General features: G+C 31.7%; 1 protein-coding gene across 1 annotated transcript; it reads right to left on the minus strand.

The window, feature by feature from the left end:
* Positions 1–33,940: 33,940 nt before the first annotated feature.
* On the minus strand, positions 33,941–60,561 carry LOC127737828 (glutathione reductase, mitochondrial-like). Its single transcript, XM_052248769.1, has 12 exons — positions 60,372–60,561; positions 57,513–57,628; positions 56,030–56,099; positions 54,671–54,806; positions 53,093–53,147; positions 52,172–52,271; positions 50,870–50,956; positions 49,034–49,171; positions 44,384–44,495; positions 38,213–38,344; positions 36,468–36,601; positions 33,941–35,433 (listed from the first exon to the last, which is right to left on the minus strand). Exons 1-12 carry the CDS (start codon positions 60,531–60,533, stop codon positions 35,284–35,286), a joined length of 1,392 nt encoding a protein of 463 aa, XP_052104729.1. The 5' UTR covers positions 60,534–60,561; the 3' UTR covers positions 33,941–35,283.
* Between the last annotated feature and the right edge of the window lie 387 nt (positions 60,562–60,948).

Raw genomic sequence — 60,948 nt, forward strand, 5'->3', positions numbered from 1 at the left:
TATATTGCTAGGTGTTTCTATTTCAAAATTAAAACTGGGTTTCAGAATTACTGTGAATCTATCCCCTATAGGAGATGTGTTAATCAGATTCTCACAGATTCCCAAGATCTGTTAAGATACATACAAACTAAGCACCTCTCCTGGAACAATAGTATAAAAATAAAATTGGTGCATGACTTATCCACTTTAGGAGAGGTTTTAATAAGATATTTACATATTCCGAAGACCTTTTGAAGATACATAAAAACTAAGCATCTCCTCGTGCAATAGTACAAACAAAACAGTTGCATGACTTACCAACTCTAGGAGAGGTCTGAATCAGATATTCACATATTCCCAAGATCTACTATGATATATACAATTAAAGTACCTCTCCTGGTGCGACATTATAAAAAAAACTATTGCATGACTTCTGCAAGTATTCTGCATTCTTAACAAAATGCAAGATTGAAAGAATTAGTATTCTTTTGTATCACCAAAAAGAATGGATAAGGTTGATACACATATCCTGTTTGAGGTGGTGACAAATCATTCTTTTTTTCTTTTTAAAATTTCTTTATTTCCATCAGTTGCTTGTTACATTGTCTTCAACAAGTCCAAGCTTCTTGTGAAGAATTAATATCATTCTTAAAAAACATAACTCTTATTTATAGAACAATTCTATTAAACAGCTGGCATTATCGAAATTCGGCAATGCACAATTCTTGATCATTTTATTTAACGTCATATTTGTAATCCTTGTTAGACGAGTTTTTCTACAGACAATTGGCATTTCTATGGGAAGCAACTATATTCTTCTGCATCGCACATTTGTTCCTTTATTCGTATGATGAAAACTTTGGAGTTTATGCGAGACCATCAGTTTGTGTTTGTTATCTTGACGTGTCATCTTAATCGATTAATGGGATTTGAATTTTGGTTTACTTGAGTTGCCTGCTTAATTCATACATAAGCTCTCGATCTTGAAGAATAAAAAAATGCTAGCATTTTTCTTTAATCTAACGTTCCGCCTTAAAAAAAAGATAAATGTTTTCCTTTGAATAATTCAGAATTTAGCAACTTCATATATGTTGATCTCATCTATACCAACTGAAAATGAATAAATAAATCCTCGTCCAATCATAATGCCTCGATATCCCTTCTTGGTTTAAAAATACATACGTCCCGTGTATAAAGAAACTATGTATGGACAATACCAAGGGTAAGATTACATATTATGTGTAGAACAACATATACCATAAGCTATTTTGAAATACAATTTAATGTCCCAAGTTCCATTATTCTATGTGAATAGCTGGTTTTTGTTTTTAAACATGGCGTCCATATAACAGATTATCATTTTAAAAGCCAGAACAGGAGATAATGCCACACAAAAAGCAGTTGTAAGGTCTTAAAGTTTATTCTGGAGTCGATAGCCTTTTCAAATCCCTTATTACGTTTAAATGGCGTATAAATCAACAAACCCTCATTCTGTATAGTCATCATTTATGAGATTAAGATCTGGTAAATCACAATCATGCAAGCACAAGGAAATCAAACTGCACAAATATGACATCTATGATACTAGTGAGTATGGATTTTATCAATCACAAAACTTAGTTACACAAACTAAAATCTAATCACAAATACATTTTAGTTGATTTCTTTATTAAATGACCCTATTAGATATTTAGTCGGTTAAGATCTTCTGACTGTTAATATATCAATTATTAGAGTATTGAGGTTGAATATGTGTTTAATCGGTTAGACAATGGAAGGGCATATTCTATGAAAAAGATTTTAGTAAATGCCTTTCCATTGACTTATCTTAACTTAAACCCTTAATGTGACGTTAGTCTTTTTATCAACTATATAAGTAAGAGAATGCTAGTCCCTTTCTTCATGATTAATAACGAGCGTAAGCGAGAGATTATCATTCTCTTACAGATATAGAATATTGCAAAGTGTTTAAAGCTCAAATAACGTCTTGATTGGTTTTAACAAATAAGTTATTTCAGATTGCTCTTTGTAAATACAGTTGTTACACAAACCTCTTTTGGGATATTCATAGATATTTTGTTTTGTTTGCCTACTTGTTTCCAGATGTAAACCTCCATGTACAAACTCATAGAGACACAACTTGGAAATTTTACCAGTATGACTACAAATTGATAGCGGCCAATTTTATTTCTGAGGAAGACTCAAAGTGAAGGCAGGGGTAGTATAGAATATTAGTATAAGTTTAAACTCTTAGAAGTTCGAGGCATATAAATGTTGAAATAATGCCGCACAGCCCTATGTTTTGATCTTTGAAAAAAATAGTAGTGCATATGAACATTCCATTCTAAGTTATAATTTTCATTGTAAAAGTGGCACAGTTTTAGCCGAAAAAAGAGTTCCTAAGGGATATTGCATTGTCTTAATTTACAAAAGTGCAATCTTCATGCATATATTTGTCTTATTGAAGTTAATAATTACTTACATTTTGAGAAACTGATAAATTGTTTTGAAGACCTGATGTGATTACAGTACAATGAAATGGTAGGAATTGTATTAGTTCTGCAATTGTGAGATTGGATGTAAATCAAGTCATTGTTAAAAAGTAATCATTTTGTGGGGTTCATTAAGTTCAAAATATCAGTTATAACTATATTTTATTCCACATTCAATGCCCTTCTTTACATCAAATACTACCTTTCTATATGAGGTTATGAAACTAAAACTGAAATGTTTAAGTAATTTAATCTTTGTTTTATGTGATACAAAAGTAAAGAGGGAGGGCCATTTTTTTTTTTATTTCACCGTGTCAAAATTGAATGCAAATAAAATTTTACAGAGTATATACCATATACTTATATTGCAACAATTTGCATCAGTAAAAATGCTTTACTACCAACATAATTTCGGTTTAAAATAAAATTCCTTCTTATATACTATTACGATAAATATTCAAGATTGAAAAAAACTTTGTCAACATTGGGGTTATGGGCTATCTTCGTGTGTTTTCATTTATGTGATCTGTTAGAAAAAGGCCATACTATTATTTAAACCTTAAAGTACACATTGGCTGTAATGAATAAAGATTGAAATACTTTTTGGAATGGCGCTGATGTGAAGAAAATTTAGAACAATTTGCTCTAATCTTTTTACTTTCTAATCTAATTGTATCAGAATACTTGAGCATAATATAGGTTTTCTTACCATCTGCGGATCCAGTAAAATGAGATTTGGTAAATGTTTTAGCATTAAGCTAGTGAGGCTATCAAATATTTTTAAAATACTGAACAAATATTTTAATTATTCGCCCCTAGTCAAGTATACATTTAATGTAAACTGTTCAATCAGATTCTATCGTACATGTTGATAGCCGAATTGACATATTGGATTATCTTCCTCATGATCGGTTGGCTTTTACATGCTAAAAACAGAACTCAATAAAAAATTAATAGTCGAAGCAGAGGTAAGGGGCGTACTACAACTTATCTAAACATGACGATATCCCGAATTTGCTGATAGTGAGCTAAACTTTAACCACTTAAGCAATTGGCAATTTAAATGACAAAGTGGTAAAAAATATTACAACACAAATACCGAACTCCAAGTTAATCCCATAAGGTGAAGTCCATAAAAACTGACAAAACCAAACGCCAAAATATATCAACCAACGAAACGACTGGTTAACAAGTAGAATATTGCAAAATCACGAAAACTGTTCAATGTAGTAGTTTTGTACTAGAACATTTCAAAGATGACCACTATGTGCATTTCAGGAAAATGAAATCGTCAGCAATAATAACTTATATGATATATCTGTTTTGGGTATATTTAGGGGGTGATCTGCATGAGAACAGTGCAAAAATCTACTTTCATCAGTAACACTGGAGACCAAATGTTAAAAAAGCCAAAAAGTATATATATATATTATTTGAGAGCATAACCTTAAAAGAAAATTCAGCAGGTGAAAGGAGAAATGTGTTAATATACTGTCAATTTAAATAAGTTAACCTGAAAGGATCTAAACCAATATAATTAAGCATTTTATATAAATATCTATTGAATAACCCAATTTTAAGTTCACGTAGAAGTATTCTCATATCAACGTATCTTGTAACATTTGGATGATAAAAACATCTGGTAATATCTTAACATCCAAAAAACAAAGTTCATCATAATAAACTAGGAAGAAAAAGATACTATTATATTTTAATGTTGGAAATAGTGCAACAAACAGAACTTATTACCAAGCGATAAAATCTGGCAGGTGGACATATTTATATTAATACCAGAGTTTAAGCATACGTGCGTGTACTTGAACACGTATGAGTAGGATACAAGTCAAGTATCCGTAAATAATTGTTATAATGTAATGCGTTAAGGAACGTCATACTTGAACGTGTACTTCTAAAAGCAACATTACAACGCCTGTTCCAATATGCTGAAAGCAAATAAATATTACCAATAAATGTCCTTCTTCTATTGTTGGCAATTATGGCGGAAAAAATTTCTTGCTGTTTTAAAAATCAATGACGAGTTGCCCCTTTTGTCAATATCCCTGCGTAGAAATAAAAAAAAATTACAAATGAACAGTTTCGAAATTTGTTTTACTTTGATAGATAACATATTAAAATTCTTCGTCGTGCAATCCGTATTTCATTTAAAATGGTATACAGTAATCGTACAACGGCAAGGGGATTGACGCACTTTGCTTGGTATCACGTCGACTAGCTTACCCTTGCCGACAGATATATGGCAGAACTTTATTATATAATCAATGAGGTTCTTGATTACATACATTATAACCATTGTCACCTTCTCTCAGACTTAAACAGGAACTGGATCTAACAAGAAAATGCCCGGGCAATTTTCGATCGAAACGGGTCTTTAGATAGTTGTAAGTTGTATCGATGGAACCTATACTTTAGACCGATATGCAGACCGCATAACAATCTAAGACTAGTTTCTCAATCCTGGTATCTATGATGAGTTTATTTCTTCAAATGGACTTATCTCGAACTTGATTGCGCCTATACAAGGTCGTTGGCGCGACGCAGGAATGATGCGAGAAAGTGACATTTTAAACTTATGCAAGTCCTCATGACAAATCCAGAGGAGAATATTTAGCATTTATGGTGACACAACATATCTCGTGACTGATGGACATATAATGGCACCATTCAGAGGAGGGGTCATTTCACGGAATCGAATGAATTTTTAACAATCGCAGGTCTGAAGTCTACATCTGTTTGCCGTGGGCGTTTGGAAAAGTGTTGTCGATATTTGCATTTTTGGACTACATGAAAAACCAAAACTTACTCTTTCAGCCTGTGGGAAAGTATAACAAGGTAGCAGTTCGGTTCACAAACTCTCAATCAGTTACTTTGGCAGTGAAACAGGGGTATTTGTTTTATATACAACCACCAACACTAGAGGAATACTAAATGCCTGTACCAAGTTGGTATTATACACCTAGGCTTTTATCAATATGAACATTCCTTAATACAGTATGATTTGTTATTTTTGTGGTTTGTTATCTATTATACCGTTACAGAAGAGATAAATGCTTTTACTGTACTGGTTTTTTACGAAATCATGTTTGATGAGTAACAAACAGAACTTATCATCAAGTCATAAAATCTGGGAGGTGAATATTTTATATTTATAAATAATGAATTCTTTTAAATTTTGTTCACTACGAATTGAGATTATATAGGGGATGTAGTATGTGTACACAAATTTTATTAACTCTAGACAATTTAGCACTTGACACCTTATATGGACTTGTGTTTTTGGCCGACTCTATGTTGTTCCTAGATGTCTTTGGTTATACTTGTTGTTGGATTGTTTTCTGTCTCATTGTAACATGGAGTTATATTTTACTTTTTTTATACCAACATCTCCATTTTCTTATATTTTCATTTAGACAATTCGATTGCAGTTCAGTTTATCTGCTAAAACCTTATTTTAAACATATCATGCTTTCACATAGTTAGTTTTAACGGTGAATTAAACTATAAAAATTTGGTATGCAAAAGATAAAATATAAAACAGATACAAACCTTTCAAAGCAAAATGAAATAATAGGCCTTGGAAGAAAATTATAAATGATATCTTCGTTAGAATCCAAACTTTAAAACTCTGGTTTCCAAACACTTCATGATCAATTGAGACAGGTAAACTCCTACTTTACATCATATCAAACTATCCACAGTGTCAATGAGAAATACAAACAATCCAAAACCAGGGAGGATTTTTTTTAATATACAATGACATGTAATGTTTACAATTACTGTTTTGTTTTAATTCAGTTTTTCTTCATCTAATTTTAGTTGTTTTCTAATATCAAGTTCTCGCTTTCTTTAAATTATTTCTGTCTGATTTTCACTTTAAAATATCCAACAATAGTAATAGAACTATTTATTTCTTATAGAGTGGCATCAATAGAATCATCATAACCTGAAAAAAATATGTAGTGTGAATTTATTTAATGGAATCTAAACTGATTAATAATGAAAACACTTCATATGTAATTATTGTTATTTACCTGTCTAAATATTCAGGATCATTTCATTCATTTATTATCCTATACACCTTGTTATATTCCTGTTTTAAAATATGAGAATTTTAAATTGAGACAGCTTGTCACATCCAACGACAAATAAAAAAAGATATGCTGCCACATCAATGACACCTTTTGAAAAATATTTGAAAACATTTTAATTAAGGAATGTATTCTTTTGCGTTGATTTTATGCCAATTGTAAAGCAATACTAATTTTAATATATCGGTATTATTAGATTTACTCTTAAATGTCTGAAACTTAATAATAATTTCATCACAATAAAGAATTATTTACTTTTTATGGGGTACTGTTTTCCATGTCTCTTTTTCTTATGTCTTTGCCACGATTTTCCTCAGATCCTTTCTATTTCTCTTCATCTTCGAACAAAGAAATTATTTCCTCTATTTACATTTCTTTCTCTCCATAATCCTTATCTATCCCTGATCTGGAATATTAAAGCTAAAAAAAAGGTTAATATTCTTTATAATAAGCATACAATTGACATACAACAAATATTTAATGAGTAAAAATGCACGGAAAATAGTCCCTGTTCAAAATTATTTTGAAATTATGATCTCACAAGAAATTACATATTATTTATTATTTTTTTAAATGTGATTTCAACCTAATATCTAACAATTTTATGACAAAAACGTTAGTGGTCTATGGTATAGAACATTATTAAAAATTTATTTATCAACAAATACACCTATATGCTAACTGGTAACACACTTTCATTGGTTGAACCCTAAAATTGGCAGGTTTGCACTACACATGTTGGATATTTGCTGTTAATTAAAAATTATGTATTAATAATATCTCTTCAAAGACTCAGCATTTTGCTTTTTATTTTGTTCAATGAGCAAGTGTGATCTTCTTTTAACACTACGTCTAGTATGGACTAAAAAATCATATCTAGTACCTGATAATATTGCATATTTCTTACTCCAGGCGGACTCATTCCTGAATGGGTGTTTAGCAAGGACCACTCGTAATAATTCCAGGTCGTCTTTGTAAAGGATAGCGTGATTCTAAAAAAGGAACAAAACTATTTGAATGGCGACCAAATATGTTGACAACCCCTCCTAATAAAAAACAATTGTAGTCAGTCTCAAAATAAATGTGCTTCTGCAAGGCTCATCTTAGGCAATCTCATTGATTCGCTCCTTTTCCTATCGGAAAGAATACCGAGTTTGAACTAATTTGACAACACCATTTAGCGGGCACCCAACCCCCATTTTTTATCAATCATATAATGGGTTTTTTAAAGACAACAAGAACGCTGTCACATGATTAATTGGCGAAAATATGAATAATTCGAGTGATCTAATGGTTATGTTGGAATGGATTAACCTACAATATGTCGTCATTTCCAATCGCATGCTTTGATCTTTTACTGTTTCATTTTGCTTTATGAACATCATGATAAAAGCTCTAAATGTAACGTTTATTTCTGGCCCATCCTTTACTTTCTGTATATATAAAACTTTATTCACAAATAATTTCGGGGGAAAATAAAAGCCAGAAAAACTTATCCTCGTGTAACCGCCGCCTCACACGTTGTCCTTTACGTGTACGTACTCTTCGGCGCCAATTAAAACCGGTGAAGAAATACGCAAACAATCGGGGGTTTTCCCCAGCTACGTACAAATTCCCTTGTTTAATCACTCCTTTTTCGACAAGCAGGAAGGAAATAACATAAACGATACAAATTTGACTGCACCATTTCGACAAATGTCTCTACAGTGATGATCGAGGCCAAATATTTAAAAGTCCAAACCTTATTCGAAAAATGAAGAACTAATCAGAACCAAAAAGGACAAAAAGTATAGCCAAAGCCTGGCAAGGAATTAGAGCTTTGCATGAGGGAGATATATTCTTTATTTTAAAGTAATTTCCAAAGTTTTATGACAGCAAATTTTAATATCACAATATCCGTATTTTCATGCCAGTTCAGACGTACGGGATACTGGGCTAGTGATACCCTCGGTGATTAACAGTCCACCAGCAGAGGGGAAAAATTGATAATAGGCTTTTACATGCTAAAACAATAAATAGTCGAAGCTGTTTGGCCTTTTGGACGTACTACTAATTACCTAAACATATATATATCTCAATGTTGATGATGGTGAACTAAACTTTAAACACTTAAGCAATTGAAATAAAAAAGTGGTAAAATATGTTTAAAACAAAAATTCCGAACTCCAAGGTAAATTCCATCAGGAGAATTCCATAAAAACTTGAGACCAAATTATAAAAAAGCCAATAAATATATATATCACATTTCAGAGCATAACCTTAAAATAACAGCCAGCAGGTAAAAGGGGTGAACATTTAATAAAATTTCCAATCAATTTAATTTTACATAAGGTCATCTTAAAGGGTCTGAACCAATATATTTAAGCATTTTATATAAAAATCTATTAGATAACTTAATTTTACGTTGACGTAGATTGGTTCTCACATCAACGTATCCTTTAACATTTGGGTGAAAAACCTCAGGTATTAATATCTTATATAAAAAGCAAAAGTTCACAATAATAAACAAATAGGGAAATGAAACTGCTCTGGTTTAAGGTTAAAGTTGGAATAAGTGCAACAAACCGAACTTATTTAAGTTTAAACTTCTCTAGTTTTTGCTTTCTGGGAAATCAGTTGCAACTGTTAAAAAAATAAACATGTTTTCCGACAAGCATCAAGGAAACTCCGATAATAAAACATAGTGTTTTAATGAGAGGCTAAATCCAATTAGCTTTAAATTAATTGTATTTGTATTAGTTTGAATTTTCTATCACTTTTTCAAAATAGACTATGAATATTCACAAAAAATAAAAATTAAAGGGCTTAATGATGAAGATTTTAACAATGCAATAATGTAATAAATGGTCACAACCAATGACCGCCAGGCAACTATTTTGTCCATTTACTGTTATTTTGAAAATGTGTATTGCTTTGCTTATATGTAATTTGTTTAAAGTTTACATACATTGCACATCAACTTCTATCAAATGACCTGTCACAGGACAGATATTTCCAAGTTTTATATGAACTCGTAACATACAATATAAACTCCGCTTTAAAAACTAAATCATTATGAATAATATTTATAATAAGTAGCAAACTCATTTTTTTTTTAAATATATCATTGAAAGTGAATCATCCATCTCAGTATCAGCATAACTTGATTGCACATGTTGCATCTTGTTTTCTTGGTAAAATTGAAAATGTTCTATTTTTTACAGTAATTTAGTAACAGATTTAGACATTTCATCTTAATTTACATAAGTTTCAAAAGGAAAAGCAAAATGATGTATTTAAATATTCAGTGTATCAGAATTACCAGTTTACTATATAAACCGTATCATTTTATCCTTTGCATCATAAAAACATCGACTTTTTGTTTCCTTTGTTTCGTTTGGTTACAATTTAAAAAAAAAAAGAGCTAGATACTATTTTATCCATTGCAAGAAAATATCTTTGATGAAAAGCTGTTGCTTATATTTAAATATTGATGACAAGATCTTAAAATGAGAACATTCTGGCTTTTTTTGCTGTTTTACTATAAAAGTTGGAAATTTGAAGCCCTAATGCAAATATGTCAGAGAGAATTCAAAAATATAAATGCTTGTGTCCGACTGTCTAAAGTTTTATGAACATCTGAAAGATGTTATTTGGTAAATGTATAATACTATTTAATTTTATAATCAGAGGTCAAAAAAGTTGTATTATCATACCTTCCTTGTCCATATTTGGATATATTTTTCATATGTTTCCCAAAAGTAAAACACAACAAAATCAAAGTTCTACTGAAAAACTAAAGTGGATTTTTTTTTTAATATGCATTTATTGTTTTAAAGAATTGCACAACGCTATGAACTGTGGTCTAAGAATTGAATAATTTTAAACACATTTACTGGACAAACCTTCAATAATCCGATTTTTATGACGTTGCATTCAAGAAAACAGACAAATGAAAAATATAACACATAAATCTCGACTATATTTCATGATTTATGTTGAACCTGTAAATTTCCAAATCAGTGTCAAATGAGTTGGTTTAGAATATATACATTGAGCTATAAACTGAGCTGTTTGACATGTGTACACCCTCATCGATATCAAATATGACAGGCATACACCTTACAATTTGCATTGTTTATTTTTCACAAAACATATTTCTTTATGAATTACATGACATTTCTATAAAAACTCTATAAATTAAGGGAACTCACAGAAGAATTCCCCCTGCCTTGCAATACTTATAATAAATTGAATAAAATTTGATTACCTTAAACTTTAACATCATGTTTAACAAGGTTGATCGCTTTCTGGGAAAACGCCCTTCGGAGAATTAAATAAAAATCACTAAGTAATTATAGTTAAAAAAAAACGTTTCGTATGTTTGCTCGAGATTGTCGTAAGAAATACCTCCAAAATCTTCCGTTTTAAAATACTTTAAAAGGAGCACTGCCAGTAAACTTGTAAGATGTTAACTTTGTGAAGTCGAACTGAAGTATAGTTGTGGAACTACAAAATTGTAGCACTAAATTAAAGTGAAACAACATAACGTTAAAACAGACAATCGGGCATTGCATCCGTGGTTTATTCTGATCTATTCTGTCTATTCAAACAGTTGAATTTTATAGGAAAATAACAAGACATTGTGGATTTTAAAGAATCTAGTGAAAACAATTGGATAATGTTGGATTATGTTGTAACAACACTTGAAGAATTAACAAATGTAAATCCAGATAAAAAGGTCAAGTTGTTAAAAGAAATATAGTACAATATTGCATTTACTATATTCATAGTATACTTGGTTATTGATACATAGGAGATGACAATCAGCATATGCATACTGGATAAGAGTATACTATGCATTCTGTTATCTTGTTTTCTAGATCTCTCGTTACATAGTATGCATTGAAGAAATATAAAGTTGGTGACAGTCGTTTCATTTTCAAAGCTTTATTGGGTTGCGTTCTTTTCATCATATAGAAATAAGAAGATTTTGTATGAGTGTCAATGAGACAACTCTCCATCCAAGTCACAATGTGTAAAAAGTAAACAATTATAGGTCAAAGTACTGCCTTCAACACGGAGCCTTGGCTCACACCGAACAGCAAGCTATAAAAGGCCCCAAAATGACTAGTGTTAAACAAACGACAACCACTGAAAATAGTTCCTGACTTAGGACAGGTGCATACTAATGCAATGGGTTTAAACGTTTTAACAGGCGCCAACCTTCACCCTTACCTGAAATAGAAGTGTAACATTACAACATAGAAAGACACACTATAAAATATCAATTGAAATGACTTAACTCAATCAAAAAGACATATTAACAAAAACAAGTAAACATACACTGAACGAATAAATTTGATCTATGACACAATGTCAAAAAGACAACTATAACCTTGGACAAAATGGCCTTAAATAAAATAACGTACACAAGTAAATTTAAATATAATAATTTTGTTGTTAGGAGTACGGAGATATTTTTTACAAAATAAATAATGTCCGTTTTGCAGTGCTTGAGTTGAATTTGGGGTCGCAAGTCAATTTATTCACCATTAGCTCTTTTTCGTCCTATCAGCTCTTTAAATTCACTTGGAAGTTTCATTGTTGAGATAACTTTGATTTGGTGTCATTTATCGACCAGTATGGTCAATCTAACTACTATGCTTTTTATATGACGCTGAAGTTTAGTTACTGTTATAAGATTTAATTCCCTCATCCTTTTATTTAGTGATTAAACTATATTTTTCGGTAGTTTTGAACACAAAACAATTTCATTTTATACATTAGTTAATCATTGATTTTGCATAAATTTAAATATGTTTTCCTCTGAAATTAAGTTTTATTAATTATTTTATCATTAATGTAATATAAATTATGATTTTCCCTGTACTTTAAACATGTTAAACCGGTAAATTAACCTGTTTATTAATGAAACAATAAAAACTTAAGTAACATACTTTGCAATACCAACATCTATTGTTCTATCCATGTTGGAATATACATAATATGAAAATGCTAATTTTTTTAATAGACAGAAGACATCCACGTCAGTGACTCCTAATCAGATATGAAAACCAGTTTTTTTCATTTTGGTAGATAAATCATGTGTCTGTTTTGTGTTCATTTGAGAATGTAGATCATAGGTTGAAAAATTGTTCTTCCTTTACTTTAAAGGATACATAAGTTGCATAAGTGCCCTTGTGAACAATGTTATATTGTGTGGTGTCTCTTTTTCAAAACTAAAACTGGGGTTCAGAATTACTGTGAACTTATCCCCTCTATCAAGATCTTTTAAGGTACATACAAACTAAGCACCTCTCTTGATTCAATAGTATTAAAAATAAAGATGGTGCATGACTTACCAACTCTAGGAGAGGTGTTAATAAGATATTTACATATTCCAAAGACCATTTAAAGATGCATACTAACTAAGCATCTCTCCTGGTGCAATAGTATAAAAAAAAACAGTTGCATGACTTACCCACTCTAGGAGAGGTCTGAATCAGATATTCACATATTCCCAAGATCTATTATAATATACACAATCTAAGCACCTCGCCTGGTGCAGGTATTACAAAAACAATTGCATGACTTCTGAAAGTATTCTGCATTTTTAACAAAATGCAAGACGGAAAGAATTAATGTTATTTGGTTTCATCAAAAAGAATGGATAAGGTTAATACACATATCTTGTTTGAGGTGGTGACAAATCATTCATTATAAACGTAACTCTTATCTATATAAAAATTCTATTAAACAGCTGGCATTATCAAAATTCGGCAATGCACAATACTTGATAATTTTTTAACATCATATTTGTAACCCTTGTTAGACGAGTTTTCCTACAGACAATTGGCATTTCTATGGGAAGCCTGTATGATCTTCCGCATCGCACATTTATTCCTTCATTCGTTTGATGAAGAGATTGGAGTTTATGCGATTCCGTCGGTTTGTGTTTGTTATCTTGACGTGTCATCTTAATCGATTAATTGGATTTGAACTTTGGTTAACTTGAATTGCCTACTTAATTCATACATGAGCTCTCGATCTTGAAGAATAAAAACATGCTAGCATTTTTCTTTAACCTCATGTTCCACCTAAAAAAAGATAATTGTCTTCCTGTGAATAATCCAAAATTTAGCAACTACATATTATGTTGATCTCATCTATACCAACTGAAAATGAATAAATAAATCCTCCATCGTCAAATCATAATGCCTCGATATCCCTTCTTGGGTTAAAAATACATACTTCCCGTGAATAAAGTAACTATGCAGGGACGACACCAAGGGTAAGATAACATATATAAATAATTTAATCTTTGTTTTATGTGATACAAAAGTAAAGAGAAAGGGCCAATTTCCACTGCTTTTGTTTCACCGTGTCAAAATTTACTGCAAATAAAATATTACAGAGTATATACCATATACTTATATTGCAACAATTTGCATTCAGTAAAAATGCTTAACTACCAACATAATTTCGGTTTAAAATAAAAGTCGTTCTTATATACTTTTAGGATAAATATTCAAGATTTGAAAAACTCTGTCATCATTAGGGTTATGGGTTATCTTCCGGTGTTTTCAATTATGTGATCTGTTAGAAAAAGCCATACTTCTGTTTAAACCTTAAAGTACACACATTGGTTGTAATGAATAAAGATTGAAATACTTTTTGGAATGGCGCTGATGTGACGAAAATTCAAAACAACTGCTCTAATCTTTTTACTTTCTAATTTAATTGTATCAGAATACTTGAACAGAATATAGGTTTTCTTATCATCCGCGGATCCAGTAAAATGAGTTTTGGTAGATGTAAATGTATTAGCCGTAAGCTAGTGAGGCTATCAACTATTTTTAAAATACTGAACAAATATTTTAAATATTCACCCTAGCCAAGTAAACATTTACTGTAAATTGTTTAATCAGATTCTATCGTACATGTTGATAGCCGAATTGACACATTGGATTATCGTCATCAGATTCGTTGGCTCTTACATGCTAATACACAGAACTCCATAACAAATTGATAGTAGAAGCAGAGGTAGGGCACGTACTACTACTTACCTAAACATGACGATATCTAGAATTTGCTGATAGTGAGATAAACTTTCACCACTTAAGCTATTTGCAATTTAAATGACAAAGTGGTAAAACATATACACAAATACCGAACTCCAAGTTAATCCCACAAGGTGAAGTCCATAAAAACTGACAAAACCAAACGCCAAAAGATATCAACCAACGAAACGACTGGTTAACAATAATCCATAATAATGTTGCAAAATCAAAAAAAACTGTTCAATGTAGAACATTTAGAAGATGACCCCCATGAACATTTCAGGAAAATGAAATCGTCAGTAATAATAACTTATATGATATATCTGTTTTGGGTATTTTTAGACGGTAATCTGCATGAGAACAGAGCAAAATCTTCTTTTATCGGTAACACTGGAGACCAAATGTTAAAAAAACCAAAAAGTATATATATATATTATTTGAGAGCATAACCTTAAAAGAAAATTCACCAGGTGAAAGAAAGAAGAAATGTGTTAATATACTGTCAATTTAATTAAGTTAACCTGAAAGGATCTAAACCAACATAATTAAGCATTTTATTTAAATTTTATATAAATATCTATTGAATAACCTAATTTTAAGTTGACGTCGAAGCATTCTAATATCAACGTATCTTGTAACATTTGAATGAAAAAAACATCTGGTAATATCTTAAAATACAAAAAACAAAGTTCACCATAATAAACAAGAAAAAACAAGATACTATTATATTTTAACCTTGGAAATAGTGCAACAGAACTTATTAACAACGATAAAATCTGGCAGGTGAACATATTTATATTGATACCAGAGTTTAAGCAAACGTGCGTGTACTTGAACGCGTACGAGTAGGATACAAGTCAAGTATCCGTAAATAATTGTTAGAATGCATTGCGTTAAGCAACCTCATACTTGAACGTGTACGTGTAAAAGCAACATTACAACGCCTGTTCCAATTTGCTGAAAGCAAATAATATTGCCAATAAATGTCCTTGTTCTATTATTGGCAATTATGGCGGAAAAAACTTGCTGTTTTGAAAAACTCTGACGAGTTGGCCCTTTTGTCAATATACAAGGGAATTTTTCCCTGCGTAGAAATCAAAACAACTTACAAATGAACAGTTTCGGATTTTTGTTTTTTTTACTTTGATAGAGAACATATTAAAATTCTACGTGGTGCAATCCGTATTTCATTTGAAATGGTATACAGTAATCGTACAACGGCAAGGGGATTGACGCACTTTGAATGGTATCACGTAGACTTGCTTACCATTGCCGACAGATCTATGGCAGAACTTTCTTATATAAGCAATGAGCTTCTTGATTACATACATAAAATTGTCACCTTCTGTCCGAATTAAACAGGAGCTGGCTCTTACAAGAAAATTGCTGAGGCAATTTTTGATCGAAACGAGTCTTTAGACAGTTGTGAGTTGTATCGATGGAACCGTATACGTAAGACCAATATGCAGACTAGTTACTTCAAATGGGCTTATCTCGAACTTGTTTGGGCCTATACAATGTCGTCGGCACGACTCAGGAATGTTGTGAGAAAGTGACATTTGAACACTTATGCAAGTCCTCATGACAAATCCAGAGGAGAATATTTAGCATTTATGGTGACACAGCATATCCCGTGACTAATGGATATATAATGGCACTATTCAGAGGAGGGGTGATTTCCCGGAATCGAATAAATTTTTAACAATTCAATTCTGAAGTCTACATCTGTGTGCCGTGGACGTTTGGAAAAGTTTTCTCGTTATTTGCATTTTTGGACTACATGAAAAACCAAAACTTACTCTTGTGTACTCAGCCTGTTGGAAAGTATAACAAGGTAGCAGTTCGGTTAACAAACTGTCAATTTGTCTCTATGGCAGTGAAACAGGGGTTATTTTTTTAATATACAACCACCAAAACTAGTGGAATACTTAATGGGTTGACAACTTTCCGGATAGCAAATTATGAAATGCATGTGAAGTAATTTCAGGTGGTTTTTTTTCTGTTGACGCTTGCATTGAAGAACACATTGCTTAAATTAAGTTAATGTTTGTCTTGAATTATGTTATAAACGCTGTTTTTTTTTAATTTATGTTTTTACTGTTTGTTATCTTATAAAAGTAAGGAACTGTGGTATGATGAGACAACTATCCACCAAGTTCAAATGAAGTGGATGTAAGTTGATTAATATATTTTAGTTACAACTCTCATTTTGTTTGCTTCCCCCAAAGGTGACTGGGGAATAGAAATATGTTCACTACAGGTCTTCTTCCGACCGGCAGTAAAACCCTTGCCAAAGTAGGGCGTCCGTTTGGCTGTGTGGGATGTACAAGTACGCAGCCACGTCCGGTCAGAATGGGGACATTAAATCCGATGCCTCCTGTAGAGAGAGCGCCATGCTCTCTGCACGTTAAGAACCCTTGCAAAAACTCTTTGAAGGGTCCATAGGTGGCCTGTTGCCAGGCAATATTTTTGTCCCCAATTTACCCTCATTTTCCAGTGTCAGTCAAAATATCCTCGACCTTCACCCCGGACGACCATATTACAGGACCTGTCCATTGTATTTATTGTTAATTTGTTCTCGTCCTGAACATGCATGATATATTTGCAACTGGACGTTAAGCAACCAACAATCAATCAATCACATTGTTTGTTTTGTTGGATTAATTTCCCCTTCAACCAGGTTTACCCCCTATTTTCTCTGCTAATAGATATAAGAAGATGTGGTATGAGTGCCAATGAGACAACTTTACATTCAAGTCAAAATTTATAAAAGTAAACCATTATAGGTCAAAGTACGGTCTTCAACACTGCTTGTTCCAAATTGGTATTATACACCTCGGCTTTTGTCAATTTGAACATTCCTTAATACGGTATGATTTGTTATTTTTGTGGTTTGTTATCTATTATACCGTTACAGAAGAGTTAAATGCTTTTACTTTACTGGTTTTTTTTACGAAATGTTGTTTGATGAGTCACAAACAGAACTTATCATCAAGTCATAAAATCTGGGAGGTGAATATATTTATATTAATAAAATAATGTATTCTTATAAATTTTGTTCACTACGGATTGATATTTAAAGGGGATGTAGTATTTATACACAACTTTTATTAACTCTAGACAATTTAGAACTTGGCACCTTATTTGGACTCGTGTTCTTTGCCGACTCTATGTTGTCCATGATGTCTTTAGTTATATATGTTGTTGGATTGCTGTCTGTCTCATTGACCAATCATTGATGTGTTTTAGCTTTTGATTTTGACATTTGATAAAGGACTTTCCGTTTGAATTTTCCTTGGCGTTCGGTATTCTTGCTATTTTACTTTTTTATACCCACATCTCCATGTTCTTAAATTTTCATTTAAACAATGCGATTGCAGTTCAGTATTTCTGCTAAAATCTTATTATGAATATATCATGCTTTCATATGGTTAGTTTTAACGGAAAATTAAACTATAACACTTTGGTATGCAAAGCACAAAATATAAAACAGATACAAACTTGTCAAAGAAAAATGAAATAATCGGCCTTGGAAGAAAGCCATCTTCACTAGAATCCTAATTTTAAAACTCTGATTTCCAAACACGTCATTATCAATTGGGACAGGTAGTAGATAGTTTAACTCCTACTTTACATCATATCAAACTATCCACAGTGTCAATGATATATACAAATAATTCACAACCAGAGAGGATTTTTTTAATATACAATGACAGAATTACTGTCAAGTGCAAATAAACCAGAATGAATTTTTGTACTTGTTTACTGAAAAATTCAAACAGCAGTTTTTTTCTTGTGTTTTTCCTTTCTAATTTTTGCTGTCATTCTTGTTTTTTCAATTCAAATTTGTCTTCGTTTAATTTTAGTTGTTTTCTGACATCAAGTTCTCGCTTTCTATAATTTATTTCCGTCTCATTTTCACTTAAAAATATCCAACAATAGTAATAGAACAACTATTTTTTTATGGAGTGGCATTACCAGAATCATCATAACCTGAAATAAATATATGTTGTGAATTTCTGTATTCATTCAGTGCAGTCTTTTTAGATATTTATCGCCTTAAATAAAACGATATACGTCATGCCTTTGTGCAGTGCAAATGTCCCTTTATTTTTAAAAGATGCGCGGGGACCTCTATTTGCTTATATATCAAGATTTGCAAGTTAATTGTCTCAAGACCATGTATAAAATGTAAAATCACAAAAATACCGAACTCCGAGGAAAATTCAATCGGAAAGTCCCTAATCACATGGCAAAATCAAATGACAAAACACATCAAACGAATGGACAACAACTGTCATATTCCTGACTTGGTACAGGCATTTTCAAATGTAGAAAATGGTGGATTGAACCTGGTTTTATAGCATTAAACCTCTCACTTGTACGACAGTCGCATCAAATTTAATAATATTGAAAATGATGCGTGAACAAAACAAACAGACACAATAGGTAAAAATGTCACTAATAAAGGTAAGAAGTCTAATTCGGTAGGTCACATTCGTGAAAAGGGAACGGAATTGCAGTTACGACATAAGGAACATATCATATACACCTTTTTTCTGTCTTTATATTTAACAATTTTCATTTGAAACGGCTGGTCACATTCAACGACACATAAAAAGAATGCCGCCACAGTGAAAAAAATGTCACCTTTTGAAAAATATTTGAAAAAATTTTTAGTTTAGGAATGTATTCTTTTGCGTTGATTTTATACGTTGCCAATTTTAAAGCAATACTAATTTTCATATATCGGTATTATTAGATTTAATATTAAATGTCTCAAACTTAATGATAAATTCATCACAATAAAAAATTATTTACTTTTTATTGGGTAATGTTTTCCATGGATCATTTTCTTATGTCTTTGCCACGATTTTTCTCTGTTTCTTTTTATTTCTCTTTATCTTCTAACATAGAAATGATTTCCTCTACTTATATTTGTTTCTCTCCACAATCCCTGATCTGGAATATTAAAGCAAAAAAAAGTTTATATTTTTTATAATGAGCATACAATTGACATACAACAATTATTAAATGAGTAAAAATGCACGTTTATCAACAAATACACCTATATGCTTAATGGTGGCACACTTATATTGGTTAAACTGCTGTTAAATAAAAAATGATGTAATAATATTATCTCTTCAAAGACTAAGCAAGTGTAATCTTCTTTAAACACGACGTCTAGTATGGACTAAAACACTATATCTAGTATCTGGTAATATTGAATCTTTCTTACTCCAGGCGGACTCATTCCTGAATGGGTGTTTAGCAAGGACCTCTTGTTACAATTGGAGTTCGTCTTTGGGCTGGAATCTGACCTTCTTCGTTCTGTTACCACTGGTAAAGAATACCGTGATTCTAAAAAAGAAACATCATTTACCGGGCACCTGCCCCCCCCAATAAAAATCCCACCCCTATTTTTATCGACCGAATAATAATGTACTGCCCTTTTTAAAAAAACAACAAGATCGCTGTAACATGATTTATTGGCAAAAATATGAATAATACGAGTGATCTAATGGTTATGTTAGAATGGATTAACCTTCAATATGTCGTCATTTCCAATCGCATGCTTTGTACTTTTACCGTTTCATTTTGCTTTTTGCACATAAAAGCTCTAAAGGTAACGTTTACTTCTGGCTCATCCTCTACTTTCTGTATATATAAAACGTCATCCACAACTAATTTGGGGGAGGGAAATAAAAGCCGAAAAATCTTATCCTCGTGTAGCCGCTGCCTCATACGTTGTCCTATAAGAGGGAAACAACGGAACAACAGAAACACTGAACTGCTACAAAAACAAACATGCATAGAAACGGACTATTTAATAACAACTGCTATATTTCTGACTTGGTACAGGACATTTTAAAAAAAAATGGTGGGTTGAACCTGGTTGTATTGCTAACCAAACCTCCCGTTTATATGGCGATGTTAAAAATTCCGCTAAAATGACAACATTACGTGACAGGAATACAGTACAAATAAACGCAAGAACACTCAGGACAGAGAAATACATAAATAAATAATATAATAGTACATTACAAAATGTAAACCACAGAATAACAACGTACAAACTTCCATTAATTTACGACAGTACACCACAATAGAATTATGAAGGAAATGAAATCGTCAGCAATAATAACTTATATGATATATATGTTTGGGGTATTTTTAGGGGGTGATCTGCATGAGAACAGTGCAAAAATCTACTTTCGTCAGTAACACTGGAGACCAAATGTTAAAAAGCCAAAAAGTATATATATATTATTTGAGAGTATAACCTTAAATGAATTTTCAGGAGGGAAATGTGTTAATATACTGTCAATTTAAATTAGTTAACCTGAAAGGATCTAAACTAACATAATTATGCATTTTAATTAAATATCTATTGACTAACCTAATTTTAAGTTGACGTAGAAGCATTTTCATATCAACGTATCTTGTAACATTTGGATGAAAAAATATCTGGTAATATCTTATCTTTTTGCCGTTTCATTTTGCTTTCAAAATAGCGTGATCAAAGCTCTAATATAACGTTTATTTTTGACCTATTCTCTATTGTCTGTACATCTTTAACTTCATTCACAAATATTTCGTTTTGTGTTTAAATAGAAGCCACAAGGTCTTACCGCCTAACACGTTGTCATATACGTGTACTTTTCAGTGCCGATCCAAACCGATAAAGTTATACGCAGACAATCGAGGTTTTCCCAGTTACAAGCAGACGCACAGGTACAAGTTCCCTTGTTTAACCTCGCCTTTCCCGACAAGCAACAGGGAAACATCTGATAATTAGCGTTTTACTTGCTAAAACTCACAACTCCCTAAAACATAGTTAGCTGAGTTAGGGAGTTGGGACGTACTATTATTTGCACAAATATGGCTATATCTCGATATTGCTCATAGTGAACTAAACTTTAACCACTTAAACAATCGGCAATTGAAATAATAAATTAGTTAGATATGTTAAAACAACAATGGCGAACTCCAATGTAAATTCCACAAGGGAAAATCCATAAAAACTGACAAAACCAAACGGCCGAATATATCAACCAACAATGAAATGTTGCAAAAATCAAAAAAAACTATTACATGCAGTAGTTTTAACCAGAACAATTAACAAAATTACCACTATGTGCATTTTAGAAAAAAATGTAATCGTCAGCAATGATATATCGTTTGTTTCTATTTTTTTTTTTAATCTTTTTTAGGTTGTTTGGGGGGAGATAAATGGGTCTCCATGACAACAGAGCAAAAAATCAACTTGCATTAGTTACAATGGAGACCAAATGTTTAAAAAAGCCAATATATATATATATATATATCTAAAAGAGGGACGAAAGATATCAGAGGGACAGTCAAACTCGTAGATCGAAATCAAACTGACAACGCCATGGCCAAAAATAAAAAGACAAACAGACAAATAATAGTACAGCTGACACAACATAGAAAACTAAAGACTAAGCAACACAAACCCCACCAAAAACTGAGGGGTGATCTCATGTGCTCCGGAAGGGTAAGCAGACCCTGCTCCACATGTGGCACCCGTCGTGTTGCTTATGTTATTACAATCCGGTAAATAGTCTAATTCGGTAGGTCACATTCGTGAAAAGGGAAGGATATTGTAGTTACGGCATAAGGAACATATCCGATATCATCTACCAACTCGTGATGGCGTCCGTAAAATTTACGAAGGGATGATTTCAACTTCAACATTTGGAACTCTTGGTTTAATAGCTTCTTTGTGAGCAGCAATCCTCTATCAAGGAAATCATGATAGGAAATACAAGCCCGGGAATATCGTATCAATTGGGAGAAATATACTCCGTATGCAGGCGCTGCTGGAATGTTGCTACATAGAAATGGAAAGTTCACAACTGGGAAGCTGAAATCATCTCTTTTGTCGTAAAGTTTTGTTTTCAACCGACCCTCATTGTCAATTTCTAGATGAAAGTCAAAATATGAGACAGACTTAACTGTATCTGTAGTATCCATTATCTCTAGTTCGATGTGACAGATTTGTTCAACATAGTCACCAAATTTTGTATTATTTAGTGAGAGAACATCATCTATATAGCGGAACGTAAAGTTAAAGGATATTGCTAACTTTTTATCTTTCTTCCTAAGAAGTCACTATATGAAGTCAGCCTCATAATAATAAAGAAACAAGTCGGCAAGAAGAGGGGAACAATTAGTTCCCATTGAAATTCCGACAGTCTGTTGAAAAACGCGTCCTCCAAACGTAACAAATATGTTGTCAATCAAGAAATCAAGCATCTTGATAATGTCAATTTCAGAGAATTTTTTGTTTGTATCAGAGTGATTCAGAGTGAATCAGAGTAACATTTGGGAGCATAACCTTAAAAGGACGGCCAGCAGGTAAAAGGGGAAATATATTAATATACTCTTTATTTGATTTTACATAAGGTCACATAAAAGAATCTAAACCAATATAACTATGCATTTATATAAATATCTATTGAATAAATATATTTTGTTTTGACGTAGATTGATTCGCATATCAACGTATCTTGTAACATTTGGATTAGAAACATCAGATATTAATATCTTAACATATAAATAAAAAAACAAAAGTTCACCATAATAAACAAAGATGAAAAAGAAACTGTTATCTTTTAAGGTTAATGTTTGAAATAGTGCAATAATCTGAAGTTCTTATCAAGCGAAACAATCTGGCATGTGAATATATTTATATTAATAGCATATGCAGATGTGAAAGCATTAAAACTTTATATCTTTATCTTTTTTTTTTTGTGAACAAGGTTTATTTTAGTTTAAACATCTTCAGTATATTGCTTTCGGAAAAATTAGTTGCAATTATTAAAGAACAAATATGTTTTCCGACAACCAGCAAGGAAAAGTCTGATAATATAACATAGTGTTTTAGGATAGGCTGAATACAATTAATTCTAATTTTATTGTATTTCTATTAGTTTGAATTTGTTGGGCCCTTTTTGCAATGTACAATATGAATATTCAAAATGAAAATAAAAAACAAAGGGCTAAAATGATAATTTTACAGTAGAGATCATTTAAGTATGTATATCAAATACTACTGGAATATTAAAATAGCATAGTCTTTGTTTCATATGTTTTACAAAAGTAAAGAGATAGGACAAATTTCCCCTGTATGTGTTTCACTCACCTGGTGAAATTCCAAAGGTATTAAAATCCTACTGCAAATAAGATATAAAATAGTCTATTTCATACACTTACTTTGCAACAATTTTACAAATTTGCTTTGAATCAAATGCTACTCAACAATACATGATGATGTTGAAGGCTATTTGATGTAAAAATTGCAAATTTTACATGTTTGTGTCAAATTTTGCATCGAAGGAAATTGCTAACCAAAATGAATTAATGTGTATCCTAAAGACATTACATAACTTTACTTCAATATACTAACTGTTTTGTTTAACGATGTCCTTCTTATATATTTTTGGGATAAATTCTCAAAATTTGCAAAAATCTATTAACATTGGGGTTGTTTGCTATCTCCTAGTGTTTACAACTAGGTGCTCTGAGCCATACTATTGTTAATACCTTAAAGTACACATATTGGGCTGTGATAAGTTAAAAAAAATTACTCTGATGTGACAATCATTTGGGAAAATTTGTCCTGCTCCTTTTACTTTGTAATTTCATTGTATCAGAATATTTGAACAGAATATAAGTTTTGGTACTCGGATCTAATAATCTATGTTTTAGTAAGTCTACTAGCATGAATTTAGTGAGACTATCGAATATTGAAAAATAAAAAGCATCTGGCGCGGACAAAACACAGAACAAATATTTGAAATATTCCTAGTCAAGTATCTATTTTTTGTAAACTGTTAAAAGATATGTCGTCTCATTTGTATTTTGTCCTTCCGAATGTTCCTTTTTCCCGATTGTATCATTTTGATTTAGTGTGGATAAATGTGTTTAAACTAAGAAGGAAAAACGAGTAGTTCAAGCAGAAAGGCAATGTTTTGTGTATGTAAACTTATTAGAAATGAGACTTTACCTGTGTATATTTTATTGAAGCTATTTGATTCGGTGATAGAACTAATTCTTTTATTTGGTTCAGACGTTTTAAAATTGTCGAGAAAAAAATCGTTTGCAGTTCTGTAAAAGAGTTCTTAATGTAAGGAACAATACGCCTATTTGTTAGGTCATTATTAAACGAGAAAGTTCCCCATTAGAAAGCTGACATCATCTCTAGTCGTCAAATGTTGTTCTCAACCAACACTGATTGTCAATTGTTAGGTATAAGTCAATAACTTTAACGGTAACAAGTATGCACATTTCCACAATAAATGTCTCATCGGTGATGTTCGAGACTAAAATATTTGAAAATCCAAAACAAAGAGCTTATAAAAAAAGACAAAAAATATAGCTAACGCCGGACAAGGAATCGGAGATTTGCATGAAGGAGACATATTCATTAAATCAAAATAATTTCCAACATTTTGTAACAGCAAATCTTAAATACACAGTATCCATAGTTTCCGTATTTTCATGCCAGTACCGAAGAACTGACTACTTAGTTGGTGATATCCTCGGGAACTAACAGTCCACCAGTAGAGGTTTCGACACAGTGGTAGTGATAAAATGAACGGTACCACTTTTACTGTACCAGATGCGCATTTCAACAATAAATATCTGAAAATCCAAAACTATTTTAATCATTTTAAATACACAATATCCGTTTTTTCGTGTCATTACCGAAGTACCGGCTACTGGGTTGGTGATATACCCTCGGAGACTAATAGTCCGCCAGCAGAATTATCGTCTCAGTGGTTGTAATAACATTAAGATATGAGGCAGACTTAACTGTATCTGTTGGGTCCTTTTTCAAGTTCTATAAGCGTAGTTAAATCAAATTACACCTAATTACATAAATTCAGTCAGTTTTTTTGACCAGCTAAACAATTATTGAATGGAGCGATAAATACTTTGAAAAAAGGAGTTTTACTAAATAAGAAATGAAAAAAAAAACGCAAAACGAAACACACAGTCAGAGATTTAATACAAACGTTCGGCAAGTTACGTCTAATAGTTAATCTCAGTGTAGATATATACATGTGTAATAATAAAATAGAGAATACAATTATGGCATTTATAATAAAGAAAGTGTCTAAACTATTATAGAAGCCGTTGTTGTTAAGAAATTATTTAATTAATTTCAGGAGTATGGAAATGTTCCTATCTCATAAACTAATGTATTGGTAGATAGATTTCCAATATTTGGTACTTGATCCCTGCCCTGGCAACATTGACGAGGGAAATACGAAATGATTTTTTTTTTCAATCCAGGCCGACAAAGGGTATATTCTGCATGCGTCACGCCCCTTAAAAAGTGATAGCCGGAAAAGTATAACGCCAGTAGTTATAATAATTTGTTCATGGGAGTTAATGACAGACATGTATGCATCGTCTTGGTTGAAAAGCACAAAATGCAGATTTAGGTGTAATCAGGGCATGAAAGGCACTCGGTGTGTAAATATGTATTTATACAAGTAATTTTTGTATATTTTCTTCATATATTTATTCCAGATTGAAATGATTACATATCATATTCAGTTTTTTTCATATATACTTATACTTTAAGGAAGCATCTTCATTTATTGATAAATGTTTTCATCAGCTATCATATGATTTTCAAATTACATTATTAAAAGGTTATACGGAGGGTGATTATAACGGTTAATGACATAATAAAATCCTTATTTCTCAAGTGTTATGTTAAGAATACTTAAAAAGAGATCAGAGCAGCTGCACATGCAATTACCATTTTACGGTTGCATATAACAAAATAATTTATAATAAGATTTCCTGATTTTAAGATTTATTAAATAACGCTCAGACACAAAAGTGTAACATGAGGTAATACATAACAAACATAATGACGAAACAATCTTTGTTCATTGGGCATACTGCATACGAAAAGTATATCAGGGCTATTTGAGAGGGGGTGCATCAATTTAATATAAGGGGATTTTACCTTGCAAACGTGGACTACGTTTATTTACAGAGGTTTAAGAGATAATAAGCTTTTCAAATTTTAAAGATATTTAGTCGAACTGGATATAAAAGCTCGTCTTACGAAATACCATAAGGCATTGCTATCTAAACAAAAAAACCTAGCCCGTGTTCGAGATGTATTTAAACCATAGCCTGTAGTAAATGTTTAGTATCGTTTTCATAACAGTGTGGACGAGACCATTTTTGGCGCGCTGAAGTCTCCCATTGACTGGGTTAAATTAGGTGAACGTTCGTCTGTAACGCCCACTTATCACGTCGTATTTATTATAGACATGTAAACTGTGGGGTCACCAAAGGTTCTCAGCGCCTAAATCAAATAATTCGAAAAACTAGTACAGGAATAACCTTTGTGTTTTGATTATTATTGAATACTTCAACGTTCTTTACTTGCGTTTTTTGTTATGTTTTGATATCGCACGTTCTTTAAACATAAAAATTAATTTTTAACTAGCATTAAAAGTGACAATGTATGTGTTGGCTATTATCTTTTTCGGACGTCAAAGCGATTAATCCATTGCGGTTGTCTAATTTTTTCAATTAGTATCTTTTATCTTTTATATTGTGTAAAATTTTATTTTAGAACGAATGCATGATCAACTTTCAATAGTTGTACAATTACAAAACATAGACAAAATATACTTTCGTACGTTCTTTTTCGTACTTGCACGATATTGGACAGTAAAAAGATATTTAGACCAAGCCTTATGACATTTACTTTACGAAATACGAGTAGATAAAATGTATAGTTTGGTGTATTTTGGAAACTACTATACTTGTGAAAAACCCTTGGTAGCAGAATGATTATGCACCGACTATTCTTCCTTTTCTGAGTGTGTGTGTGTGTGTGTTTTTTCTTTCTCATGCACATACATGAACATTACTTTTTTAATCTTAGTGTCGTATTTTTTTTCGTCCCTTATTTTCAATGTAAATGAATTGGTTTTTTTCCTCTATTTTCTGAAAGAAAGTATTTTTTTCCTTTCCAATTTTTTTTTAAAATCAATTCATTTGTTTTTTAAACGGCCCAACATACACAAACACAATAATTGACGGCAGTTTATATATCAACTTCGTCCTTTTTAAGATCGCAATGAAAATGTGCATATAATATATGTATCATGCAGGAAATTAATTTTTAAAATGTGGTCAAAATTTGCTCGTAGCGGAAAAAAGCAACAGCTTAATATGGATTGAAATTGAAATAATTGTTATAATTTACACAACGTTACTTTTCCCAATATAAACATTCAAAAATTATTATTATTTTTTTTTTATTTACAACATTTTTTTTCATTCTTTATTTGGTTGATACTCTCATTGTGCTGTATAATAAATGGAGATACATTTAGAGGTATATGCAGATGATCTCTGTATATCATATTTAAATACAAATATTTCAGAAAGACCAACGTTTTACAAAAAAATCTTTGTTTTCTTTTTTCATTCTTTATTTGGTTGATACTCTCATTGTGCTGTATAATAAATGGAGATACAATCAGTTATTGTACAGTACTTTAGTCAATTACGCTCCATCTAAAGTGTTGTAAAGCACTGTATCTATTTAACAAACGTGCGGCTTCAAAGGAAAAATGCATCTACCGTTCCATAATCACATTTGTTGATACGACCTTTATAATGAGTTCATCTTTCTAATGGAATATTTTTATCTTTTAAAATAAGATATTTGAATAAATTTCAAGTATGATCTTGAGAAAAAAAAGAGAATATTTAAAATATCAACAAGGTTTACATCGAAAACAACACAATGAGCCTTGGTTGATGTTTGAGCATAAAAAAAACCAACGACTGCAAACATTTTTGTTTATTTTAAATATTTCATCAGTTCGTCATCTTTTACATTAAATGATTCGTTTAACACATATTTTGAAAGTTCAGGTGAAATTTAATTACATTCTAACACTGTATCATCATTTAACCCTGTTAATCTTTTTCACTCACTGATCATTTTAGAGTCGAAGTTAATCATTTTCAAGAATTTAAAACATCATAATAATTGAGAATGTTTAATACATCATACTTATCTGTTTGGCTCTAGTAAACACTTTGTATTCATATTGACTAATTTAGGCATGAAAATCATGGTCCAATAACTTCGACTTTAGTCCACATACATTAAGTTGAGTAATGTTAAGTTTATTAATAAAACCAGTTTGAATTGTAAATCAAAAAATGTCGTCTACGGATTAGAGTGTAACTTTTGTGGATTGGTATACGTCGGTGAAACGAAAAGAAGGCTAAATAAACGTATGCGCGGCCATAGATCAGAAAACAACAACAATGCAAGCGCAATTGTTTACCTGCATTTTAACCAGCCTAATCATTCAATCCTTACTATGCAATTCGCATGATCGAAAAAATATACCACAGGACTAACATCTGCAACACCTCTCCGTAGACAAAAAAAAAGAAGACTACTGCATTCAACAATTGGGAACTGCGACACCATATGGTTGCGATGACAAAATTGATGGTAAAGGTATTCTATAATCTTGTCCTTCCTGTAGCTCGGTGAATGTGATGAACATTTTCAACTCTACTCCTCGACGTAGACACAGTCATGGTCATCGTCATTATACATCACCTACTCTCCATGATGTCTCTATTAATGACCTGCTGCCATTTATACAAAAGCCGTTAGGTATTCATCGAATTCGCACAAAGCTTTATTCATTACCCCTTCAAAACTTCATTCTATGTACAACTTGTGTTTGGAAACATCTGTTACAAACCCTCATTCAAACAATACAAACTTACAGCTTCATTTCGGATATTGCAAGTCACAGACTTTTCAAACCAGTTCGCATTGGAAAAGGTGAAAAGGAAAAAAGATCCTTTCTTAAACTTTCCTTTGCCAGCAAAAGTATCGATGCCATCAACTTGGGTAATATCCTTCATCATAAATCAGTTCACTCGAAAATACCGCCCTATTTTAAAGATCAGTCTGTACCTATCATTTCTTATACCTATACCAAACCAATTGCAACTAAAATTTTCAATTACAAACACGTGTTGCAGGATCTCTATATTGACGACTTCAAGTCTAAACCTCTTGATTACACCTGTGCTTGTTCCCCATTCATATATAATCCGGCTGGTCACGTTATTCCTGGTGGCCTAAACATTGTCAATAACACTTCTCTGCGAAATGTGTTATCCAAAGCCCCGAAATATCGTGAGTCTAAATCCATCAATTGGAAACACAACTTCAAAATACTGATGGATTCAGTCGAGGATTATGCCAGGCAATGTGTTAAACGCGAGAAAGAAGACGTAGATACTCTTTCTGAATGGATTAAGACTGTGAGGTCGTTGATACAAATCATAATTAAGAAACTGAATGGGTTTATGAACACCCATTATACATCAATCTTTAAACACCCAAATGTTGCAAAACACTTGTCATACCTCAATGACAAATATGTTGTTGTCCCCGCAGATAAAACCCCAAACAACATCGTTTTTAAGTGTAAATCATATTACATAATCTGCTTGATAAATGAATTAGGTATTGACAATTCACTTGGAAACTCAACATATACCCCCACGACACTTACTAAAGAGGAAATCCTGGATAATCATAGGTCTGTTCTATGTTCCTTTGGAATTTCAACCGAAGTTGAAGAACTGGATCTTCCATCAATGTATTGGATACCTAAACTACATAAGTTTCCGTACAAACAACGTTATATTGCTTGGTCTTCCAAGTGCTCCACGAAACCTCTTTCTAAATTACTAACATCAATTTTATCAGCAATCAAAGCCGGGGTTCAAAGTTATTGTGAAACTACCTATTCTAGAGGTGGCGTGAATCAGATGTGGATACTAAAAAATTCGAAAGATCTTTTAGAGTAAATACAATCTAAGACTCTTTCATCTTCCAATAGCATTAAAACATTTGACTTTTCTACACTTTACACAAGTATTCCCCATTCCAAACTAAAAGACAAATTGAAAGAGTCGGTCCTGCTTTGTTTCATAAAAAAGAAAGGCCAACTTAGATACAAGTATCTTGTCTTAGGGAGGGATAAATCCTACTTTGTAAAAAATCACTCTGATTTAAACCAAACAGTCCCTGAAACTGACATTATCAAGATGCTTGATTTCTTGATGACAACATTTTTGTTACGTTTGGAGGACGTGTTTTTCAACAAACATTCGGCATTCCCATGGGAACCAAGTGTGCCCCATCTTCTTTCTGACTTGTTCCTTTATTCATATGAGGCTGACTTCATACAGAAACTTCTTAGGAAAAAAAGAAAAGAAGTTAGCAGTATCCTTGAACTTTACTTTCCGCTATATAGATGATGTTCTCTCACCAAATAATTCAAAATTTGGTGACTATGTTGAACGCATCTATCCCATCGAACTTGAGATAAAGGATACAACAGATACAGTTAAGTATTCCTCATATCTTGACTTTCATCTAGAAATTGACAATGAGGGTCGGTTGATAACAAAACTTTACGACAAAAGAGATTATTTCAGCTTCCCAATGGTGAACTTTGTATTTCTATGTAGAACATCTAGCAGCGCCTGCATACGGAGTATATATCTCCCAGTTGATGTGATATTCAAGGGCTTGTAATCCTATCATGATTTCCTTTCAAAGAGGGTTGCTGCTCACAAGGAAGCTATGAAACCAAGAGTTCTAAGTGGTGAAGTTGAAATCATCTCTTCGTAAATTTTAGGGACGCCATCACCAAATGGTTGACCGTTACGGAATATCCGTTTCACAGATGATAGCGGATATGTTCTATGTTCCAAATGTCGTAACAACAATCATGTCCCTTTTTCCCCGAATGTGACTTACCGAATAAGACTTATTACCGGGTTTGTACAAACATGAGCAACACGACGGGTGCCACATTTGGAACAGGATCTGCTTACCCTTCCGGAGCACCTGAGATCACCCCCAGTTTTTGGTGGGGTTCGTGTTGCGCAGTCTTTAGTTTTCTATGTTGTGTTTTGTGTACAATTGTTTGTCTGTTGGTCTTTTTCTTTTCTAGCCATGGCGTTGTCAGTTTATTTTCGACTTATGATTTTGAATGTCCCTTTGGTATCTTTCGCCTCTCTCTCTTTAATGTCGGATGCGGTGTCCTAACGATGATCACGATTTGACGAAGTTCATCAACATATATATGTCATACACAGGTGTAGCCCGTTTTCACTGTCCCTGGAACTCTTTCAGTTTAGGGTAAATGTTTTTTCTTGCTTTTCACAATTTGTGAGGTACTGTCAAGAAATGGAAAATTCAGCATATTTTTCTGTTTTGATGCAGAATTCTTGAGTTTCGTAGTTGCTAAAGTTAGTAAATCTGGCGATTAAGTTGCGATGTTAATCGCCTTTTCTGGCACAAAAACGATGAAATGCAGTCTACAGTATTTTGAATATTAAGTTCGATTTTCAGAAAAAGTTACACCACTTCGATTTTTTTCTGTATCTCAATATTCCTCATTCATTTCATTGAATTGTATTTCACTGAATGGGACTGGATAGTTAGCACATTTTCCTTGAGTTTAATATTTTCTTTTTTCTGAACCATACCTACCTCACCTATCTTGTATTTGCCACCTCTATCAGATGAACCACTGGCACTGTTGTCTTTTGTCAATGTATCCTCGAACACATTGATAACGGTGCACTTATAAAATCAGTTAGATAAAAATATTGAACAAATACTCTGTACACTGTACATACCCCACCAACATTATATCTACAAAATTACTGTTACCATTTCTGATGGGACTACAACTTAAATGTCATCACATATGTATCTTGTCCATATCACATATTACTGTTTACTACTTCACTTAAGGATCATATAATTGATGCACGCTTTTGGTGCAAGCTAAAACATAGTCCAGCGCTAATCTTCTCAATTTGTACATGTTGTTGAGTTGACAAGAAATGAAAGGCAAAAACTCCTAATGGGTCAGGCAATGGTTTTGGTCATTTTGGCATTTTTGTAAATGTTGTCTTGTTGATTATTTTGCTGCTTCATAACACGTTCTACCTATCAATCAAACTTTTCGAGATAACTGGCACAAAACACAGAATTTGTCAAAAATCGTCATTTAATGATTTAGGGAGGAATAAATCGTACTTTGTAAAAAATCACTCTGATATCAAACAAAACATTCTCTGAAACTGACATTATCAAGATGTTGGATTTCTTGCCGACTTATTTCTTTATTCATATGAGGCGTACTTCATACAGGAGCATCTTATAAAGAATGAAAAGAAGCTAGCACTATCCTACAACTTCACTTTCCGCTATATAAATGATGTCCTCCCACTAAATAAGTGTTCTGACTATATGGAACGCATCTATTCCATCGAACTTGAAATAAAGGATACAACAGATTCAGTTAATTCTGCCTCATATCTTGACTTACATTTAGAAATTGACAATGAGGGTCTTTTGAGAACAAAACCTCACGACAAATAAAATAATTTCAGCTTCCAGCAGCACCTGCATATTACAATATTACAGAGCTGCATTTCCTATCATAATTCACTTGATAGAGGGTTGCTGCTCACAAAGAGGCTTTTAAACCAAGAAAATTTTACGGGTGAGATAACAAGTTGGTTGACCGTTATGGAATTCTCTGTTCCAATGGTCGTAACCACAATCCCATCCTCTTTTCCCCGAATGTGATCTACCAAATAAGGCTTATCACCGGTTTTTACTAATATGACCAACACGACAGGTGCCACATGTGGTGCAGGATCTGCTTACACTTCCAGAGCACCTGAGATCACCCCCGGTTTTTGGTGGGGTTTGTGTTGCTCAGTATTTTGTTTTCTATGTTGTGTTTTGTATACTGTTGTTTGTCTTTTGGTCTATTTCTTTTTTTTTTGCCATGACATTGTCAGTTTATTTTTGACTTTTTTGGTTGATTTTTGTGCAATCTTTCTGTGAAGTTCCCAGGATGTGTTGAAAACAGTAAGAGGGTTGATAACATAAAATTAATACCATTGGGTTGAGGTATGAAGGGACAATATTTGCTGGTATGCTGGATAGGGGCAGAAATTTGGTCTTGCAAAAGTCCACCTTTAAACAATTCAAAAGTTGTTACAATAGTTCTTTAACAAGTAGCAAGGGCGACACTCTCACTACCAGGGACATTGAATTTACTGTCTTCCTTCCGACAAGATGCAGAACAGTAAAGTTATTTACACATCATGACAAACAATCCTACAAAGTATTAAAGTGTTCTGGCTAAGAGTGAAGCAGGAGTTCACAATGTGTCATAGTTTTACTAAAAATATGGTGAAAGATACAAAGAGATTATTCAAAACTCATATGTCTAGAAAAACTGACAACGCCATGGCAAAAGACAAAAGAGGGTGAAAAAAAAACACTACTTCCTCCAAAACAGATTACAATTTACAATAGCCAAAATCAAGTAACTCCCAAAAGAATCATAAAATTAAACTGACAGTTCATTATGGGTAAGATGGATAGAAAATTAAGACAACTACTATGTTCAACAAAGCGTGTGCAGTAGGGACAATAAAATGATAAGCACAGTACATTTATGGTCATTATCAAGGAATTACAAAAATAGAATAAACAGAATACAACAGAAACACTTTCACCGAAGATTTAAAATTAGTGCAACTGTAAGGTAAAATGAGCTATTCCATTATCAAATATATAACATAAATCATTTTTATTCTTGTACAAAAAACTGCATGCTACTGTTCTACAATTCTAATGTTTAAATGTCAATCATTTTTGGACCATTTGTAATTGAATTAAGTCTGCCTTTTTCAGACCTATAACTATCATGGGGTTTGTCATATGGTGCTCAATTGAAAGGAAAACATTTACATCATAGATATCTAAAAAATAAGATTCCAATGTTATAAGAAAATTATTTATTTTCAACCTATTGTTGCACCATCATATATTCAATTGTTGTTTAATTATTTAATACTTCCTTTGTGTGAATATGCCATTCTGTATACCTTTTGTTCATACATGTTGTGCTAGTCTATTTGTTACAATAAAGAAAATTCATTATAAAAAAAAAAATTATGTTGTAATTAACAGCAAACTAACAATATTTTAAAAGAAAAGTATGCTTAAGTTTTCATTCAAAATTTCTATGTTAGAGCATGACATCAAAAATCAGTCATTTAGGGTTAAATAAAAAATAAACACCTAGTTACATTTAAAATATACAAATAGCATGTAATGGATATTAAGTTGCACATTTTATTTTGCATGACATTCACACAGGAATGTATGAATGTTGCTAACTAAGAGAAACAATGGTAAAAGCCAAATAACAATTTCTCTGATGTTGGTCCCAGGGTTTAATTAAATTATATGAATCAATAACAAAAAATTTGGTGTAGGAAAATCTGAGGTAGTTTATAAAATCCCTAAAGCAGAGATAACATGTACATTAATACTACTGATTTATGGTGTTTGTATAAATATGGCATCTAATATCATATTGGGCGAAGGAATTATTTCTGATAAACACAAATATAAATATCAATATAATATAAAAAACATCTAACAAAAAATATATTCCGAATAAGATTACTGATTTTAAATGTGTATAAAAAAATGAATTATCTCATGGTGACAAGTTCTTCCGAGGATGTCGGATGGATTGCTACAGTTGCATCAAATTGAGCCTTTGTGGCACCCATCTTGACAGCTACAGAGAACCCCTGTAACATCTCATCAACACCTTGTCCTACCATGTGTAGTCCAATCACCTGAAAAATTTACATTAATTGACATGTATTGGCAAAAAGGGGACAAACATTAATTCTTGACACAAAGAACCTGCACACACTTTACATAATGAAAAGCAAAGTAACAACAACACTTTCACCTGAGTCTTTAGTTTTCTGTTAAGTGTTTTTAGACTGTTGTTGTTTTCTGTGTAGTGTTGTGTAGACTGTTGTTGTTTTCTGTGTAGTTAGTGTTGTGTAGACTGTTGTTGTTTTCTGTGTAGTGTTGTGTAGACTGTTGTTGTTTTCTGTGTAGTGTTGTGTAGACTGTTGTTGTTTTCTGTGTAGTGTTGTGTAGACTGTTGTTGTTTTCTGTGTAGTGTTGTGTAGACTGTTGTTGTTTTCTGTGTAGTGTTGTGTAGACTGTTGTTGTTTTCTGTGTAGTGTTGTGTAGACTGTTGTTGTTTTCTGTGTAGTGTTGTGTAGACTGTTGTTGTTTTCTGTGTAGTGTTGTGTAGACTGTTGTTGTTTTCCATGTAGTGTTTTGTAGACTTTTGTTTGTCTTTTCACCTTTTTTTGTTTTTGCCTTTGTACTATCAGTTGTTCTTAGACTAATTATTTTTATTGTCATCTCTAATGAGTGAACGGTAATGTGTTTAAAAATTATGATTAAAGTGACACTTTGGTGTCTGCTTTGTGTTTCTTATTCTAGGAATGTGGATTTCTTTGAGAATGTAAAGACAAACCATTATAGACTTGTTAGAAAACGACAGGATAAACACAATAATTTTATAGTTTGAAAACAAAGAAAACATTTAAACTTGCTATGAACTTAGCTCAGCAAGTCTTCCTGTTTCTTAAGCTTGTACAAGTAAATTTTATATCTTTAGACATTGCAAAGAAAAGGGAAATGACTATTCAAATAAAATATTAATATGGAGTATGTAGTATTGTATTTAATATGTTGTTTAATGAAAAAGAGTGGTGTCAATTTTGGTTTATTTCATCATGACATTTTTTTTATGTTTGAAGAGTTGGATGCTAGAATGAGTAGTAAAGATAAAAGATTAACTTACCTTTTCATCAGGTAACAAACAAATCAACTTCATATGACACTTTTCTTTCCTTGTTGTTACAGAAAAATACATAGGTGTAAACTCGGATTTGTAGGCTTTGATCTTTTCTTTGCCATACTTTTCTTCTGCTTCAGCTTTAAAATATGAAAGAAGTAAGTTTCTTATTTAGGTACATCTAAAATTTCAGAAGTTCAATAATTCTTTACAATTTACCAGTAATAAATACAATAATATTGTGGTTGTATTATTTTACTTTAATCATCAATGAATATTTAAACAGTACAAAAAATTAAATCAAAACTTCACCCAAATGTCTTGAATTACCTTGCCTTTCGAATGCAATGATTATCAAGGCCTCAACATAGTAGGGAATAATCCCTTCACAATTCTACTTTTATTTGATTGACTGCTTATTGTATAATGGTATAAGGTTATATAAGCCTCTGCAGTTGTAAATACATAGGAGTCCTTCCAAATGTCAAGTACTTGGGCCAAGCATGTTTGGTGAAAATTGGATATGTAGGGTACATATTCATGAGCAGCAATTCAATGACACATACAATCAAAAGACACCTTAAGGTCAACATTTGGTCATCATCAAAAGACAATAAGACTAAACAATATGTTAAACAATAAAACAACTACAAGTCTACAAAGATGTGAATACATTTAACAGAGAATATCAAAGATCTGCAATCAACACCAATTTCCCTAATGAAAAAAACAAACTTCAAGATATAAGTTAAGACAAGGAGAAACATTGTTCCTGATTGGGAACAGGCTAATACACATTTGGTGTGGAAAAAATTCCTTGAATATGCTATAGCCATTACTAACATTTAAGTTATGACAAAATCTCTTTGGAAAAGGCAATTCTGACCAATGTACCTAAACATTTATAAATCTGTCTCAAAGGTACTACAATCAAAAATAGATTGCATGATAATTTCCAAAAACTAGTTAAATTTCCCAATTTCTTAATTTTGTTTAGAATATTTCAAAAAAATACAGTTAAATTACACAAAATAAAACCATTATAGTCACACATTGTGATAAGTAAGACATAAAAAACATTCAAAAAGATATATTGTACATCCATTTTCAAACAGTTACTTTACACAAAATTGGGATTTATGTAAAGGATTCCAAAGGACTTCTGAACAAAACTTTTTTTTCTGACAATTCTTCCTTATGACAATACTTTTATTGATCTTGCAAATTAATTAAAACATCAAGCTATAGCTTATATTTTCATTTTTGAAAAGAATTCATTCAGACAAAAAGTTATAACAAATTTCGAACAAAGTTATATTTGTACATGATTCTAATTTTCTTAGTTTTCAGCTTCGTCATATTTCCAAGACCAAATATGTGTTTTCTAGGAAAATTCAAAATTGACAATTGGTGGTAAGTGATAAAAATAGCTCACACTGTTCCTTTGGATGAGGCAAGCTGATGAACAATACAATGAAACTTGTTTAGTTTACCTTGAGTAAGACCCAATGTAGCACTAGGTGGATATGAAAATATAACTGTAGGTATATCATTGTAGTCTAACTATAGTTTAGGTTACCTAGAGTAAGACCCAATGTGGCACTAGGTGGTTATGAAAATATAACTGTAGGTATATCATTGCAGTCTAACTATAGTTTAGTTTACCTAGAGTAAGACCCAACGTGGCACTAGGTGGATATGAAAATATAACTGTAGGTATATCATTGTAGTCTAACTATAGTTTAGTTTACCTTGAGTAAGACCCAATGTGGCACTAGGTGGATGTGAAAATATAACTGTAGGTATATTATTGTAGTCTAACTTCAGATCTGGTTTGTTGTCAAACAGTCGGTGAGCTAATTTTCTACCTGCTGCTATAGCAACTGAAAAATACAATAACATTCTTACAAGTAAGCAGCTATTTGATTGAAAATGAAGTGGGGTCACCTAAATTGGTATTTTTATGTTTTTTCGTAAATATTATACATTTTCTAGTATTCTTTTGAAATAAATTTTAACAGCATATGCTCCTTATGACCCCAGTAACCTCCACCCTTTTTTTATTAATGACATTTTTAAGTAAAGGAAGTGTATTATTTTAAAACTGTAATCAAGCTTCATCACAGTGCAACAGTATATTGCAGAGCACCTTATAAATCATATGTTGGAAAATGACAGAGAGTTCCTGTGGTAGTGAACAATCTCTGTAATATATACTGGTTTGGTAGTAAAAATAAATCAAAATGACTTTTCTATTCTGGTGTAGGAATACAAATGTATCATCAATAAACTGCTTCGCTGAGCGCAGCTGGATACGCCCGCAGAGGTCCAACCCTGAACAGTTGGGGCAAAAATGGACACAATATTCAAGTTTGATACAGGTCTGAATTTGGATTGTAATTAAATATTTGACATATTATAGGTTTCTGAATAAATGTAGTCAAAGAACTTGAAATTGGTTATATGAATTGAATTTATTAAAGATTTCTTGCTGTTGTGCAATACACTGTGCTGTTGCGCAATACTTAGTAAATCTGTTGTCTGACTATAAACAAATAAAGTCCAATTAATTCTCAATGTCATACTAGAAATTTATGAAAATCAAAAGGAGCTTACATCAATAGATATAAACAATTCACCAAAGTTTCATGAGAATTGCTGACAGCATTTTTGAGTTATTGTCCGAAAAATGGAAAATCCCCCCTATTTTAATGAATAAAACCCCATAACTCAGAAATGTTAAATGTAAAATTTATAAAATTCTAAAGGGAGCTTACATCAATAGATATAAACAATTCACCAAAGTTTCATAAAAACTGCTGAAAGCATTTTTGAGTTTTTGTCCGAAAAATGGAAAATCCCCCTTTTTTATGAATAAAACCCTGTAACTCGGAAACGTCAAATCTAAAATTTATAAAAATTGAAAGGGAGCTCATGTCAATAGATATCAACAATTCACAGCAATTTCTTGCAAGTTGGTGAAAGCATTCTTGAGTAATTGTCAGAAAACTGGAAAATCCCCCTTTTTTTAATGAATAAAACCCAATAAATCGGAAACTAAAAATCTGAAATTTATAAAAAACGAAAGGGAGCTCACGTCAGTAGATATCAACAATTCACCAAAGTTTCGTAAAAACTGCTGAAAGCATTTTTGAGTTTTTGTCCGAAAAATGGAAAATCCCCCTTTTTTATGAAAAAAACCCTGTAACTCGGAAATGTCAAATCTAAAATTTATAAAAATTGAAAGTGAGCTCATGTCAAAAGATATAAACAATTCACCATAATTTCTTGCAAGTTGGTGAAAGCATTCTTGAGTAATTGTCCGAAAACTAGAAAAATCCCCCTTTTTTTAATGAATAAAACCCAATAAATCGGAAACTAAAAATCTGAAATTTATAAAAAACGAAAGGGAGCTCACGTCAATAGATATAAACAATTCACCAAAGTTTCATAAAAACTGCTGAAAGCATTTTTGAGTTTTTGTCCGAAAAATGGAAAATCCCCCTTTTTTATGAATAAAACCCTGTAACTCGGAAATGTCAAATCTAAAATTTATAAAAATTGAAAGGGAGCTCATGTCAAAAGATATAAACAATTCACCGTAATTTCTTGCAAGTTGGTGAAAGCATTCTTGAGTAATTGTCCGAAAACTAGAAAAATCCCCCTTTTTTTAATGAATAAAACCCAATAAATCAGAAACTAAAAATCTGAAATTTATAAAAAACGAAAGGGAGCTCACGTCAATAGATATAAACAATTCAGCAAATTTTCATAAAAACTGCTGAAAGCATTTTTGAGTTTTTGTCCGAAAAATGGAAAATCCCCCTTTTTTATGAATAAAACCCTGTAACTCGGAAATGTCAAATCTAAAATTTATAAAAATTGAAAGGGAGCTCATGTCAAAAGATATAAACAATTCACCGTAATTTCTTGCAAGTTGGTGAAAGCATTCTTGAGTAATTGTCCGAAAACTAGAAAAATCCCCCTTTTTTTAATGAATAAAACCCAATAAATCGGATACTAAAAATCTGAAATTTATAAAAAACGAAAGGGAGCTCACGTCAATAGATATAAACAATTCACCAAAGTTTTATGCAAATTGGTTAAAGCGTTTTTGAGTTAATGTTGATGACAGACGTACAGACGGACGGACGAACAACGGTATACCATAATACGTCCTGTAAACGGGCGTATAAAAATGAAAAAAGTTTTGAATTGAGATATCTTCTCTCTATATCTCAATATCACTTAGAATGAAGTGATTACTATAAACAAACTAATTTTTGGAATAAAATTTTATTCAGCATTTAAACCTTTCTTGCCTATTTTACCATGATTTGATTTCAGGATTTCCTTACTTTGTGAATATATAAAAGCAGATCCTATTTGGAATATCTGTGATGATTCATAATTGCGATATTTTTCAAAATAAATAAATTGATCTTGAAAATTAGTTGTTTTACAGTGCGTCATTGCAAACAAAGTTTATGTTCAGGAAACATATTCTATCCAAAAAAAGGGATAGACAAAATCTGACTCACCACTGTCTTAAATTACATGTGCTACTTGTATTTAGATCCCTATTGGGATTTTGTTTAAATTCAATAGAAAAAAATCTACCGTAGGAAACTTTTTTCAGGCTTCCTTGATATCCTAGCATCTTATTATACATCTGTAATAGAAATGGCTGTTTAAAGTTTTACCTCTGTCAGAGTAGGAAATGAACCTCCCATGAAATTAATACTGAGTAAATCAAATCAGTAAATCTGAAGAGAAAAACTGTTATTATTAATAGGAAGACTTTACAGCTAATATCTACCTGCTTACCTGGTATAAGGAAAACTTTATAAGTAAAATGCTGTACCTATATTGGATGGACAGACACACCAACCTGACAACATAATGCCCCTCTATTATCGTAGGAGGGCCATAACACATATCCTACTTGCTTACCTGGTCTTAGGATTAATTAACAACTAACATCTACTAACTGCTTACCTGGTATTAGGAAAACTTTATAACTAACATACTGTACCTATATTGGATGGACAGACACACCAACCTGACAACATAATGCCCCTCTATTATCAAAGGAGGGCCATAAAACATATCCTACTTGCTTACCTGGTGTTGGGATGACTAAACAACTAACATCCTCCACTTTCTTACATATTGTTAAGAAAACCTTTACAACAAACAACTCTGACTTGTTTACCTAGTTTTTGGATAACTTCAACAAACAACTCCTACTTGTTTACCTAGTTTTTGGACAACTACAACAAACAACTCCTACTTGTTTACATAGTTTTTGGATAACTTCAACAAACAACTCCTACTTGTTTACCTAGTTTTTGGATGACTACAACAAACAACTTCTACTTGTTTACCCAGTTTTTGAATAACTTCAACAAACAACTCCTACTTGTTTACCTAGTTTTTAGATGACTACATCAAACAACTCCTACTTCTTTACCTAGTTTTTGGATAACTACAACAAACAACTCCTACTTGTTTACCTAGTTTTTGGATGACTACAACAAACAACTCCTACTTGTTTACCTAGTTTTTAGATAACTACAACAAACAAGTCCTACTTGTTTACCTAGTTTTTGGACAACTTCAACAAACAACTCCTACTTGTTTACCTAGTTTTTGGATGATTACAACAAACAACTCCTATTTGTTTACCTAGTTTTTGGACAACTTCAACAAACAACTCCTACTAGCTTACCTAGTTTTTTGGATAACTACAACATACAACTCCTACATGCTTACCTAGTTTTTGGATGATTACAGAAACAACTCCTATTTGTTTACCTAGTTTTTGGACAACTTCAACAAACAACTCCTACTTGTTTACCTAGTTTTTGGATGATTACAACAAACAACTCCTACTTGTTTACCTAGTTTTTGGACAACTTCAACAAACAACTCCTACTTGTTTACCTAGTTTTTAGATAACTACAACAAACAACTCCTACTTGTTTACCTAGTTTTTGGACAACTTCAACAAACAACTCCTACTTGTTTACCTAGTTTTTAGATAACTACAACAAACAACTCCTACTTGTTTACCTAGTTTTTGGACAACTTCAACAAACAACTCCTACTTGTTTACCTAGTTTTTAGATAACTACAACAAACAACTCCTACTTGCTTACCTAGTTTTTGGATAACTTCAACAAACAACTCCTACTTGTTTACCTAGGTTTTGGATGACTACAACAAACAACTCCTACTTGCTTACCTAGTTTTTGGATAACTACAACAAACAACTCCTACTTGCTTACCTAGTTTTTGGATAACTTCAACAAACAACTCCTACTTGTTTATCTAGTTTTTGGATGACTACAACAAACAACTCCTACTTGCTTACCTAGTTTTTGGATAACTACAACAAACAACTCCTACTTGTTTACCTAGTTTTTAGATAACTTCAACAAACAACTCCTACTTGTTTACCTAGTTTTTGGATAACTTCAACAAACAACTCCTACTTGTTTACCTAGTTTTTGGACAACTTCAACAAACAACTCCTACTTGCTTACCTAGTTTTTAGATGACTACAACAAACAACTCCTACTTGTTTACCTAGTTTTTGGACAACTTCAACAAACAACTCCTACTTGTTTACCTAGTTTTTAGATAACTACAACAAACAACTCCTACTTGCTTACCTAGTTTTTGGATAACTTCAACAAACAACTCCTACTTGTTTACCTAGTTTTTGGACAACTTCAACAAACAACTCCTACTTGTTTACCTAGGTTTTGGATGACTACAACAAACAACTCCTACTAGCTTACCTAGTTTTTTGGATAACTACAACATACAACTCCTACATGCTTACCTAGTTTTTGGATGATTACAACAAACAACTCCTATTTGTTTACCTAGTTTTTGGACAACTTCAACAAACAACTCCTACTTGTTTACCTAGTTTTTAGATAACTACAACAAACAACTCCTACTTGTTTACCTAGTTTTTGGACAACTTCAACAAACAACTCCTACTTGTTTACCTAGTTTTTAGATAACTACAACAAACAACTCCTACTTGCTTACCTAGTTTTTGGATAACTTCAACAAACAACTCCTACTTGTTTACCTAGGTTTTGGATGACTACAACAAACAACTCCTACTTGCTTACCTAGTTTTTGGATAACTACAACAAACAACTCCTACTTGCTTACCTAGTTTTTGGATAACTTCAACAAACAACTCCTACTTGTTTATCTAGTTTTTGGATGACTACAACAAACAACTCCTACTTGCTTACCTAGTTTTTGGATAACTACAACAAACAACTCCTACTTGTTTACCTAGTTTTTAGATAACTTCAACAAACAACTCCTACTTGTTTACCTAGTTTTTGGATAACTTCAACAAACAACTCCTACTTGTTTACCTAGTTTTTGGACAACTTCAACAAACAACTCCTACTTGCTTACCTAGTTTTTAGATGACTACAACAAACAACTCCTACTTGTTTACCTAGTTTTTGGACAACTTCAACAAACAACTCCTACTTGTTTACCTAGTTTTTAGATAACTACAACAAACAACTCCTACTTGCTTACCTAGTTTTTGGATAACTTCAACAAACAACTCCTACTTGTTTACCTAGTTTTTGAATAACTACAACAAACAACTCCTACTTGCTTACCTAGTTTTTGGATAACTTCAACATACAACTCCTACTTGTTTACCCAGTTTTTGGATAACTTCAACAAACAACTCCTACTTGTTTACCTAGTTTTTAGATGACTACAACAAACAACGCCTACTTGATTACCTAGTTTTTAGATAACTACAACAAACAACTCCTACTTGCTTACCTGGTTTTTGGTTACCACAATAATCATAACCTACATGCTTACCTGGTGTTCTTGAAGTTTACCACATATATCTAACAGCTTACCTGGTGTAAGTAAGGCTTTACCGCATACATCTCCAAGAGCATATATCTTACTCCCTGTAGTATTCTGAAACTCATCTACCACAATATGGCCTTTGTTATCCATTTTTATTCCCTAGAATGATTTCAAAATAAATGTGGATAGTGTCCACATGTGGACACAGATGATGCCTCCACTTGCATATCATATAGTTATAAAGGGACATAACTGAAGAACGGTAAAAGTGACGCTGATCTGAGTTTTGTGGTAATAAGCATTGTTTGTAAGTCTCATAACATTTGGTTGAGGCTAACTTAAGTAGAGAGCAGAAACTAAAAATTCAGCAATTTTTCTATTTGTAAACACGCATAACACTAGAATGGTTGTGTATAAGTTTTATAACATTTGGTTGAGACAAACTAAAGTTAGAGAACGGAAACAAAAAATTCAGCAATTTATATGTTTATAAATGGATATAACTCAAGAATGGTAAAAGTGTCGCCACCAAATTTTGTACTTAATCTGTATTATGTAGTAATAAGCATCATGTATAAGTTTCATAACATTTGGTAAGGCAAACTAAAATTAGAAAACGGAAACAAAAAATTTGTACTTGATCTTAGTTTTGTGGTAATGAATATTGTGTATAGGTTTCATAATTTTTGGTTGGGGCAAACTTAAGTTACAGAATGGAAACTAAAAATTTTGCAATCTTTCAATTTATAAAGGGGCATAACTCAATAATGGTTTAAGTGACACTACCAAAATTCAACTTGATCTGTGTTTTATCGGTGGAAGTCAAAATTAAACATTGCATTGTATAAAGCATTGATTGTAGTTGATTCAACTATAATCATGGACAAAGGAAGATAACTCCAATTTTAAAAATTACTTGATATTTCGAAGAAAATAAAATTTTGCAATTTTTCCATTTATAAAGGGGCATAACTCTAGAACAGTTAAAAATGCACCACCAAAATTCAAACTTGATCTCTGTTTTGAGGTAATTAGCATTGTGTATAAGTTTCATAACATTTGGTTGAGGCAAACTTAAGTTAGAGAACGGAAACTAATAATTTAGCAATTTTTCCATTTATAAAGGGCATAACTCTAGAACGGTTAAAGTGACGCCACCAAAATTCATACTTGATCTGTGTTTTGTGGTAATTAGCATTGTGTATAAGTTTCTTACATTTGGTTGAGGCAAACTTAAGTTAGAGAACGGAAACTAATAATTTTGCAATTTTTCCATTTATAAAGGGGCATAACTCTAGAATGGTTAAAGTGATGCCACCAAAATTCAATCTTGATCTGTGTTTTGTGGTAATAAGCATTGTGTATAAGTTTCATAAAATTTGGTTGAGGCAAACTTAAGTTAGAGAATGGAAACCAATTTTTGGACGTACGGACGTACCTACAGACATACAAGGGTAAAACTTAATGCCCCCACCGCTAACATTGCACCTTATTTCAGAACAGGAAAATAAAGAAACCATCTACTCACATCAAATGTTTCATAAAAATATTTATCATAGATGTATTTGAACTACATGTACTGTCCTGTTTTATTCAGTGTATAAAAGCAAAATCTTCTAAAAGAAAAGTGTGCTGTCAATACATGTACTGAATTAGTGAATAGATGTTGATTAATAAAAATTCTCTTCAAGTAAAAGAATATAGAAAAAAAATCATGTCCAAATTGGAGTAAATTTACAAAACCTATTTACTCATTCTTTCCCCATTACAATTCATAAACTTTAAGCACCACAATTGAAAAATTATAGAAAAGATTTTATTTTCATAAACAGTTCATAGGAAAGAAATATCAAAATTGGACTAAAAATGTAAAAGCTAAAATTCTGGAAGTTGACCAAAATTGAGTCCTTGTACCAAGGGTATAAAATCTAGTGACTTCTTCTGGATAAATATATAGAGATTTAATAAAAAAATCCATAGATTCGCTTAATAAAAATCTGGAAAATAATTGTAGTGGCATTTGTTTTTGGCAAGGAAAATTGTGTTAAGTTTTGAAGGATTAGTCAAACCAAGTAAATAATTATTCTAAAAAAACATTGTGTCTATGATGATGACGAGGACATCAATATTACATGACTGCATAAATTTGCATAAATTTGCAGTCCTTTTAATAAATCTCAAGGATATTTAAAATTAGTCATATATGCAATCCTTTCAAGTGTTAAAATATTCTTTTTTCTAAATGTATATTTCATGAGTTATTTTAGGCATACATTAATTACCATAAGTATTGATATTTTGGTAAACATTATTTAAATAATAACAAATAAAACATTTTAGAAGTGAAAAAGATATTCTATGACAACAAAACGACAAAATGAATGAATATAACAGAAACATGTCGTGTAAATCTGTAAAATATATCCCATAAAACAAAAATAATTGACATTAAAATGTCTCAGCTATTGCAACATTTGTATTATTTTACATAGCAATGAATTCGAAACTGAGGTAAAGGTAGAATGGAAATGTTAGGTGCACATATTTATGCACATTTGTTGAATTCACAAACAAATTTTTTCAACCTATCATGTATGATTTATGAGATTCAGACCTAATCATTAAACTTAAATTGGACCATTGGAGCGTGAGATTGAGGTCAAGGCAATATGACACATGTCAGTCTGAAATATACTCCTCACAAACAATTCACATACCAAATTTTGTTTACCTAACATGTATAGTTTCTGAAAAATAGATACCTAAACCTGAAAACTCAACCGACCACTGAGGCATAAAAATGAAGTCAATGCCATATGAGACATGTCAGACTGGCACTTACTTCTCAAATTTACAATTACTGATCATGAGGACTAAATAAAATCCTGAAAACTGAACCTGAGCATGAAAATGAGGTCAAGGTTATATAATATATGTAAGAAGAATGTGGTGCTTCTTTAAACTCACTTTTAAGAATAATTTAATTTGAACAGGATTTTCAACTAGACCTCTGACATCAGAAACTGGATATTTAAGTATTTATATTATAACTCTTATTTCTAACTTTTTTTAAACTATCTACCCTTTCTTCCCTTCTTTCTAATGTTCTGATGGTTGTTTATGCTGCTTGTGGGTGTTTTTTTAATCAATGAAGGTAAACTATACTGTCTTTCTGTACTTAATTTCACATCACTCAGTAAGACTACGCACTTTGCAAAAGATCACATAGATCTCTATTTGCTTTATACCATTAATTGTTTGATATTTCAGGATTTATATTTAACAGGTTTAAAATGTCACTAAAAGAGTAAAAACAAATTCTGAATTAACAGTTGAAGTTTAAATCTAAAATATAATTTATAATAGAATGTTTTTTAGGATTAATTTCTATCTAAACCATTGTCGTGACATCAGCCTATTCATTTACCGTGGATTCTTTTTCTAGAATCAGCTCTTCCTAAATCTGTCTATTAAATGGACTCACCAAATTATATTCAATTGTTTCCTTTGTGTGCTTAATTTCATTAAGTTTGAATTGGCTTATTTACTGATTTCTGTTCACTGATGGAATTAATTTAAAAACTTACCTTTAATTTTTGTGATTTTTATATGCCTTCACTGGGAATCGAACCCCTCCTTGAAATCTGTTATGTGTGACTGACATCAAGAAACCTCTCGGCTACCAATGGGTTGCTATATAAATGTCTATTTTATATATTTAGATGAACATATGATACACATCGGTACAACAGACACATAGGGCTTGTACCTTTATGAATACATAATAGACAATCGTATAGTATATGTTGGTAGCCGAGAGGTTTACAAGGTTAAGATCATTGAGTTAAGGTAGAGACTTGTCGGTTTAGGTTCGAATCCCCGTATTCCCTTTTATTTGTTGTCTCTATTCTTTAATTTTTTCGTTTTTCCTTTTTTAATGTTAATGTGGATATTTTTGTAATAAAAGTGGGTTTTCCCATTTATTTTTGAATTATTATTGGCTATTTCATATATTTGAAAAGAAAATGATTACATTCAATTTTTTTCATTTTTGTTTTATAAATACAGTATGCTTTCATCTGTTGTACTACATATCTTTACAAATGTTTCTTTGCAAATCCCTAATGATGTGCCTAGAAATTGGCTTCTTGCTAGAAATTTCGGTGCATACTTATCATATATACTTAGAAATAAGTTCGAATATGTCTTATTTTGTAAATTACGGATGATATTCAGATGCCTGATAATTTAAAGACAGACATGTAATGTTATATTTGTATTTCTCTAACCAATTAATTGTGAACTTAGATTTATTAATGCATTGTTCAACATGACAACGTGGTTATTTAAATTCACTTACAATACCTTCTAATTAAGAAAAGCCTTTAATTTTGAAAAGACATTAACACAATAGTTTAAGTTAGAGATACAATGGATAAGGGTTGATACATGAAAAACAAACCATTCCCCCTCCGGGCTCATGGTTTCTTTTTCAAGAATCAACGCTTATTCATTGTATCTATAATACAGAATTGTGAAACATTTATGGTACAAATATTCAACATGTTCTTTGGTCATTGCTTTTCCTTGCAAATGAAATTAAATAAAATTCATTCAATTATTAGATGAAGAAGCCTAATAAGAAGTTCTTCCAGTAATTTTATAATCTCTTTCAATAAAATCAAACAAATACTTACTAATTTTTCTAAGCCTATATTTTCTGATAGTGGAACTCTTCCAACTGCCCACAACAAACAGTCCACATCTGTCATTTTGTCTCCTGTATTTAGTTCAAGGTCAAGTAATCCATTTTCCCTTTTTGTCACAGATTTAACCTAAAAGAATGTATTTCATAAATATCATGTATATAAGAGTTTAAAACTAATTTCTAAATTGATCCCAAAGTGGGTCATCAGGTGCAAAAAGCGTCGTTTTTGATGATTTTTCGTCCTATTTCTTGACCCCAAAGACCGAGGGATGCTGATATAGGTATCCAGCTGTTGTCTGCATGTAGAGTGGAACCCAGTTAACACATTAACCCCAACAGTTCTTAGGTTGGAGTGAAACTGATCTGGGAACACCAGTCTAAAGAAGGTCATTTGGACAAAAAATACGGAATTTCACGATTTTTTCCAATTTTGGATTTCAACTAGACCTGAAACCGGAAGTAGTCGTTTCCTCTGCGTATTTCAATAATAATTATGATCAGTAGATATATGCCTACGGGTTTACACTATTTTTGAAAGTTTTAGGCCTCTGAACTTCCTGTGTAAGACACAGAAGGGAAGCCCACCCCTCCAGAAAAACCAGTTTTATCCGATTTCAATTTTCCAAGTTCGTATTTGAGCTCAAAATGCAACTTAAACATGAGAAACATGAAAATAGATAGCCTCAGGTTGAGGGAACATGCATCAATTTCGAAATAAGTATCATAAAGTTGACCTCTAAAAGTATGGAGAGCCATTGGAGCCAAATAATGGTGGTTTGGGTCATCCCGTCATATGACGGGCTCAGCATGGTAAGGGTTAACAGTAAAATCATAGATTATAATGTTATTTTTTTTTAATTTGGACAAACAGAGAAAACTGACAAAAACAAGCACTGTCTATTAAGTGTAAAATTCTAGTAAAATGCATAAATGATATACTGCATAGGCGGATCCAGGGGGGGGGGGCCTGGGGGGCCCGGACCTCCCCCTTTCGTGGGAAAAACTTGGTTGGTTATATAGGGAATCACTGGAGCGGGCCCCCCCCTTAGGTCAGTGAGCGCCCCCCCCCCCTTATGAAAAGTTCTGGATCTGCCACTGATACTAGTTCAAAGTTGGCCTTCGTTTTAAAGTCACTTTTAAAAGTTGAAAATTCTTTTATGAAGTATTTTGGATTCATTTCTATTCATGTGATATCAATTTTTGGGAATTCTTCATTATATGTTAACCACAAATTAACATATTAAGAGCAGTGTACATTATCTATACACTTGTATTCAGACTTTGCTAAAACCAGGAAAATCAAGTATCCATGAAAATATAGTTTTTCCTCAATCCATGAAATTGAATGAAGTAAAGCTACTAATATTGGAATATAGTACAACATGATATCATATCAACAGTTTAAATATGTTGTGCTTGATGTTAGTAACTTCTATCATTCTTTGATACAGTATAAAAAGTGTTTATTATTATTTGTTATTATCTATGTATACTGTTATATAAGGATTACATGCTTTTCCCGTACTTATTTTCATTGTGTGTTCTTTTGTGTATCTTTTGATAGTCTACGATAGATTAAAAAAGGGCTAAAGTTGAGATCCCAAAATACTAGTTTATATATATCCCTGATCAGTGTTTGTCTTATGTCATATATTAATGTTTTATATAGTTTGAAGAATTTGGAGATGATGACTTAATGTGGTAGCTTCTATTTATTTATTCATAAATTTTATTTACTGTCAAAGATTTTAACTTTCACATTCTTGGTAATGAATGAAAATTTATTTAAATTTTCACATGTTTGTGGTTGGAAAGTTAAACCTACCTGTGTCCTTCTCATAACCTTGACACCTCCTTGTTCCATATTTACAGTAACATTTGTACTAATTGTAGGATCAAATGTTCTCAGCACCTACAGTTGAGAAAAAAAACACATGCAAGATCATATTTTTCAAAGATTTAAAAAAAAACATCTGAATTCTAAAATTTTCTTTATTAGCTAACTTTTTCCATTTTTTTAATAATTATATTAGTGATTATGCTGAAGGAACTGCAGAAATATAAAGGTAGAAACTTTAATAACACTCTTAAGATGCCTACCACCAAGTTTTGGTTTAATCTGGCCAAATGATCTCAGCAGAAAAATGTTCATCTTTTGGCTAGTTGAATTAAAAACTTGAAATTGTAGGGGTTGACCTCAATTGGTTCTCTTACAGCTTGGATACCGTTAATACCATTAGATACTATTAATATTGTACATTAAATTTGTAAATAATCTGTAGATAGAATACTTATGAAAACTACATTTAAAATTTAAGAAATAGATCTGGAACTTTAAAACTAAGGACAGCATACAAATAAAGGGATGTGGCAGGTTGCCAATGAGACATCAATCCAACAGATACCAAATTTAAATGAAGTTGAAGTAAGCAACTATAGGTCAAAACTGTTTTTCTGTCCTATTTGAAATAAATCGATTTGGGCAGAAAAAATCCAAATCTGCATTATTTTGGTGAAAAGTATTTGCAATATAATTTTTGGTTGAAAATAAAACTAAATGCTTCATGATGCCTGAATCATGCACCAAGCAAATCCATTTCTTCATTGCTCAAGAGAAGATAACTTGTGGAAGACTTTTCACACATCATTACCCGAAAAATTGGTCAATACTAACAAGTTCACAAGAAGACAATGTAAATATGATTTGCCAAGGGTTTCAATAGAAACTATGTGCAATGATTTTCACCTGATCATAATTTAATGAGATTTGTTTGTAGAGGGTATTTCAATCATCTATCCCTTTAGGCTATGGTTTCAAAACATCTTGCTTTCTAGTTTCAGAGGAGAAGATTTTTGCCAATTAAAATGAAGTAATGTCTCTGGTGGCCACGTGAAAGTAAAATGTCTACCATGAAGTTAAGAAGGAAAATAAAGAACCTGAAAAACTTCTTAAAAAATGGTTTGTTTACTACAAGTAAATGAGAATTGTTTGAAGGATCTACAAATAAATCAGGAATTAATTTTCAATAACTCTCGGTATTAAATTATTATTTTCCAGTTATTTGCAAATCATTTTACAATAAATTTGTCTTCATTTAAAGGAAAAAATTCCATAAAAGAAATATACCTCATCAAACCTGATAAGTATTGATGTGTCTGATCCCAGTGAATTAAAAATCCCTGCTAATTCAACTGCAATATACCCTGCTCCAACAACTACCACCTTCCTGTCAAAGACAACTACACAGTCAAATATTATAATGACAAATTCTCTTACTTTTAGGTTATTTCCTTTTTTTATTTTTGCTCTGACCATGTATATAGCATAAGCATGTGGCAGGTAAAACTTTAAGAAATCAACCCTACACTTTTTTTTTATCTCAAAAATATTTTTAACCTTGAAAATAGACCAGAAAGAGGATATAAAAACTAAAGGTCTTTGTACTTCTGTTCCATTAAACTCACGTTTTTGTGTTCTGTTGTTTGTTTGTCTTGCTGGTGTTGTTTGTTTGTTTGTGTTGCTGTTGTTGTTTTGGTTTGTCTCAATCAATGAAGTTAACTAAAGTCAGGAACCTATTTAGTGGATGTCTTTATATGTCATATTTTAATTGTTTTTCGGTACTTGGTGAATTTAGTAAAATGAAGTACCATTGACGCATACTCTACATCTCCTTTCATAAATATTTATTCTTATATTCATCAAAAGTTCATTAAATGACAAATATCAATATTAACTGTGAATCATAAAGTCAAATAATGTCAATCATTCTAATTTTAAAATATTTAAAGTTCAAATTGACTTTAAAGAAAACAATTAATATTTCTGGTGATAATGTCATTGTTGACAATCCAAATAAACATGCTATCTTGCTAAACAGAATCAAAGTAAAACATGCATGGACATGATATAAAAAATTGTCCAATTCATTTTCAATTCATAATTTCAATAGTTTTATGATATTGAGCAAACAACAAACAGCCAATCAAAAGTTTGTATAGCTTTTTTACATCACCTTCATAGCAGACATGAAGAGTATCATTTACTTACTTTGGTAAAGTTTCTAACTCAAAGAAACCATCACTTGTAATGCCATGCTCTGCTCCTGAAGCAAGAAATGTATTAAAGAAAAATAAGTTTTAACACTCAATCATTTCATAAACAGATTATATTCCAGTATCAACAACCATTATCAAAGGAATGCTTGGTTTTCACTTTCCATGAGTGTTAAAATGAAAAAAACATTTCTTTGCAACATTTTTAAAATGATTACTAGTAATCTGTTATACATTCTTAAACATATTTCTTAGTACAAATCAAATCAAATCAAACAAATTTTTTTTTGGTGTAAATTCCAATACATGAATGACATCAGCTGACATTTACAAAAAAAACAAATATAAAAATAAACAAAAAACAAAAACAAACATACAGAGACATATTTTGTCAATGATAAGAGACAAATGTTTTAGTCCTACATTGTGGCGAAGTGTTATTCATACTATATTAACAAGTCAGTACAATAAGCTTTAACAATACAACAATTCTTAAGATTATTTTTGCTTAAAATGAATGTTTGTATCAAACATATCATTAACTCCAGCAACACATAGGAAAAATATCAGTGTCATTATTTTTCATAATTTTTTTTACTGAAACTTAACTTTTCTTGTTCAGACATATTAATAAAAGATGGAACTACATCACTTAAATTACAAAAGAGTATATTTCTGTTAAATGCTAAAGCTTTACATTTAGTGAGTAAATGGAATTCATCTTCAATTCCATCCCTGCAAAGTGAACACATTCCTATTCTCTGCTGTAAAGACATTCTGGTATATTTGCAAACTTCTATGTGTATTTTGCTATTGGAAGGGGGTCTGGAAGGCACTTTATAAAATTTGAAGGATGGTGGTTATTTAAGACAGATAGCCTAACAGTTTTGACTGAAAATGCAGTCAAAGTAATTGCAAAATCAATATGTATAACATTTCAAATTACATGTAACTATAAGTTTATAGTCAATGTCTAAATAGACATGAATCTACAGATTACCATATATGTTCCTTTACTTTAATCAATTGCCACAGACAGAAAATAAAACAAATTCTAGTATTTCAAGTGCTTTGAACTCTCCCCTGTGTAATAATTTAAATTTTCAATGAGAAAAAAATCTGCATTTATTGATATTTTGTATTGTTGTATGTAAAAGAGTCTTTGATGAACATTTGATGATGGAAACTGAAAATAAGCAAATGTCAAATTTTTCTGAACAAAGTTTTCGAATGCATGAAAAGTAAAAAAAGAATATAAATAAAAGAAAATACATTTCTTTTGAATGTTTTTTTATTCAGTATGTTAGCATTTGATCATTACAAAAATATATTATTAAAGGTTGAAACAAACTGTATATGACCTTTAAGGTGATACATTTGTATTCACTATAGCATGCTGGAATAGTTACATTTAGTCAATACTTCAACTTAAACTATTAGTTATTTCAAATATTTGTTAGAATTAACAGAATCTCTATAAATGTTACCAAAAATACAGGGAAAATTGGATAGCAAGTTTAATACCTGCAATTTTCAATATGACCAATATTATTCATCAGAAGCTATCAGTTACCTGGGATATTTGTTGGGACGATAGGTTTTCCACCCGTAGCTATCAGTATGTGCTCTGCTGAGAATTTCTGCTCTCCAACCTGTACACATCTATCCTCGGTCAATATAGCATGACCTTCTATTTTTTCAACTTTAGACTAAAAATAAAATACATACAACTCTGAATTTTCCTATAAGGAAAGATGACTGATAATATACATGATATACCTGAGGATCAATGAACATTTAAATACTTTTTTATAGATTGAATTTTATTATTTACTTAAGAAACTAGATCTAATCTATACACTATAGGACACTGGGAGTATATTATAATTTCAAATTCTGAATATATGTTGATGTTGCTCAATCACATTTTTCTATGCACTGTTTGTGGATTCATAACTGTTTTGCCATGGTGTTGTCTGTCTTTAACTTTTGAGTTTTCATTTCCTCTATGCATCTTCTCTCCTCTTCTATAAAAGGAGGTGGTTCAATAAAGCACCAATAGGAACCTATATCTGTATAAAATTTCATGCTAGGATTCAACAGCCATTTTAACAATGTATCATAGTAACCATGGTAACAGCTATGACTAGATAAGAAATCATAGGTCTTTTTATTTCAATTTTAGTGTCCTTCTAAGACGTCAAAATTAACATAAATTTCAGTGTTCCACTCAATTAAAATAAAATAGATCAATTTCCATTGGCTTTTTGTACCAGAACACACAGTTAATGTGTCAATATACATTTTTATTTAAACATTATGTTTGTTATAACAAATAACCAAATCTGAATAAAATACAAATCCTGTGTCCACGCTTTCAAGGATCTGAAAACAACATTCAATTTTACTTTCTGTTTTGGTAATTTTGAATCAACCAATGAAACAATTGACCAAAAGTTTTTGAAGGCGTGTATATACGACAAAATCAGAGGATCCTGAAAGATCTTAAAAACAGAAAGTAGAATGGAGCATTGTCATGGTGACCAAAGCTTGAACACAGGAGCTGTATTTCAGTCAGATTAAACAAATAAGCTATCTGACTGAATATTTATCAAACCCTGCCCTCTACCTTTTCTTGGCATAAATTGGTTGAAATAAAAAATAATTTCGGTCAACTTTCACAAAAATTTCTGTTCTTGGCCTGTTTGGGATGTAAATGTTATAGCTGTATAGAAAAAGATTGATAAAATTCATTCTGTATCAATTTCTCACATGTTTATACATCAATTTGAAACAATTTTAATCTTGAAAAAATATACTGAATATTGGGGGCCCTTAAGGTTTTCCATAACCATCTCCTTATTTTATGTTCTATAAACATGATAAATGGATATAATACAAATACCTTGTCATACATTATAAAAATATATACCTTTTCAAGATTAGTTTCATAAATCCCATTCAGTCTCTTGATGTAGGCATCTCTTGTTGCTTTTATTTTACTGCAAGTATACATATGTAACTTCATAGTATTAAAATGAAAAAAAAATAAAAGTGATATCTACCTGGTAATAAAAAAATAAGATGACTCTGCAAAAGACAAAAATATACATACCAACATGTATTTGGTTTGAAATGTATACATATATTATATTGTTGGGGGGTCAAACCACTTTCTGTTCTTTGTATAGACTAAATAGACAGGAGATTATTTAATTCTTGCTTTTCTCTCTCTGAAAACTTGTTAATGAGCTAATACATTACAATATCTATTTTTTTCTCATAACACATGTGATGTACAACCAATAAATTATTGAAGGCATGATTGTGGGGTACACACAAAATGTTCATCAGATGTCATTCTATCCTGTCAGCACAAAAATATTGATGTAAAGATGTTGAGGTCTGTCAAATAATTTGCAGAGGTAATACTGAAGCTTGTTTTCAGCTTTACCAAGAAAAAATATAAAAATAAGGAGATGTGGTATGATTGCCAATGAGACAACTATCCATCAGAGTTCAAATGACGGAGATAAAAACAAGTATAGGTCGCTGTAATGAGAAAAACCCATATTGTATAGTCAGCTATAAAAGGCCCCAACATGAAAAATGTGAAACAATTCAAACAAGAAAGTTGAAAACCATGAAAACCAAACTTATCAGCCTAATAAAAATAATAAAATAGACTACACATGGAATAACATTGATATTGTAAAGTTATGATCAATTCCTATGTAAACTGTAGTGACTTTTATTTAGACAAACTTTCAGGACAAATCGATAGACATAAGAAAACTATAGTAGAGTAAATTTATAACAATTTTAAAAGTAACATTTTAAACAATTTTCAGTATTTCGATTATTTCATGTTGAAGATAAAAGAATTTGCATGCTTAGTTTTATTAGTAAACAACAGATGTTGATTTTAGTGTCTTTAGTAGAAGTAGTTCAGAAAAGTAGTTTATTTCACATGTTATTGACCACTACTTGAGACATTAAAGATTCTTAGAAAAATATGTTCTGTCTAATTCAGTATTTCTATTTGGTAATTAAAAGGTCAAAGGTTTGATACTTAAGATAAATTTAGAATATAAAGTAATAGGCTAAAGGGTCAGTTAAATTAATTATAGAGTTATGTCTTAGAGTTTTAAGTCACTTTGAGAATTGTATTTGTCATAGAAACATCTATTTCTGGAATTATATGTATTATCATGATTATTGTAAACCTTTATCATATGAACTATTATGGATGCCTGTTTAACGTTTAATAAACAATTAGTTATATAATGGAGTACCTTTTATATGTGAGCTAGTGAACCAAGACAGTACCCCCGTTTCTCAAACACTTCTTATAGGAGTAAACCCCGCTCCTACAAAACCAATGTGTATGAGGGAAACACAATTTTGTTACTTACGCCCAATTAAATCCTTTATATTCCACATCAAATCCGTAATCTTTATGGTCATGAATAAACTCTGCATGCATTGCTGTATTAAACATAACTTTCTTTGGTACACATCCTACATTTACCTGGATAAAAATAAACATGAAATACATGTAGAAATACAAGAAATCTACAATAGGTATCATGTTTTTGTCAACAACAAACACCAAGCACATGCAAAGGAACAGTGTTCAAGGAACTGTAGAGTCAGTAGTATTTATATAAACATCTTGACAGTCCTTATTTCTGATGTCAAATGAAAACCATGGTACATGTAGTATGCAAGTATGACAATACCCTGTCACATGTTTGTGTGCTTGTCCAAATTTGGGAAACTCATCAGCACGATCAGTAATAGTCTTTTTGTTATACTGTAAAAGCAGAAATTTTCGTGGAGGATTTAATTTCGTTTATTTCGTGGAAAGAATATATCCACGAAATTAAAACAACCACGAAAATTTAACCTACATATAATATCACTTCCATTTAATGGAAACCACGAAATTAAATCCCCATGAAATTTTATATAGAGACAAAACCACGAAATTTTAACCCCACGAAAATTAATGTTTCTACAGTATATCATAATGGTTTGGGTTTTTTTTTGTTATTTGGAGAATTTGGTTTTGATGGTAGATTTTGATGCATGTAGTCTCTTAGCTGAATTTATTCACATTTTTTTTTTTGCTTTTGACAATTCAAAGCTTGATTGACATTTTGGAAAGACACCTGTCTTTTGTTGCTGAAAAAATATTTAACTCTTGTGTGGAAATGTGAATACATGGTTGAAGCTACATGTACAAATGTAAATGTTATCTATAATGGTTTGTTCAGGCCATGTTAACTAAATTGAACTACATATATGAAAGGTGTGGTGTCATATTCATGTTTTGACCATGTTGACAAATGGTTGTATGCATGCTTTGTAGATTTTCCTGAATTTCTTGACAAAGGTATTCATAAATGATGATGCAGGATATACTAACTACAAACTTACAATTTTATTTGTCATTGGACTCATTTCTATCCCCCCGTCACACTTCCCCCACATCCAGAGTCATTAATATACTATAATGATATCTTCAACACTTCCCTGGCTAGGTAATTCTTCTAACCGTGGATTTTTATTGTTGGGCGCTAAATGTAACAGGAGAGCATGAAGCTTCTCACAAAATCACTTTTTCTCCTCTGGGACTCAAACCTGGGACCTCTGTGTTACAAGGCAGCGCATTAACTGATTGTGCTAAAGAAGTGTCACACTTGCATAAAAAGTCTTTAAAAAGGCAATGCCATTTTCCAACAAAAAACATTATTATCCAAAGCTATGCGATATACATGTATAGTGAGATAACGAATGCTAGTCAATTCGTTCCAAGTCTGATTCGTTCCGAGCCAATTCATCCCAGATTTGGTCAATTCATATTAAGCTAATGGTCAATTCGTTCCAACTGATTTATATAAATAAGAGGATGTGGTATGATTGCCAATGAAACAACTCTCCACAAGAGACTTAATGACTAAATGACATAGAAATTAACAACAATAGGTCACCGTACGGCCTTCAACATGAACAAAACCCACACCGCATAGTCAGCTATAAAAGGCCCTGACATGACAAATGTAAAAGAATTCAAACGAGAAAACTAACGTCCTGATTTATGTACTAAATAATGAATGAAAAACAAATAGAATATACAGCAACAAAAGACAACCACTGAATTACAGGCTCCTGACTTCTTTATTTGAAGTGACTTTTTTTGGTTTCGTACAAGGAAACTGAGTAAAATTTTGTATTGTATTTACAATGTTCAATATTTACATGGACAATCCCCAATCCAACACCAGGGAGTGTTAGGACACCCGGCAGAGTCTGTTATTATGGTGGAGGAAGCCGAAGTACTCGGAGAGAACCACCCTTCTGATGTACTGATATTTTTAGCACCCCGAGTGAGAATCCAACTCGGGACCTTCAGTACTGTAGCCATCGGTCTTAACCACTAGACCACGAACTCACATCGCATTTATGACCCAAGCTTCGACCCAAGCTGAGTACAGGCTCATCAGAGTACGGGTTTATTCTTTTGATGAATGCATAAAAAACTTGTATGCACATAGTCTTAAAATACAATAAGCAATTATAATAAAATAATGATTGCTTTAAAAATAAAATTAGTATTTTATTTATATTAAATTGTCATGAAATAAATACTATAACTGTCTATATATCATTCCCAATATAAACCATAGAAATAAATTTTAATTAAATATTTATATACATTTTATATAAATTTTATATACATACATACATGACATACAACATGTGCAACATTATAAATAAAAGTATTTAGGTTGTTTTAATAGATTATATGATAAAACACTGCAGGGCTGCCAAGTCTCACGCATTTAGCGTGAGACTCACGCATTTTCATGCTTATTTGGCGGCATTTTCCTTTGATCTATTGTTTTTTCTCTTTGATCTTTACGATTTTTGCCAAATCTCATGCATTTGCATTATTAAAAGATGGCAGAACTGACACTGTTCTTTAAAAAGTTGGAATGAATTGACCAAGCAACTTGGGACGAATTGGTTGGTAAGAATCGGAGTTAGAAGGAATCATCCAGATACCCAGATAACGCAAGATTCTTATCTTTCCTACTATAAAAATATTTGTCTAAAGTAAGCAGGAAAATGTACATGTTAATTTACTGCTTCTTTACAGTCATCTGAATTTCCAACAAAACATATAAAATTGGGGAAATATGTTATTTTTTCCACAATTTTCAGTGTGTATTGGTAGAAATTCTGGCCACTGTTTCGTGTAAACTTACACATGTGCCACCCCATCGTGCCTCTTCAACAATGGCAGCTTTAACACCGAATTCAGCAGCGCGTCTGGCACAAGCTAAGCCACCAGAACCACCTCCAATCACAATAAAATCAAATGCTTTCGCGATAGGCGGCATTTGGAAAAGTTTCAATGAAAATCTCATTTAACAATTAAAGTTCCAGATATTAACCCGGAAGTACTTCAAGGATCAAGAATCTCAAGAAAAATATTTTTTACAACTTAAGCTATTAACAACGTACTGACTTATGAACTAGGTTATATCTTTGACTAATAAGGGACTTGTACATCTAGTAGTTATCAGCAATAATTTGACGTTTCTGTGACCTGGAGCTAATAGAGACGAAATTGTTTATCTTTTTTATTATATATAAGACTAAGTTAATAAGTCAAAAATGAGACTACTCTGAGACTTCTATAACATGTGTCACAGTATAGTAGTCTCAGGTCAAAATAATATAGTCTGTGTATAAAGATATACAAATTCCTCAATAGTTATTTTATGGACTTTTTATACTAATATTATAGATCCTTGGTTATTTGCTTGTAACTTTCGATAT

Source organism: Mytilus californianus, unplaced genomic scaffold (assembly GCF_021869535.1).
Source record: "Mytilus californianus isolate M0D057914Y unplaced genomic scaffold, xbMytCali1.0.p SCAF_4, whole genome shotgun sequence".
Classification (NCBI taxonomy): domain Eukaryota; kingdom Metazoa; phylum Mollusca; class Bivalvia; order Mytilida; family Mytilidae; genus Mytilus; species Mytilus californianus.

Bases quoted from the DNA above. Each gene is read 5' to 3' on its own strand.
- LOC127737828 (XM_052248769.1), bottom strand. From the start codon at position 60,533: ATGAGATTTTCATTGAAACTTTTCCAAATGCCGCCTATCGCGAAAGCA. The intron at 56,100-57,512 runs GTAAGTAACAAA...GTATACTTGCAG, and splicing joins TATAAAGGATTTAATTGGGC to TAAAATAAAAGCAACAAGAG. The intron at 54,807-56,029 runs GTATATATTTTT...TTTTATTTTTAG, and splicing joins ATGAAACTAATCTTGAAAAG to TCTAAAGTTGAAAAAATAGA.